The sequence below is a fragment of the Bos taurus genome, chromosome 5 (genome assembly GCF_002263795.3).
Source record: "Bos taurus isolate L1 Dominette 01449 registration number 42190680 breed Hereford chromosome 5, ARS-UCD2.0, whole genome shotgun sequence".
Classification (NCBI taxonomy): domain Eukaryota; kingdom Metazoa; phylum Chordata; class Mammalia; order Artiodactyla; family Bovidae; genus Bos; species Bos taurus.
The window spans coordinates 100,369,589-100,432,760 of NC_037332.1; the positions used below are offsets into that span (position 1 = coordinate 100,369,589).

At 37.9% G+C, this 63,172-nt stretch overlaps 1 protein-coding gene across 6 annotated transcripts; it reads right to left on the minus strand.

The window, feature by feature from the left end:
* Positions 1-223: 223 nt before the first annotated feature.
* On the minus strand, positions 224-53,166 carry LOC100294723 (killer cell lectin-like receptor subfamily F member 1). 6 transcript variants are annotated; one of them, XM_059887084.1, is made up of 10 exons: positions 51,104-53,166; positions 45,463-46,764; positions 39,617-39,824; positions 36,825-36,916; positions 34,552-34,650; positions 28,886-29,014; positions 22,072-22,226; positions 21,219-21,331; positions 18,192-18,341; positions 10,895-15,713 (listed from the first exon to the last, which is right to left on the minus strand). In XM_059887084.1, the coding sequence occupies exons 3-9, from the start codon at positions 39,631-39,633 to the stop codon at positions 18,203-18,205; spliced, it is 744 nt and encodes a 247-aa protein (XP_059743067.1). In that variant the 5' UTR covers positions 39,634-39,824; positions 45,463-46,764; positions 51,104-53,166; the 3' UTR covers positions 10,895-15,713; positions 18,192-18,202. The 6 variants fall into 6 exon arrangements, 5 of the variants coding, with proteins under 5 accessions (XP_059743068.1, XP_059743067.1, XP_002687883.3 ...); XR_009494637.1 differs by lacking the exons at positions 39,617-39,824; positions 45,463-46,764; positions 51,104-53,166 and adding an exon at positions 9,592-10,034 and having other exon boundaries at positions 15,649-15,713; positions 36,825-37,364; XM_059887085.1 differs by lacking the exons at positions 18,192-18,341; positions 39,617-39,824; positions 45,463-46,764; positions 51,104-53,166 and adding an exon at positions 224-10,034 and having other exon boundaries at positions 15,649-15,713; positions 36,825-37,383.
* Positions 53,167-63,172: the final 10,006 nt, after the last annotated feature.

Consider the following 63,172-nt stretch of genomic DNA (forward strand, 5'->3'; position numbering starts at 1 on the left):
ATCTTAGAACAGGGAACCCTGAGAATTAAATTGGAGAGCTAATATAATTTTCTATGATTCCTCATCTTGCCTCTGTAGGGACAGTGCTCTGAAACTTATCTAATAGATGTCAAATACCTGTAAAGGTATCACTGAGCTACAAATAGTTTGAATAGCACTTGATAGGACCACAGAGAGAATATCTGTGACTATATGAGCCCAGAAGGCAAGATATGGACTTGGAAAGAAAAGAGGTCTCTTAGTTTTCTCCTGAATTGCCTGTAGAATAGTGATTGCTGAGTTGATTGAATAAGTTTAAAGACCATTTAGCAAACAATTTCAAAGTTAAAATAAGGAGTAATTTCAAAATTATATGGGCTTCCCTGATGGCTCAGAGGGTAAAGAATCTGCCTACAGTGCAGGAGACTTAGGAGACTCAGGTTTGATCCCTGGGTCAGGAAGATCCCCTGGAGGAGGGCATGGCAACCCACTTCAGTATTATTGTCTGGAGAATCCCCAGGGACAGAGGAGCCTGGCAGGCTACAGCCCATAGGGTCACAAAGACTTGGATATGACTGAAGCAAATGAGCATACACAAAATTATATAACCAGATGGATGTTATGGGATGATTCAGTGATAAAATTAAGCTTGTGATCTGTCCATTATTAAGTGTTTCTGGTCACTCTTTGTTTAACAAAAGATAAATTTGAAAGGGAATTGATAATATACAGGAGAAATGTGAAAAGTTTATATGCAAATCATTTTGAAAAAAGATGACCCTTACCTTATATAAGTAACTGCCTATCACTATTGTCCCTAAAGGATGCCAACAAGCTGAAAACAGCTTTCTTATGTAAGTTCAGTTCAGTCGCTCAGTCGTGTCCGACTCTGTGAACCCATGGACCAGCATGCCAGGCCTCCCTGTCCATCACCAACTCCCGGAGTTCATTCAAACTCTTGTCCATTGAGTCAGTGATGCCATCCAAACATCTCATCCTTTAGGTAAACTCCTTAATTAAAAAACAAACAAAAAAGATTCCAGATTGATTTAAAACACAAAACCAGACCAATAGTAGATAAAGCAGATTTGAGCAGGAGAGCTCCATAAATGCTCCAGCGAGCTGCATTGTGTGGATTACTGTCCCCAAGAAGGGCTTCCCAAATGTTTCTAGTGGTAAAGAACCTGTCTGACAATGCAGGAGATGTAAGAGACATGGGTTCGATCCCTGGGTCAGGAAGATCCCCTGGAGGAGGGCATGGTAACCCACCCTAGTATTCTTGCCTGGAGAATCCCATGGACAGAAGAGCCATAGGGTCTCACAGAGTCAGGCACGACTGAAGCGACCTAGCATGCACAAATGTCCCCAAAAAGGTCCTTGTAAACATGTGGTATGGCTTTCACTAGAAGTCAAGGGTACTTCCCATGGGTTTGCGGTCAGCCAGAAAGGAGCACCAGCCAATGGGATAGTAACAGTGACTTGAAATTTGGTGAGTGGCTAGGATTAGTGTCTTGTACCTCTGACATCTCTAGGAGAAGTGCTTCTGGAGCAGCTGTTGCTGCCTCAACCTGGACAGGAGGATAACAAAGATAACAAGAGACAAGCTGCAGTGTGAGGCAGAGCTGCAGAGTTGCCAGCTTCTGTGGGATAGCACTCAACCAACGCAGCACAGTCTGGTAAGTGCTCAGGGTTTAGGGTGTGGTTTATAACAGAGCACTACTGTGGCAATAGCTGAGTGGTACTCCAGCAAAATGTATAATTATAAGACAGCATGTAAAGTTTAGGAATAATTTGTGCTCCAGGTGAAGTCTTGATTGAAATAATCTAGCCATCAGTTTCCCTAATCTCTCTCTTTCTTTAATGCACATACGTATGCACACAAACACAAAATCTGCCCGGCTCCTGAAATAATTGTTTGTGGGATGCAAAATAATGATCACACATTAAAAAGCTTAACATACAAAATTAGAGGGAACTCTATGCCTTACAATCCAACTTTGAAAAAATGCCAACCCATTACTGTTTGCTTGCCTCTCAAGGAGGTGACTTTGAAATCCAGGTTGCCATGGTTTCATCCTCACTTCTGTCAAATAATATAACTTGGTGATCATTATCTGAGCAAAATGCTCACAGCATAATACTTTTGTTGTTGTTGAACCTGAGGGAGGTCTGCTTTCTAAATCTGGAAGGAGAAGCTTAGCACATCAGAGCATTCGTGGCAACACTCCTAAACAGAGAGAAGCAGTAGAAGACAGCAAAATGGTTAAATGATCAGAGCCAACCTCTGCCCCATATTGACTGTGTTACTTCAAGAAAACTTTAACCTCTCTGTTACATTAAGGAAGTTACCTCATCTATAAATTAATAATAATGATATGCTCCTATTTGATAATGTTATGGTGAGTTTAAATTACTTCATAAAAGTTAAAAGCTTAGAACTAGACTTACTGTCAAGGAAACATAATAAATATTAGATATGATTTTTTTCTGTTATTATTATTATTACTAAAGCAAAATCATGTTCTTTTCAAGAAGTCTGAGTTGCTATTTTGTGGCTCAGCTGGTAAAAAATCCATCTACAATGTGGAAGACCTCGGTTTTATCCCTGGGTTGAGCAGATCCCCAGGAGAAAGGAAAGGCTATCCACTCCAGTATTCTGGCCTGGAGAATTCCATGGACTAAGACCATGGGGTCGCAAAGAGTCAGACACGACTGAGCAACTTTCACTTTCAAAACTTGTTATTTTGCCCTTAAAACTTTGGGGCTTGGATCTGTGGCTGGGATCCATAATCAGTTCAGTCGTTCAATCATGTCCGACTCTTTGTGAGCCCATGGACTGCAGCACGCCAGGCCTCCCCATCCATCACCAACTCCCGGAGTTTACTCAAACTCATGTTCATTGAGTCAGTGATGCCACCCAACCATCTCATCCTCTGTCATCCCCTTCTCCTCCTGCCTTCAATCTTTTCCAGCATCAGGGTCTTTTCAAATGAGTCAGCTCCTTCCAACAGGTGGCCAAAGTATTGGAGTTTCAGCTTCAGCATCAGTCCTTCCAATGAATATTCAGGACTAATTTACTTTCAGATGGACTGGTTGGATCTCCTTGCAGTCCAAGGGACTCTCAAGGGTCTTCTCCAACACCACAGTTGAAAAACATCAATTCTTCAGTGCTCAGCTTTATAGTCCAACTCTCACATCCATACGTGACTACTAGAAAAACCATAGCTTTGACTAGCTGGACCTTTGTTGGCAAAGTAATGTCTCTGCTTTTTAATATGCTATAATGGTCAAATTAACTAAAAGTATGTGAAGGTCAGGGTCATGGTATGAAGGCTTAACCTGTTGGCTTCATAAACCACTGAACCTCACTTCCTTCACACTGAATCCAGCAGTTGGAAAAATTATTTCAGCTGCCAGCCCTCTCTAGTAGCTTCTCAAGCTGCACTGATAATTATTTGTGGATAGCGTGTGCCAAAAAGGAAGCAGTTCAGATTCTGAGGAACTTTTATTATAATTTATATACTACTGTTGTATTCTCATTTGAGATTTCCCTGACATGATATTCTCATCTTAGATTGCCTTAACTTTGCATTCTCATTTGAGATTGTCTTCCATCAGATTACTGAAGCAAGTTCAGATATTGAGCCGGAATCTTGAAACCAGTGTGTTCACTCCAGCCTGTCTGTATTTTTTTTTTTTTTGTCTTACTCAGAAAGAAACATGAATGACCATGAAAGACTGACAAGTGTAGGAGATTTCCAATCTTCAGGTAAGAAGCACAGGTGTGACAGGCACTATGATCTATTTGTGAAATAAATTTACAGTTTGTGAGTTTCTGCTTTCAATTCTGAATCCTAACCCTCCAGAGGGAGTCAGCATTTCATTTCTCCTATCCGTGCCAAATTATTTCCAGCTGTGTATCTAAGGGAGCTTATAAATACTATAAACAGATACACACTGTGAATTAAAGATACCTGATTTTCATATTAACAGCTTTATTGAGAGAAAACTGACATTACATTAAAATGCACATATTTAAAGTGTACAACCTGATAGATTTTGATGTACATGACAATATACAAGAAACTATAAATGCATTCAAGATAATGAAATATTTATTAACACCAAAATTTTTCCCATATCCCTTTATTATATTTTTCTCTTGCTAATTTCAGCATGCCCTCCTTGAAAGAATCACACATCAAATTTCTGACACTATAGATAGATATGCATTTTATAGAATTTTATATAGATAGAATCACACAGTATATACTCATTTCAGTTTGGCTTCTTTTGTTCAGTTATAAAATTCATCCATGTCATTGTTTGTATCAGTAGTTCATTTCTTTTTTGTTGCTGACTAGTGTTCCCTCATATAGATAAAACACTATTTATTCACCCACAGTTTGGGGTTATTACAAATTAAGCTTCTATAAAAAATTAGGTACCAATCTCTGTATGGACATACTCTTCCATTTCTCTTGGGGAAGTACCTATGCATAGAAATAATGGATCATATCATAGGTGTATATTTAGCTTTTTGAGAGATTTTTACAGTGCCTTCCAAAATGGTCTCACAGTGAATGAGTGAGTTCAAGTTCTTCTATATTCTCACTAATACTTGGCTATGGTCGGACATTTTAACTTTAATTATTCTAATAGGTACGTAGTAGTTTCTAAATTTAGCTTTAATTTGCACTTTCTTTGTGACTAATAATGCTGAACATCTTTTTATGTGGTAATTTGCCATCTATATATTTCATCTATATATTTATTTCATGAAATGTCTGTTACACCTTGTTTGTATTTTTGTTATGTTGTGTGTTTTCTTAAGTATCAAGCTCTTTGTGTATTTTGGACCCAAGACCTTTATCAGACTTTGAATTTGAAAATATTTCTTCCAGCCTCTGATTTGACTTTTCATTTTGTTAAAACTGTTTTTTGAGGAGCAGAATTTTAATACAAGTCCAATTTATTATTTTTTTGACATCATGTTTTTTGGTTGGATTGAATATTTCTCTAATCCAAAATAACAAAAAACAATTCGTGTTTTCTCTGAAACTTTTTATAGCTTCAGCTTTTACATTTATTTCTATGATCCTTTTTGAATTAGTTTTTACATATGGGATGTGGTATGGATTAAAAAGTCTTTTGTTTTATATGGATATCCAATATTTCCAGCACTGTTTATCAAAATGACTATCCTCTTTTGCATCTTTGCCAAAAATCTGGTGTCTGCACATGTGTGGGTCTATTTCTGCTGCTGCTACTGCTATATTGGCAACTGTATTTTTTATAAGTCTTTAAGCCAGGTAATACTTGTGCTCAAATTTAGTTCTCTTTCAAACATGGCTATTCTAGTTCTTTTTACATTTCAATAGGAATTTTAAAAACAGCTTACCTACTTCTACTCAAAAAAAAAAAAATGCTGAGAACTTTGTGTATGATTGTGATAATGTATAGATTAGTTTTAGCATATTGACATCATAACATTACTGTGTGTTCTGAAGCATGAAGACAGTATCCTTCCATTTATTTATGTCTTCAGTTTCTTTCAGTAATGTTTTGTATCTTTATTGTACAAGTTTTATATGTCTTCTGTCACACATAAATCCATAAGCATTCAATATTTTATGCTATTGTAAATGGTAAGCTATATTTTAATTTCCTATTGATAAATGGTAGTATATAGAAATGTGGTTGGTTTGTATATATTAATCTCAAATTCTACAACAGTATAAGGTCACATAAGTACTAAAGAACTGATTAATTTTTCTATAGGAGATGTTATCTGTTCCAACCTTATTATGGAATCACAAGAACCCTCAAAAGAAAATAAAAAGAAATTTTGTATCACTAAAATGATCACAGTCGTCATCTTTCTGGTGCTCCTAATACTTACACTGGCCACAATTTTAGCAGGTGGGTGTCCATTTCCCAAATATGTTCGTATTAACTCTCCTCTAAAATGTTTCATAGTGCTTGTGTCTTTCATACTTCAGCTCAGAATTAAGGGTAATTTCAGACATCTTACATGAAATAACCCTATGTTTCCTCCTATATAACTTGAGAATAACTTTGTTGTTGCTATTTTTCAGTCCCTAAGTCATGTCCGGCTCTTTGCAACCCCATGGACTGTAGCACGCCAGGCTCCTCTGTCCTTCACTATATGTCCAAGTTTGCTCAAATTCACATCGAGTTGGTGATGCTATCTGATCATCTCATCCTCTGCCACGCCCTCTCCTTTTGCCTTCAGTCTGTCCCAGCATCAGAGTCTTTTTCAATGAGTCAGCTCTTCACCTCAGGTGGTCAAAGTATTGGAGCTTCAGCAACAGTCCTTCCAATTGATATTCAAGGTTGATGTCCTTTTGGATTGACTGGTTTGACTTCCTGGCAATCCAAGGGACTCTCAGGAGTCTTCTCCAGCACCACAATTCGAAACATCAGTTCTTTGGTGCTCAGTCTTTTTGATGGTCCAACTCTTACATCTGTACATGACTAATGAAAAACCATAGCTTTGACTATACAGACCTTTGTTGGCAAAGTGATGTCTCTGCTTTTTAATATGCTTTTTTATACACTTTCAATATGCATCTAATATAATAGCCATACTAAATAATGTGTACTCCTGAACATTTGTTGTTGAGAGGATGAGTATCTATTAGGTTGTTATATGGAGGAGATGTCTGATGAGAGGCCTGGGTTGGACATATCAGTTTACCAATATTAGTACATATATAATAGTTAAGGTCATGAAAATGAGAGTGACTTCCTAGAAAGAAATATCACTTGAGAAGTACATCAAGCCCCAGTTTGAGCAATAACAGCATCTACTTAAGTGGCATTCATCAAGATTTTCTTTCAACCTAGCAAAATAGGAGTATAGAAATTTAGGAATGATGAACTCTAATACCATCAGACAGAAGGGCTAACCTGGTGAATTTTATTCAAATGAACAACTGTTTGAAATTAATAGATTTCCACTCCTTCAGTACTTAATATATTATTCAATCATTTTTAGTTGAAAAATACAAATCTTCCTCTGAACACATATCATGCCTGGAAGGCTGGATTGGTTTCCTAGGAAAGTGCTTCTATTTTTCTGAAAATACAACCACCTGGGAAGCAAGCCAGAACTTCTGTGCCTCTCATGATGCAACTCTTGCTGTATTCAACACCATGAAAGAACTGGTAAGCCAATGCTTTTGAACCATAATTATATTTTCAGAGGTTATACCTGGTGTGGAGAATAAGAATGGTCCAGAAGAGACCCTCTGATAAGTAGAGAGGGGGCTCCTACTTTCATATTTACTCAAACCATAGAAAGAGCTCATATCAAGTCAGATCTCATTCATATCACAGGTCACCTCAGATGAACCCTCATGGTAAGTTATCAGGCAACATTTAGGAGATGACTTTCCCTTCCTATTTAGAAATGTTACACTCTGAGGCATTTTCCCTTGGCCCCATGTAAAGCAATTTAAGTACTACTGCCCATGAGAAAGACCACAACTGTTCTTCAAAGAAGTTCAACCACATAAGTACCTAGGCTGTGTATTTTCAAGGGCTTCCCTAGTGGCTCAGTGGTAAAGAATGCGTCTGCCAATGTGGGAGACATAGGTTCAATGTCTGGTTGGAAAGATCCCCTGGAGAAGGAAATGGCAACTCACTCCACTATTCTTGCCTGGGAAATCCTGTGGATAGAGGAGCCTGGAGGGCTACAGACTATGGGGGTCACAAAGAGTTGGAAATGACTAGTGACTAATTAACAATAAGAACAACAGCATTTTCAAAAGGAATTATAGCAATGAAACTCAAAAAAACTAAAACCATTTCCACAATTCAGAATTGAAAAGTTATAATAAAGCTCTCAGTATGAACTGATATTAATCTGTTTTATATCAAATAAAAGTTGCTTTTTGTGGGACTATATGAAAGCAATGATAAACAGAATCATAACAGTTTGTCAGAGATGCTGGAGAGAATTAGTACATGAGTTGTTATAGCCAAGATGGTCTAGGAGCTCTGGGGTACAAAAAAGTCTAAAGTAGAAAAATTCAAAAATGTACAATACGAAATGCCTTGAAACAGAAACAGTAGAGATGTAGAATGCCAGAGGTGATAAGAGACAGAATGGTTAAGACCTTAAGGAGCATAGGGACATATTTAACATTTGCTGACAATTTGCTCTACTAGGAATAGACAGAAGAGGAATTGACCCACATTAACATTAATTTTGTAGAAAATTCTGGTAAAAATATTTAAATGAATACACTAGAATGGTGGAAAAATGCAAAGTTATAAATTCTATTCCATAGAATAATAAATTATGGAATTAAAACAGGGGGAAAATGAGAAATATCAGATGGATATGGAAACAGAACAAAAGCTTTATTATTTATTTGTTAAATTAATAGAATAAGCATAAGAGAAAAAGAGTAGAACAAAATAATAAGTGAGGATATACAGGAGGAAAACTGGTTCTCTGAATAGACAAGATTGATTACAGAAAAGGAGAAAAGACTACTCAGCCTAAGAAATACAATTACAAACTATGGAGATGTAAAAAAATTATGGCACCCAGTTAGAAGACCTTGAAGAAAAGGATAATTGTCCAAACAGTTATTTAAAGAATTGTTTATACATAGACAATCTAAAAATTAGAATATATATATAGATAGATAGGCATATTTCTTAATTCAGTGGTAATCATGAAAGAATAAAAAAATGTTTAAAAAGGTGTTCAAATAAAGACATAAAAAATCAATCCAACAGAATTTAGCAAAAATAAAGATGAAAAAATAAATAAAACACATTGATAAATCCAAATATAACAAAAATCATGATAAAATGTAAATATTTTTAATTTATCTCTTAAAAGACAAAAATTTTTAGATTGGCTTTAAAAAACAATGAAGTTTAATTATGTCCTACTTACAGAGACATAACTAATGCACACACACACACACACACACACACAGACACAGGAAAGTTAGAGAAGACGTACAAAGAAAAGATATGCAAGGCAATTATTAACCAAAATCAAACCAACCCATAAAGCTAGGTTCAGTTCAGTTCAGTCACTCAGCCGTGTCCGTCTTTTTGCGACCCCATGAATCGGAGCACGCCAGGCCTCCCTGTCCATCACCATCTCCCGAAGTTCACTCAAACTCACGTCCATCGAGTCAGTGATGCCATCCAGCCATCTCATCCTCTGTCGTCCCCTTTTCCTCCTGCCCCCAATCCCTCCCAGTATCAGAGTCTTTTCCAGTGAGTCAACTCTTCGCATGAGGTGGCCAAAGTAAGTACTAGAGTTTCAGCTTTAGCATCAGTCCTTCCAAAGAACACCCAGGGCTGATCTCCTTTAGAATGGACTGGTTGGATCTCCTTACAGTCCAAGCTAGGTTAGTGGTAATAAATAACAGAAAATATAATGTATCAGAATAAATACAGAGATATATAAAATCTGAATGAGCCAATAACTATTCAATACAATTTACTGCTGAACAAAATTCTCCCATCCTAAAAGCCACCAAACCTAGAAAGATTTGATCAAGTTAGATCAAGCCTTCACAGAAAAATTAATTTCTGTTTTATAAAAACTCTTATAGAAAGTAAAAAAGAGAGAAAGCTACCCAGTGCAATTTGCTACAAAAGCTGTTACAAGAGTAACATGCCTGTGAATTGAGTCATGAACCAGAGAAGGGCAAAGTCACCCTGAGATCATTTCCAAATCTGAAAGTCTCTGTGTTTTTTTTTAATGTATAATGACTTAGACCAAAAAATTCAAGAGAAGGAGGCATTTGCTATTTATTCTATAAATATTCTTTATTAAAGAATTTCCTGAAGCGATATTCTGACCATTCTCAATATTGGATTGGACTGAGGCGAAAACCAGGGCAGACTTGGAAGTGGATCAATGGAATGCTATACAACCAGGACTGGTAAGTCCTGAGTATATAACTGACACCCCTGAAACGGGTGCTTAGAGCCTTTCCCATCATGGAGAGATCTGAGTTATAATCCATACACACTGTTCTCCTGGAAGTTTCCCTCTGGTGGAGAAAAAATGAGCCCAGGAAACAAAATGGTAACACAAGTTATTATACAGATTATTTAAAGCCTATAATATTCCAAACACAACGCTTCATATAATCATTGTACCATACAACCTGTACAGAAACTGTGAGAGGTGTAATATGTATTATTCCATAATAATACAGGTGAAATAAAAATTAGTTTTCAAAGATGTTAAATAATTAGAATATTATACAACATTTAAAATATATTTGGTAATAGAGCCTTCCCTTCTTCATCATATAGATTATTGATATTTTGAGTGTATAAGGGCTTCCTTGGTAGCTCAGCTGGTAAAGAATCTGCCTTCAGTGCAGGAGACCCCAGTTTGATTAGTGGGTTGGGAAGATCCCCTGGAGAAGAGATAGGCTATCCAATCCAGTATTCTCGGGCTTCCTTTGTGGCTCAGAAGGCAAAGAATCTGCCTACAGTGTGGGAGAGCTGGGTTTGATTCCTGGGTTGGGAAGATCCCCTGGAGAAGGGAATAGCTACCCACTCCAGTATTTTGGCCAGGAGAATTCCAAGGACTATACAGTTTATAAAGCTATGTTTTAGGACAGGCAAAACATATGAATTCACTTTGCCTTATATTCAAATAATATGATGTTGGGTTAGAATAAAATCTGAGAGAAGACAATAATTTTCTTCAGTATCCACTCATTCTGTGGCCCTTTTTTCCCCCCCCTTTTGTGTTTTGTTTCAGGTTTAAAATAATTGGGATTGGTGAATGTGCCTATTTACACAAAATTGGGGTCAGCAGTGCCAGTACCCATTTAGTTAGAAAATGGATTTGCAGCAAACCAGACATATGCACATCAAAAAGTTAAGACACCCTAGATTTAACATACTTTACATAAAATGTAATTTTTATTCCTTCAGAAAGAAATATGTTAATATAAAGGTACATGAAATTCATGCTTAGAAATGTTCATTGATATTTCACTCAAAACCTCTAAGTCAATTTTTATAAATCTGTTACATTCTTGGCATTCAAGATGTATATGCCACAGCATATTTAAAAGTTCCCAAATTGCTTTTAGAATCAAATCTGATAGGTAATACATTAAAATATGTATGAAAATTTTCGATGACATTTCAAGAGATTTAATAATATGAATTGACTAATGTCATTCAAAATTGCTTGTTTTGTTAAGTAAGAATTCTGATATTTTTACTGTTAATTTCATTATCAGTCCTAGTTGATTTTCTTTTAGTTTTGCAATATTTGCATAACTTCATGAGATTCACTCATGAATAATGTAGTGTAGTTCAACACAAGAATAGTGCATAACATGTTGACTTACTAGTTGAGTGAATCACTTTCACACACCGAACACATAGAAGAAAAAATGAAACAGTAATAAAAAGATTTCACATTCAGACTGTCATGTGACAGAATCAAGGTGATGAGTAAACAATGTGAACTCGCAGAGTGCTATTTGTGAATGCCAAGGACCTACTGTGTGATGGACCTCATGAATAGTACAACTTTGGGGGGCAGGTGGGTGAGGAAGTGATTTGAACCTTGCTGCGCAAACTGCTCTCTATTTGAGAAAATGAATTAGGTTGTATGTCAGAATGTGTAACTCTTCAGAAGATATTATCTTCATGTTTACTCAAGGTTAACAATATCTCTTTGTAAAACATTGTTTTCTTGAAATAATTGTGAAATCTGTGTTCTGCATCCTACGGGTGCTTCATGTATACTCATTGATAGAAATTTAAACAGTTGTAAAAAGAGAACACATACTGGACTTGTAAGAATTTAGGAAAATAACTTAGCAGAGTCTCGTTGTTACATCTTCTGTTATCGACCATATCAATTCCATTTTTCTAAGCTCTCTTCTCACCCTCATTCTCATTTTGTTTTCCTCTCTGTTCTCTCCTCGTTCCCATTGTTTATAAATGTTTATTTGATTATTTCAATCTCAACATGAATAGGGGAAAGAACCATACAGAGTCACATAAAAGACAAAAAGAGAAAATCTCTTTCCTAATTAAAACCAACCATTGCATGGTTTCTTAGAAAACTCAGGACTTTGTTCTTAAGGTCTTAATTTTAACAGCTGGTGTTGTATTATTACTTCATTGTTCTCCTGTATTGGGAGTAAATAAAATTATTTTAATTGAAAACTAGAATAGAATAAATGGGACAAGAAACTTAGCATTGCCTATAATTTGTCTAGAAAAGCAGACACTGAATAGATGAACCTTCAAACATTGAATTATCAAACAGTGTAAAAAGTACAAAATTAAATGGATATGAAGTATGCAAGGTTCGCTGGTAGCACAAGAAAGAAAGTGTCCGAAATTTGAGAAAGAGGTGCCTAGAGAAGATATTTTTTAATTGACAAGTTAAGAAAGTGGAGATATTCAAGGAAGAACATTTTCAGGAAAAACACTGGCAGCAGAGTGAAAAGCATATATGAGGTTAGCAAATGCTACAAAATTGAGAAGCTATAATTGTCTGGAAGCACCAGAATGAGAGGGGAAAGAATAAAATTTGGAGCTGAAAGTGGGGATCGGGGAGGGAGAAAAAGAGGGAAGGAGACCCAGGGCCAGATTCAGGGGGAATTATTTGCTATACTAACTGAAGTAGTGAAGTTTAGAACTGATGCTCTAAACTTCAAGTACCTTTAGGTTATTTCTTTAAAGATACTAGATACTTGATGGGTCAAGAAATTATTTGAAAGTCTTTTCAATTGATTGAAAGAAGAAACGATAAGAGCAGTGTCAGAAATGGTGGTAGAAGAATAGAGAAGAGTTAAGTGACTCAGAAACTCTTTCAGAGATAAACTCCCAGAAAATATCAGACAATGAGATGAAGAATAGATGTTAAAAAAAAATAAATTCCATGTTTCCCTTTAGGAAGTTAATCAGAGGAACAGTGGGATTACTAACTGACACAGCAGGAAAAGGATATTTTGAAATTACTGAATTTTAGGAGTTGGCAGGAATTCCAGGGGGAAACGCTTCACAGGAAGTGGGATGTACAGTTCTAGAATTCAGGAGAGAGTCTGGGCTGGTATGTGACACGGATGCAGACAGAGGTGCACAGATCTCAGCTGTAAGCTCACATGACAAAATGAGGAAAAGTGCATGGTGGCAAAGACGACAGTTATCTGCCTAATGAAAAAATTATTTTCTTCTATATTACTTATTGATTTTTAGGTGAAGTTTAAGGTCATTTTCGTTTGGTCAGAGAGCTGAATCTGGGCCTCTGAGAGCACCAGTGCAGCAACAGTTTAACTTCAGACACATAAATCCGTTTACATATATTTGCAGAAGCATAAAATGAGAACAATGCATATTTTCTAGGATACAGATGCTGTAATACTCACATATTAGACCTGTAAGCCTTCTAATACTGGAGTGTCCAAAATCAAATAGAAAAATACACTGTTTCAAGTTATAATTTTAAAAATTATATGGTCATTGTATCAGCCTTCTCTAACAACAGAGTAACAATGTCAAAAAATCCCTTTCTTTGACTCATGGCTTTTATGGGACCTAATGCTATTTCATTACTTAGTGACATAGATTTTTTAAAAGCCTGCCCTAAGTATATGAATTAGTATTAAAATAAAGTTACTTTGTAAAAGCAAATTGAGAGTTTTGGTGTTTTTTAAATAAAATCACAAATATTCTCTCACATGTCCATTGGGGGGCGATAATAGATAAGTATGGTTAGAATTGGACATTTAATATCTCAAATTATGAGAAGACAACTTCTAAGAGTGAAAACTTTTTTATCCTTGATTATAATTTGTATTATACTTTAAGTATAATGCATATGCATGTAAATATAAAGATACACATGCATATATGTATTTATATACTAATAAGCATAAACAAAACAGGAAAGTAACATGCTAATTTTTACAATGATTGATGGGAAACCCAAAGTGTTCAACACTACTGAATATAAATGGAGAAAAATGAGAAATATAACTTCATCATTGTGTGAGAGTGAACATGTGACACTTCATTTGACTTGAGAGGAATCACTTAGGAGAAGGAAACGGCAATCCCCTCCAGTATTCTTGCCTGGAGAACCGCATGCAGCTTGGTGTGCTGCAGTCCATGGGGTCACAAAGAGTCAGACAGGATTTAAGTGACTCGACAGCAATAGTGGTTAATAAATCTTCAAACCTTATCATTCAATTTGTTGGAAAAAAAAGAGGGCTCACTTGGAAATGGGGATATGAACTCCGTTAATATGTGGTATCTATGGACGGATGTCCCAGAATAGTAATTCAATACTTATGGGTAGCTTACTATTTGGATTTTAGTTATTGATTCTCTTATCTTCTTGGAGTTGTATTTTTGGTTGGATCTAAGGCATAGATTGCAATGCAGGAGACCCTGGTTCCATTCCTTGGTCGGGAAGATCTGCTGGAGAACGGATAGGCTACCTACTCCAGGATTCTTAGGTTTCCCTTGTGGCTCAGCTGGTAAAGAATTCGCCCACAATGCGGGAGACCTGGGTTCAATCCCTGGGTTGGGAAGATCCTCTGAAGAAGGGAAAGACTACCCACTCAAGTATTCTGGCCTGGAGATTTCCATGGACTGTATAATCCATGGGGTCGCAGAATCAGACAGCAAAGAGTTGGACGGAAAGCAAAGAAAGAGTTGGACAGAGAGCAAAGAGTCGGCCGGACAGCAAAGAAAGAGTCGGACAGCAAAGAGTTGGACACGACTGAATGACTTTCACTTTCTTTCCAAGGCAATACTCAATGTGCAAACAGACTAATTATTTCACAATATTTAAATGTTTAAACGTTTGCATCAAAACCAGTGTTTCAAAAATCTTTGAAACAAGAGATCCTCAGATCTCTTAATCTTTCTCCCCTTCCCTTCAACTGTAACGTTTATCAATTTTTTTTGACATTTCTCAAATGTTCATATTAATAAAACGGTACATATTTTTGCATTTGTTATATTAAGTAAGCATGGTTTTATGCTCTTTGCATTTAAATTTTTTGAGTTGAACATTTTATATTTCTTTCCCTACAAAGCTGTAATTATTTCTGTTTATACATATGAATTTGAAATACATTTTTAAAATTCTTTTATGATCTTTAAATTTTGCTGTTAATGGATCTAAGACCTTAAAATAGTTCTCTTGGTGAATTTAAAGTCAATCAGCAAACATTAGTAATCTCTCAGCTCCAAGCCTCAATGTAGGTTCTTGGTTAAAAGCACAAACAAGCAAGAAACCTGGAAATTTTTATTTATTAGTCTGTAAATCTAACACTGATATTTATTTAAAAAAAAAAAAAAAAACAGCAGTGACTTTATTTCTCTGTATGCAGGTTTTGTTTATCAAAACTAGGGAAAACTCTACCTAACTAGTAAAAATGATGCTGGGGAACATATTGCAAATACATACTTGATAACATTAAAAAGTACTTATCTACCAGTATGAATCACACATCTTGTTCACACAATGATGAGGATTATTCACTTTACAGAGTTTACAGCACATGAAGAAATAAGAATAATTAAACAATGGTTAAGAAAAAAAAAGTTTCTAAATGTTAAGATTAAAATCAGCACAGGGAACTATGAAAATATATATTAAATCCTTACAATTTAGCCTGGAGTGGACAATAGTCACAGAAGTATTTTCTTGCAAATGACATTTCACTGGTGACCTGAAAAATAAGGAAGAGTTGAACAGAAGAGTGAGAAAGGGAACAGTGTTTGTTGAGCTGAGGCAAACATATGATTAGATTAGAGGCAAAAGACAGCATGCCACATTTGAGGAACCAAAACAGGGTTAGTGTGCTTGTATCATTACCAGCATGGAGGTGGGGGAGGAATAAAGAGTGGCTGGAGGAGCTGGTAAAAGGTTTAAACTGTGAAAAGCCACTGAAGGAAATAAGGTGGTGAGTAATGTAAGGGATGTGAGGTTCAAGAATCTAAACCATGATGACAACATGGAGAATGGACTGTAGCAGACAGAAAAGCTAGAGCAATAATCTAAGATGATTGGGTGATTAATAAAGTCTGTATAGAGACAGACTCCAGAAATAATCGTGTGATAAAATTGACAGGGTTTAAATGAATTTTTGACTATTGAGAGAGAGAAGAAGGAGGAAGTCATGGTTGACTCCAAAAGTTCTGGCTTGAACTAGAGTGAGCATGTTACTACCAATCCACTAAGCTAATCTGTTTAAGTTCATTAGTTAATGGGTCTTGAGATGTAGATGTATATAGAGATGTCCAATAGGCAATCCTCTATAATAAGGTCTGGGCTAGAAGTATGGGTTTGGGAGTAGTCAATGAATTGGGGAGATTGGGACTGACATATACACCCTTGTTTAGTAGTTCAGTTGTGTCCAACTCTTTTGTGACCCCAAGGACTGTAGCCTGCCAGGCTGCTCCATCCATGGGGTTTCAAAGGCAAGAATACTGGAGTGGGTTTTCTCTAGGGGATCTTCCTGACCCAGGGATCAAACCCACATGTGTTGAAAGCAAATTCTTTACCGCAGAGCTACCAGGGAAGCCCCAACATATACACTCAAGTACATATAAAATTAGTTGTTTTATATGTGTAACTGATAAGAACCTGCTGTATAGTACAAGGAACTCTACTTAATACTCTGTAATGACCTATATGTAAAAAAGACTCTTTAAAAAAAGAATGAATATATGTATATGTATAACTGTAAGTGTGGTGTTGGATAAGACTCTTGAGAGTCCCTTGGACTGCAAGATCAAACCAGTTAACCCTAAAGGAAATCTGTCCTGAATATTCATTGGAAGGACTGACGCTAAAGCTGAAACTCCAATACTTTAGCCATATGATGCAAAGTACTGACTCATTGGAAAAGACCACGATGCTGTGAAACATTGAAGGCAGGAGGAGAAGGGGATGACAGAAGATGAGACGGGTGTATGGCATCACTGACTCAATGGACATAAGTTTGAGCAAGCTTTGGGAGCTGGTGATGAACAGGGTAGCCTGGCATGCCACAGTCCATGGGGTCGCAAAGAGTCCAACATGACTGAGCAACTGAACTGAACTGAACTGATAACTGATTCACTTTGCTGTACACTTGAAACTACCACAACATTGTAAATCAACTACACGTCAATAAAAATTATTTAAAAATAAAATAAACTGATAGCAATTGAAGTTATAGAGTGGATGAGTTTAGCCAATAGTTGCGTGTAATAGAGGACCCACAAGAACTCTGAGGAATATCATTATTTAAGAGATCAGATGAGAGAATAGATGTTGCAGAAAATACTGAGGAGGACTAGTTGGACAGGTAGAGAGAATTTCAAGAAAACTTTGCATCATAGGTGCTAAGGTTAAAAAATATTTCAAAAATGAATGCCAGGTCAACAAGGAGCAACACTGCTGAGAGATAAAGTGAAAGTAAACAATCCTGACTGTATTTAGTCAAAAGTGTGGAGAGAACACGTCAGTGCAATAGTAGGAAAAGCAGAAACTACATTTTAGAATGTGGACTGAGAAACAGAAAGAGGAAGGCAAGTATAAAAAATTTTAGGAAATTTGACTTAAAACGGATGAGGAAAACTGGGTGGAAACCAAAAGACTCATGTGGTTAATGAACAATTTTCTTGTAAAGGAAGGCATAAGAAGACAGAGGTTAAAGAAGACATAATCAAGGAAGGGATCTCCTTGAAAAAAATTAAGTGGATGCAATCCTGACCGTAGACTTGGAGATCTGATTTAGATAGAAAGAAGTGTGGCTTTTTTTTTTTTTTTTTTTTTCTTTTTGGAAATGGAGAGAAAAAAATGACAAGACACAGACAAATGTGTAGATTCAATGGTAGAAAATTCAAAAATGTAACATCCAATGGCTTATCTTTGAAAAAGTAAAAAGTTTTTCCATTAATGGTGAAGGCAAGGTGTAGGGAGAGAATTCTTGAGGACACAAAGCAATAGTTTCTGTCTGAAACAGTCAGTATCATTCATGAGAGATGACTATGAAAATGTCATTTCAGTCCTCCAGTAGAGCCAAGAACTCAAGGCTGATTGCCTTGATGGGTAGTGACCCACGTCCACACTATTATCAGCACTACCACAATAATATTTGTTGTAGAAACAAAGTGTTTCCACAAAAATGCATACTTTTTTTAAAGAGGAAGATTTATACCTGTGATCAATTCAGAGGTCATTGTCTGTAGATGAAGGAACAACACCTTGACAAATCCAGTAATTCTGAATGGGGCACTTTTCAGAAAAAACACCCTTTTTTGTTATTAAAGCACAAGCATCATCTTCAACCTCTCCAAGAACTTGAAATCTATGGAGGAAAAGGCAACATACTAGTGACTCCCATGAAAGCTGGACTCTTTCCCAGACATCTGTTCTCACTCTGCTAAAAGCACAACTCTGTGTATCTTGTGTTTTCTCTCTTCTTAGGAAGAATGTACTCTCCAATCTGGAGTTTTGAGACAGTGCAATATTTAGAGAGCAAATGCACATTAAAAGCAATTTATTTAATGAAGGAGTTCCTCTAAATAGTTTTCTAACCTAAACAGTCATTTGTAAATATTACTATGTGGAATTAAAATGAAAATTAAAATGTAAGAAACATTGGTTTCCCAATCCATTCCATCATGCAAAAACTAAAGATTTTAGGAGACCACTAGGATCTGCATGTTTGTATCACCCCAAAATTCGTATGTTAAAATCCTAACCTCAAAATGATATATTAGGAATTAGGACCTTTGAGAGATGCTTAAGTCATGAGGGTGGAACCTTCATGAATGGGATTATTTCCTTACAAAGGAGATTCTAGAGAGATCTCCAGCCCCTTCCACTATGTGAGAACATATTGAGAAGGCTCTGGCTGCAAACCAAGAAGCATCCTCTTAACAAAACAAGATCATTCAGGTACTTTTATCTTGGAATCCCACACTCCAGAACTGTGGGAAATACATTTCTGTTGCTTATAAGCTACCCAGCCTGTGGTATTTTGTTATAGGAGCCAGAATAGAATGAGCCCTTTCAAAAATCTTTTTTCACTGTTTGTAATGAGCCTCTTTGCTTCTACAAGAGATCAACTCCCTTTTAAAATTTGTAAACTCACATAGACACCTCAACAAGAAAATTTCTGTGCATGTGGGTGTATAAGGATATACCCAGATTCTTTATCCTTAACATAAAAGAAGGAAACTTCCCCTAAATTCTGGTTTTCCATGATGTTCAAACCAACTTTTCCTGTCTTAAACAAATAAGCTGCAAAATATCTTAGAAATCAGAAAATACTCAACTTAAAGAATCAGATTAGCAAATTAATAATTCTAAGCAGGTTTGCATGTGGGTGGCCGAGTATCACATTCTATATGAAAAATATAATGGTAAAAGGAGTGGATATATGTATAACCGATTCACTTTGCTGTACATCTGAAGATAATGCTGCTGGTGGTGCTAAGTCGCTTCAGTTGTGTCCGACTCTTTGCGACCCCATAGACGGCAGCCCACCAGGCTCCCCCATCCCTGGGATTCTCCAGGCAAGAACACTGGAGTGGGTTGCCATTTCCTTCTCCAATGCATGAAAGTGAAAAGTAAAAGTGAAGTCGCTCAGTCGTGTCCGACTCTTTGCGACCCCATGGACTGCAGCCCACTAGGCTCCTCCATCCATGGGATTTTCCAGACAACAGTAGGGGAGTGGGGTGCCATCACCTTCTCTGTCTGAAGCTAATTGGACATGTTAAATCAACTATACTCCAACAAAACTTAAAAATAAAATATTTAAAAATAAAAAAGGGTCAATGCTGATTTTCTAGAAAAAAATATGCTGGGTGATATCCATTAAAAATAATCAGAGATAAATTTTTTAAGTTAATTTAGTGTGGAGGGTGTACAGAGATTGTGGCATATGTGAGTACAGAGTATGAATTTTAACAAAAGATATTGTAAATAGTTTCTGGTTAAGAACATTCATTTGCTGAGTTACTTCCTTCTTTTGAGCAATTTTTGATTCCCCTCAGCCAGCCTGATAAGTCTGCTGTATCACTCTCAAACATCTCTATTTTCTTTCTTCATTTCCTCCATATCACATCTCTTTAAGAGATACCACAAATTTCAAATTTTCAAGAAGTTAAATCAACTTTTAATGATCCTCCAAGCCTTGATAATAAGAATAGAAGTTTTTGCCCTGGACACTCCAAATCTTCTGCCTGTGTTTTGAGGATCAGCACAGAATCCCCAAAGATTCAGTACTCTCTACACATAGAATTTAAACAGAAATGAACGAGGTACATAAAATAGATACAGATATTGTTTATTGGGATAATAGAATTTGAAGAGAGTCAAATGGCTGTCTGTTGTGTTACATGTAAATTTTTCCTTAATATTTCCCAGTTATTGGGGTGGGGGAAACTACCTTTGTGAAAGCTCCACCCTCATGATTTAAGCATCTCTCAAAGGTCCTATTTCTTAATACATCATGATGTATTAATACATTGTGGTTAGGATTTTAACACATGAATTTTGGGGTGATACAAACATGCAGATCATAGCAGTCTTCTAAGATCTTTATTTTGCATGTGAGAGAGGGGATATATGTATACATGTGACCATTTCATGCTGTACTACAGCAAAAGCTAATGCAACACTGCAAAGCAGTTATACTCCAATTTAAAAGATAAGAATTATTCTGTAAACCTCTTTTCTTAAGAAATACGTAATAAGAATTTAAATTTAGAGAATTTTGCATTGATATGATTTTCCATTTATACCTCTAGCATTATCTGTAAGCTAAAAGAAAGCCAAATATGAAAATAAATTAGTTTAGGAGTCTGTTTCTCTAAGGCAAATTTCCTGATCATTTATACACTAACAAAGATTAATGTCTTCAATCTGTAGGAACAAGTTGGCTCCCTGCAGGTTCAGGCAGCCCCTAGTAGGGACTGGCTGTTGAACTATTAAGTTCCCCCTATAGAACTCAAATGCCAGGTGATGCAGTGTTAAATAATCTGCCTGCCAATGAAGGAGATGCAAGAGACTCTGGTTTAATCCCTGGGTTGGGGAGATCCTCTGGAGTGTAACCCACTTCAGTATTCTTGCCTGGAAAATTCCATGGACAGGGCAGCCTGACAGGTGACAGTCCATAGGGTCGCAACGAGTTGGACATGACTGGGCACACACACACACTCAAATGCCAAATACTCACAGTTGTAGATTTAATGGGGTGCCATCCAGCCAGGTCCACGTATTTTGTGGATAAGAAATGTTCAATCCAATCCAAAAGTAAATTCCATCTTGTATACTGCTCTGTAAGAAATCCTGTGACAGGGATCCAGAGGAAATGAATTGTTACACTATTAAAACAGCTTCTTCTGACCTTTGTTCAGACTTTAAAAGGCTTTGCTATTTATCCTCCTAATCAGGAAAATCTTAAGAAAGTTGAAGAGGTTTTCTACATACTTAAGGTAGGAAATTAATATGGAAAAGTTTCTGAAGTATTCTTGCATATATTGTGTAAAGGTATTTGCTACTTAATGGAATTCATGAGGATGATATACACAGCAACTGATGAAAGGGTGCAAAGAGAATTTGAAGCAAAAACTAGGAATTAATGTCTTCCCAAAGGAGAGATAGCTATCCTTTTGCCTACCAATGTGCAGTCTTGAAGAAGACTGATGTTTATGGGGAAAATAAATAATAACACAAAGGAGCCTCCATCTGTCCTATCCAAGATACCAGGAATATTGTCAGATATAGGTAGCGCCTTTGATGAGTACCTCTCTGGGCTTCCCTGGTGGTTCAGTCGGTAAAGAATCTGCCTGTAATGCAGGAGACCCAGGTTTGATCCCTGGGTTGGGAAGATTTCCCTGGAGAAGGAAATGGCAACCCATTCCAGTATTCTTGCCTGGGAAATCCATGGACAGATGAACCTGGTGGGCTATAGTCCATGGGGTCACAAAGAGTCAGACACCACTGAGCACACAGAAGCTCTTCTCTTAGTTTTAAAAGGGCTTTTTTGTTTTTTTGTTTTTCCTTTTTCATGGCAAATGAGCTCTTACCAATTCAGCCTTATCTTGGATCACCAAGAGATGTGATTTCATTGTTGAACAGAGTTTTTGGCTATCGATCCATGATTGATAGTTTTTGAAAAAGTTATAGCATTTCCCTTTCTTCTGCACCCAGCCATTAGGGCATAAGTTTTGGCTATGGTTTCCTAAAACATAAAAAAAGCAGAAATAGACTTGAAAACAAGGTTTGGATATCAAAATCAATTATGGCACTAATTTTGTAAACAATTTCTTTTAAAAAAATTTTTGTCTCACTTTTAAGAGATGAACGCCTCCTCCACTGATGGTCTTTAAAGAGATTGTTGTTGTTCAGTTGCTAAGTCACTTCTGACTCTTTGCAGACAAAGAGATAAATGCCAGAAATAGTCATTTTTGTTACTCAGTAGCTAAGTGGTAGCTCAGCTGATAAAGAATCCGCCTGCAATGCCGGAGACCCCAGTATGATTCGTGGGTCAGGAAAATCCCCTGGAGAAGGGATAGGCTACCCACTCCAGTATTCTTGGGCTTTCCTTGTGGCTCAGACAGTAAAGAATCTGCCTGCAATGCAGGAGACCTGGATTTGATCCATGGGTTGGGAAGATCTCCTAGAGGAGGGCACAGCAACCCACTCCAGTATTCTTGCCTGAAGAATCCCTATGGACTGAGGAGCCTGGTGGGCTACAGTCTATGGGGTCACAAAGAGTTAGACATGACTAAGCACACAAGTGGTGTCCAGCCCTTTGTAAACCCATGGACTGCAGCCCGCCAGTCTTCCCTGTCCCTACTATTAAGGGCTACAATTAAGTAATTTCCTGAGTTCTTTATTCATATGAATGTATAAAATGTTTTTCTTTATATGACATTTATGACATAAAATTATTAACTTCATGTTCCACATTTCATAAATAAAGGCGCTAAAGCTAAGGTTAAGCAAAGAATAAAGAGGGCAATTAAAATAACTTACTAAAGGTCGTATAGTTTAGAAATAGATAGGAGATAGAAAAACTTAAACAGAGAGGCTAAATGCCTAGATATCTAAAAGGCATCAGGGGAAAACCACTCTGAAAAATAAAATGTCTATTTAGTTCTTTGGCCCATTTTTTGATTGGGTCATTTATTTTTCTGGAGTTGAGCTGTAGGAGTTGCTTGTATATTTTTGAGATGAGTTGTTTGTCAGTTGCTTCATTTGCTATTATTTTCTCCCATTCTGAAGGCTGTCTTTTCACCTTGCTGATAGTTTCCTTTGATGTGCAGAAGCTTTTAAGGTTAATTAGGTCCCATTTGTTAATTTTTGCTTTTATTTCCAATATTCTGGGCGGTGGGTCATAGAGGATCCTGCTGTGATATATGTCAGAGGGCTAACAAACATGTGAAAAGATGCTCAACATCACTCATTATCAGAGAAATGCAAATCAAGACCACTATGAGGTACCATTTCACACCAGTCAGAATGGCTGCGATCCAAAAGTCTACAAATAATAAATGTTGGAGAGGGTATGGAGAAAAGGGAACCCTCTTACACTGTTGGTGGGAATGCAAACTAGTACAGCCACTATGGAGAACACTGTGGAGATTCCTTAAAAAACTGGAAATAGAACTGCCTTATGATCCAGCAATCCCACTGCTGGGCATACACACTGAGGAAACCAGAAGGGAAAGAGACACGTGTACCCCAATGTTCATCGCAGCACTGTTTATAATAGCCAGGACATGGAAGCAACCTAGATGTCCATCAGCAGATGAATGGATAAGAAAGCTGTGGTACATATACACAATGGAGTATTACTCAGCCATTAAAAAGAATTCGTTTGAATCAGTTCTAATGAGGTGGATGAAACTGGAGCCTATTATACAGAGTGAAGTAAGCCAGAAGGAAAAACACCAATACAGTATACTAACGCATATATATGGAATTTAGAAAGACGATAACAATAACCCTGTGTACGAGACAGCAAAAGAGACACTGATGTATGGAACAGTCTTATGGACTCTGTGGGAGAGGGAGAGGGTGGGAAAATTTGGGAGAATGGCATTGAAACATGTAAAATATCATGTATGAAACGAGATGCCAGTCCAGGTTCGATGCACGATACTGGATGCTTGGGGCTGGTGCACTGGGATGACCCAGAGGGATGGTATGGGGAGGGAGGAGGGAGGAGGGTTCAGGATGGGGAGCACATGTATACCTGTGATGGATTCATTTTGATATTTGGCAAAACTAATACAATTATGTAAAGTTTAAAAATAAAATAAAATTTAAAAAAAAAGAAAAAAAAAGAAAATGTCCTTTTCAGAGTCACATTTGATGCAGAATAATAGGTTTCACAGCATACTTTATCAGTAACTTTGTAAAACAAAATGTTTATCATGATCCCAATATCTCTATGCCCCAAGGACCTCCAGACATATCACCATGAAAAGGAAAAACTTGGAAAAAAAAAACATTAAAATAAATCTATACTCAGAAATGAATAAAATCTATACTCAGAAAATAAATCTATATTGAGGAATTTATTTATATATTCAGAAAAATTAATAATATTTGTACTTCAAGCTGAGTCCTTGCATCTTAAAAGATACCCTGGAGAAAGAAATAGCTACCCACTCCAGTATTCTTGCCTGGATTCCATGGACAGAGGGGAGCCTGGTGGGCTTCAGTCCATGGGGCTGCAAAGAACGGGACAAGACTGAGTGAATAACACTTTCAGTTCTTCATGGGAGGGGAGACACAGTTTTTGAGGTATGAGCCTACTGTTTTGCCCTCTCCACTGGTTGAGAATTAAAGCCACCTTTCTATCTCCTCCAAACTCTCCATATTTTTTATTAGGCTTTGGTGGGCAGAGAAAGCCAGGATTTTGGCCATCAACAGTTCCATCTCAACATCAAGACTATACATATATTTTAGCATAACTCATGGCATTTAACTATGCAAAAGCTTATAGCTTTCGGTGGGTTTTATACTTAGAAAATGATCATAACTTATGAGAAAGGTTAATTTTCATATTTTAAAATAAACACATAAATAAGAAAAAATAAGCACTCCTTTTTTTTTTTTTTTGCAAAAAGGGCAAAGAGGATGAACAGGCATTTTACAGAATAAAAATAAAAATATCTAATATGTGCAATTTTGCATTTAATTTCTCTGTTATATAAGAAATGCAACTAAAATCAACTATGTGTACTTTTATCATAGTATATTAGCACATATAATCTGAACTCTGTGTGTGTGTGTGGGTGTGTGTGAGATAGAGAGAGAGTCCAAATCCTGCTCTCTCTTCCTGGTATTGACATTCCTTAGCAAGTCCTTATGGTAACTTGAATGCTGATTCAAGTTCATCTGAGGAGAGGTATGTGAGTGTGAGGGAGTGATGTTACTTCTTCAAATTTAAACTGAATCGGCTATTTAGAAAGGTAACCCCCTGGTGGCTCAGACAGTAAAGAATCTACCTGCAATGCAGAAGATGGGGGCTTGATCCCTGGGTGGGGAATATCCCCTGGAGACAAGAATGGCTATTTAGAAATTGAAGGAAATCTTGCCCCAAAAATGCTCAAGATGAAACTCTTTGAGCATCCTAAAACTGGTTTTTGCGTATTCAGTTTCTGTTGTTGTTTAATGGTAAGTCATGAACAACTCTTTTTGATCGCATGGACTGTAGCCCACCAGGCTCCTATGTCCATGGAATTTTCCAGGAAAGAATACTGGAGTGGACTGCCATTTCCTCCTGCAGGGGATCTTCAGACCCAGGGATCAAATCTGCATCGCCTGCATTGGCAGGTGAATTCTTTACCACTGAGCTGCCTGGGAAGTCCACATATTCAGTTAGTGGAAGCTAATTTTCTAGGAGAAACTTGCATTTCTCTCTGTGTGCCTTGAGATGTAAATGTTCTACCACCTTCCTCAAGAATATTTTATCTAGATCATCTCTAATTCCTGAGACTGAGGGAAGGAAGAAAGGAAGGGGTAAAGAGACTTTTTAAAATTTAACTTTTTCCCACTATATTTTTTACAAATAGTGAGTTTTGTACTCTAATATCTGATTCATGAGTGTTTTTAAATTAATTTTTGTTGGTTTGAAATATATTAGTTTCTGCTGCATAGCAACATGAATCAGCTATACATATACACATGTGTGTGTGCTCAGTCTTGTCTGACTCTTTGTGACCCCACAGACTCTAGCCTGCCAGACTCCTTTGTCCATGGAATTTTCTAGGCAAGAATACTGGAGTGGGTTGCCATTTCCTACTCCAGGAGATCTTCCCAACCAAGGGATTGAATCCATATCTTTTGTGCCTCCTGCACTGGCAGGCGGATTCCTTACCACTGCAGCACCTGGGAAGCCCATATATACATACATCCCTTCTTTTTTTTTGGATTTACTTCCTATATAGGTCACCACAGAGCACTAAATGTGCTATTCAGAAGGTTCTCTTTAGTTACATATTTTATACAAAGTAGTGTATGATTAAGTTTTTAAATGAAGCTATGAGAAGGGGTTGACAGAGGATGAGATGGTTAGATGGCATCATTGACATGAAGGAGCAAACTCTAGGAGATAGTGAAGGACAGGGAAGCCTAGCTGTGCTGCAGTCCAAGGGCGTCGCAAAGAATCAGAAACGACTGAGTTACTGAACAACAGCGACAAATACATAGAAAAGGGCTAAATTCCTTAACTTGTGATTTCTGGATTTCTTTATTTAACAGTAATCTTTTGACTGCCTGATTATCTGCCCTTTGATGCAAAACTCCTATATATCCTAGCTCCCCCATCACCTCCCCAGAGCAGTTCTCTTAGGGTTACTGCCTCTCAGGCTCAGAGTTCCAAAAATCCCCACCAAATAAAACATAACTCTTGACTTTCAGATTGTGAATATTTCTTTAGTCAACACATGCCATATCAGAAATTTCACATATCACCCTCCCCCCCTAATTCATAGAAGCATGATTGAAACTCAGATTAGGAAGACAGATTAACAGACATGTCTGCTATCTCCTTATTGGTTGACCTCACAATAAAGCTTCTCCTTCTCTCAAAAGCTCATGCCAAGTATGGAATTTTACATGTGTTAGGCAGCAAGCCCTTTGCTCCAAAACAATATCTATTATCATATCATCCTTAACCACACTCCACATCCTGGGCTCACCTTACCTTTCAAGTTTCTAATGCCTCACACAGGAAGCTACTCTAGACCTCTGTCAGGAAAAAGTTTCATCAGTTAAATCTCACATGAAAAAGGCATTTGATTATATCTTCACTATTTCTCATACACACATACGCATCTTGTGGGTAGGGACTTTTTCTTAAGTTTCTTGCCATCTCATCATTAAACCAAGTATTTTATATTTGCCTAATAAGTATGTGATATCAAATTAATAAATTAAGAATTTGAAAAATAGGAAGAGATAGTGATATGTTTATTGACTAGTAAGAGAATTGTAACATTCGAAGTAGCAACAAGTTGACTGCTGGAGACAGTGGTATTTAAGAGTTTTAGCAGCTGCAAGGTAAGTGAGCAGTACTTACCTAAGTAGTGAACCTGAACAGATTAACAGGAACCAGAGTGAATAATTACAATAAGAAAACCATCTTCAAAATACTGAAAAGGACCTGAATTCACCAGCCTAAAATATTCCATTTTTATATGAGAATTATTTTAAGCTGAAAAACAACTTGAGATTCAACAGATGCAGGAAGAAGCCTCCTCTGAGCTTTGCTTATCAGACAAAAAGTTAACTTGTTAACTCCAGGTCATGTGTCAAGCAAAGCAAAGCATCAGTCTGGAGCAAGGTTTATTGAAAGGCCATGCAAGGAAGGGTGGCTTCTGCCCTAAAAAAAGGTCACAGCTCCCTGAAGGGTTTTGGCAAAGAACTTTTGAAAGCCAGATGAGGAAGGGAGGTTGCAAGGTCTGTGATCAGCTCATGCACAGTTCTCTGATGGCTGACGGTGAGGGAATAAGGCAGTGTTACAAGGGTGAACATCGTCAGTTCTTAGGCTCCAGCAGGCCTGGGGCTCTGTACTCAAGGTCATCAAGTAGTTAACATCTTCCATTTGTTGGAGAGGGGGAGGTTTTTTTAACATCTACAAAACACCTCTGGAAATATGTACCAAATACTATTAGCCAGACCCTTCAGAGAGGAGCTAAAGCAGAGGATTTGGGGGAAGTTCTGTCCCACCCAGAAAGGCCCCATGGGGTCCTGCTCAGTTACTTTCTGAGAAGTGAGGCTGCCATGAATACCCTCTTCAGGGTAAAAACAACTCCCATGAAAGAGACTGATAGGAAACCTACCTTAAGTTCCTTCTCTGGGGAAATTTTATGGCCACGAAGAAAAGGGAAAGACTACTCATGCCTGCTAAAATAGACACTGTCACAAACTTCATTAGTTCCAATGTGTTCTGAAAAACCCACTTGTCTTTCCCAAAAACCCATACTGTTTTTCCCATCAGAGTCAATTCTTCTGTCTTTCTTTCCCCAGGTGGCTCAGTGATAAAGAATCCATTGCCAATACAGAAGATGTGGGTTTGACCCTTGGGTTGGGAAGATCCCCTGGAGAAGAAAATGGCAATCTGCTCCAATATTCTTGCCTGAGAAATTCCATGAACAGAGGAGACTGGCAGGTTACAGTCCATGGGGTCACAAAGTGTTGGACACGACTTAGTGACTAAGGAACAATTCTTTTCCTTATTGAAGCATAAATATGTAAACAATTAACTTTGACCATTTAGCCAGCCACTTCTTTTGTTAGCTCTCGTATGCACACAGATGAACCATTTTCTTCTGTTAACTGGTGTTTTCCTCCCCCAAAACACAATGAAATAAAACCACTTACTTATGAAGTTTGTACTGTTCTGCTGCTTCCTGGGAGAAAGATTCATGCAGTTGCAATCTTTGGTTCCATTCTCACTACTGAACCTCTCGCTGGGGTTGTCACTGCAGGAATATATGCTTAGGTGACTTACTAAGAAATGAAGAAAAGTAGTAACACTAGTTAGATTCCTACAAATATAAGCCTTGGCCTTTTAATTATCTGTCAGTGTTGTTGATCAGTTGCCCACTCTTTGCAACCCCATGGATGCAGCACGCCGGGCTTCCCTGTCCCTCACCATCTCCCAAAGTTTGCCAAAGGTCATGTCCATTGTATAGGATAATATGAAACTGCAAACAAATTTACAAAATACTGATTGAGAGGACACTTGTTTATAGCATTTTAGCCTTATAATTTGACAAAGGGTAATAAGCTTTGAGACTCAGAGAATTTCACTTAGGAAAATGTAAGTAGAAACAACAAAAAAAGTTATCTAAATAATAAAAATTTTTAAAAATATATATTTACATTTGCACCTATTTGGTGTCAGTTCAGTTCAGTGAGTTGCTCAGTCGTGTCTGACTCTTTGTGACCACATGAACTGCAGCATAGCAGGCCTCCCTGTTCATCACCATCTCCCAGAGTTCACTCAAACTCACGTCCATCGAGTCGATGATGCCATCCAGCCATCTCATCCTCTGTCGTCCCCTTTTCCTCCTGCCCCCAATCCCTCCCAGCATCAGAGTCTTTTCCAATGAGTCAACTCTTCACATGAGGTGGCCAAAGTACTGGAGTTTCAGCTTTAGCATCAGTCCTTCCAAAGAACACCCAGCACCAATCTCCTTTAGAATGGACTGGTTGGATCTCCTTACAATCCAAGGGACTCTTAAGAGTCTTTCCAACACCAGAGCTCAAGAGCATCAGTTCTTCAATGCTCAGCTTTCTTCACAGTCCAACTCTCACATCCACACATGACCACTGGAAAAACTATAGCCTTAACTAGACGGACCTTTCTAGGCAAAGTAATGTCTCTGTTTTTGAATATGCTATCTAGGTTGTTCATAACTTTCCTTCCAAGGAGTAAGCGTCTTTTAATTTCACAGCTGCAATCACCATCTGCAGTGATTTTGGAGCCCCCAAAATAAAGTCTGACACTGTTTCCACTGTTTCCCCATCTATTTCCCATAAAGTGATGGAACCAGATGCCATGATCTTCGATTTCTGAAAGTTGAGCTTTGAGCCAACTTTTTCAATCTCCTCTTTCACTTTCATCAAGAGGTTTTTTAGTTCCTCTTCACTTCCTGCCATAAGGGTGGTGTCATCTGCATATCTGAGGTTATTGATATTTCTCCCGGCAATCTTGATTTCAGCTTGTGCTTCTTCCAGCCCAACATTTCTCATGATGTACTCTGCATATAAGTTAAATAAGCAGGGTGACAATATACAGCCTTGATGCAGTCCTTTTCCTATTTGGAACCAGTCTGTTGTTCCATAATAACAGACTGCTTGCTTCCTGACCCTCATATAGGTTTCTCAAGAGGCAGGTCAGGTGGTCTGGTATTCCCATCTCTTTCAGCATTTTCCACAGTTTATTGTGATCCACACAGTCAAAGGCTTTGGCATAGTCAACTCTTGCTTCCTGACCCACATGTAGGTTTCTCAAGAGGCAGGTCAGGTGGTCTGGTATTCCCATCTCTTTCAGAATTTTCCACAGTTTATTGTGATCCACACAGTCAAAGGCTTTGGCATAGTCAATAAGGCAGAAATAGATGTTTTTCTGGAACTCTCTTGCTTTTTGCATGATCCAGCTGATGTTGGCAATTTGATCTCTGGTTCCTCTGTCTTTTCTAAAATCAGCTTGAACATCTGGAAGTTCATGGTTCACGTATTGCTGAAGCCTGGCTTGGAGAATTTTGAGCATTACTTTACTAGCGTGTGAGATAAGTGCAGTTGTGCAGTAGTTTGAGCATTCTTTGGCATTGCCTTTCTTTGGGATTGGAATGAAAACTGACCTTCTCCAGTCCTGTGGCCACTGCTGAGTTTTCCAAATTTCCTAGCATATTGAGTGAAGCACTTTCACAGCATCTTCTTTCAGGATTTGAAATAGCTCAGCTGGAATTCCATCACCTCCACTAGCTTTGTTCATAGTGATGCTTCCTAAGGCCCACTTGACTTCACATTCCAGGATGTCTGGTTCTAGGTGAGTGATCACACCATCGTGATTATCTGGGTCATGAAGATGTTTTTTGTACAGTTCTTTGGTGTATTCTTGCCACCTCTTCTTAATATCTTCTGCTTCTGTTAGGTCCATATCATTTCTGTCCTTTATCAAGCCCATCTTTGCATGAAATGTTCCCTTGGTATCTCTAATTTTCTTGAAGAGATCTCTAGTCTTTCCCATTCTGTTGTTTTCCTCTATTTCTTTGCATTGATCACTGAGGAAAACTTTATTTTCTCTTCTTGCTATTCTTTGGAACTCTGCATTTATATTGTTATATCTTTCCTTTTCTCCTTTGCTTTTTGCTTCTCTTCTTTTCACAGCTATTTGCAAGGCCTCCCCAGACAGCCATTTTGCTTTTTTGCATTTCTTTTCCATGGGGATGGTCTTGATCCCTGTCTCCTGTACAATGTCATGGACCTCTGTCCATAGTTCATCAGGCATTCTATCAGATCTAGTCCCTTAAATCTATTTCTCACTTCCACTGTATAATCATAAGGGACTTGATTTAGGTCACACCTGAATGGTCTAGTGGTTTTCCCTATTTTCTTCAATTTAAGTCTGAATTTGGCAATAAGGAGTTCATTGTCTGAGCCACAGTCAGCTCCTGGTCTTGTTTTTGCTCACTGTATAGAGCTTCTCAATCTTTGGCTGCAAAGAATACAATCAGTCTGATTTCAATGTTGACCATCTGATGATGTTCATGTGTAGAGTCTTCCCTTGTGTTGTTGGAAGAGGGTGTTTGCTATGACCAATGCATGTTCTTGGCAAAACACTACTAGCCTTTGCCCTGCTTCATTCCGTATTCCAAGGCCAAATTTTTCTATTACTCCAGGTGTTTCTTGACTTCCTACTTTTGCATTCCAGTCCTCTATAATGAAGAGGACATCTTTTGGGTGTTAGTTCTAAAAGGTCTTGTACGGACCGTGCGGCAGAAGCCTGCCGGCTGTGACGGACTTCGCAGAAGCAGGGCCAAGAGGAGCTACCCCACATCCGAGGTCAGGGGTGGTAGCCGAGAGTGCCAGGCTGCGACGGCGCAGGAGCAGCCAAGAGCAGCTACCCCGCATCCAAGGAGTGGTGGCTGCGTGGGTGCAGGAGACCCCAGAGGAGCTACTCTACCTTCAAGGTCAGGAGGGGCAGCGGTGAGGAGATACCCCTCCTCCAAGGTAAGAGAAACCCAAGCAAGATGGTAGGTGTTGCAAGAGGGCATCAGAGGGCAGACACACTGAAACCATGCTCACAGAAAACTAGCCAATCTAATCACATGGACCATAGCCTTGTCTAACTCAATGAAACTAAGCCATGCCATGTGGGGCCACCCAAGACGGATGGGTCATGGTGGAGAAGACTGACAGAATGTGGTCCACTGGAGAAGGGAATGCAAACCATTTCAATATTCTTGCCTTGAGAACCCCATGAACAGTATGTAAAGGCAAAATGATAGGATACTGAAAGAGAAACTCCCCAGGTCGGTAGGTACCCAATATGCTACTGGAGATCAGTAGAGAAATAACTCCAGAAAGAATGAAGGGATGGAGCCAAAGCAAAAACAATACACAGTTGTGGATGTGACTGGTGATAGAAGCAAGGCCCAATACTGTAAAGAGAAATGTTGCATAGGAACATGGAATGTTAGGTCTATGAATCAAGGCAAATTGGAAGTGGTCAAACAGGAGATGGCAAGAGTGAATGTCGACATTCTAGGAATCAGAGAACTAAAATGGACTGGAATGGGTGAATTTAACTCAGATGACCATTATATCTACTACTGAGGGCAAGAATCCCTTAGAAGAAATGGAGTAGCCATCATGGTCAACAAAAGACTCCGAAATGCAGTACTTGGATTCAATCCCAAAAACGACAGAATGATTTGTTTGTTTCCAAGGCAAACCATTCAATATCACAGTAACCCAAGTCTATGCCCCAACCAGTAACGCTGAAGAAGCTGAAGTTGAACGGTTCTGTTTGGTATAATAGGTTAGAATTCTGTGTGATTTTGAACTAGTGATGTAGCTTCTCTTTTCCTCAGGTTCTTCATATATAAAAAGGGGAAATATTTAATTAACTTAGAGTTGATGGAAGGCTGAAAGTTAGTAAATGTAAGATATTTGTCACAACTCCTAACATGTAATAGGATGCAGCAAATGGAAACAATAATAGGTAAGACTGTAGCTCTTGTTGAAGTAGAGCTCATTTTACAATAAATCTTAAATTTAACTCAGCCTTAAATTTTTAAACAGCTGATAAATTTCGTCAAAACTTCAAAATATTGTCATATGTAAACTCCGTAAGTTTTTTTTTATTATAAATTTATTTATTTTAATTGGAGACTAATTACTTTACAATGTTGTACTGGTTTTGCCATACATCAACATGAATCTGCCACGGATATACACGTGTTTCCCATCCTGAACCCCCCTCTCATCGCCCTCCCCGTAGCATTCCTCTGGGTCATCCCAATGCACCAGGCCCAAGCATCCTGTATGCTGCATCCAACGTGGACTGGCAATTCGTTTCATATATGATATTACACATGTTTCAATGCCATTCTCCCAAATCAGCTTTCATAAAATTAAGTACTTTCACCAAAATATAAAACCTCAGTTCATAGATTGGGACTGTCAAACCTACATTATTTACCAACTGAGAAATGAAGTATTTCCTTATCAGTAAACAAGGATGTCACCATCATCAGCGATTGCAGCCCTCCAAAGTGAGCCTGTGAGCTCTAAGGGAACTCAGCAAGGAGAATGCCTGCTATTTAACCGCCATCAGATGGCAGCCACTCCCTGTGAGAGTGAGCCCCAAAGAAGCTCAGGATGTGAAAACACAGGATATAGGCCCCAGATAGCTGAGATGCATATGAAAGGAATGATTTCAGTGAGCCCAGACTCTTGCATCTTCCCATATATAAACAAGTGCCAAATTCCTTAACTTGAGATATCTGATTTTCTTTGATTAACAATAATATTTTGGTGTTCAGATTACCCACCCTTTGTTGCAAAACTTCTGTATAATCTAGCTTCTCCCCTCCCTCCTCCTTGGAGCAGCTTCTCAGAGCTATCTGAATCACGACCTTCCAGGAGTCAGTCTTCCTTCTGCCCCAAATAAAACTTAATTCCCAACTCTCACATTGTGCAAATCTTTTTCAACAAAGTGCTTTTGCCAAAACATAAAACTTCAGCAAATTGTGGCTGTCAAACCCACAGTTTGCCAATTAATTACAAAATTTCTAGCAGAGTATAAATCACATTTATTACCTGCTCTATATAGGGGGAAATGATTAATAATTAATGAAATTATCAACCTTGTCATTTAATACCAACATAAATAAAACAATATTGAAAGAGAATATTAGGTAAATGTGAACAATGATTCTGAAAAAGTTAGAGAAATGTCTAAAAAGAAAAAAACAACTCCAAAGGAAACATATTAATCTCTATAGTTGAATGTGTAGCTTTAATTTACTCACCCCAAACAGTTAGTCCTATCACTGTGGCAACAAGTGTAACCACGGCAATGCTGGTCAGTCTCAGAGCAGTCTGATGCCATTTGGGACATTTGGGGTTATCTGTAATGATTAATTTTTCTTTCTGAAACATTTAAGCACTTTAAACAAACTTGAAAATAAGTCAAACCATTGACTTTAAAAAATGCACTACATTAGAGAGTTACAAGTTAAGTTTCCTTTGGGGCAAAATGAGGACTGCAGCCTGGGAGAGAGCATTTCAGATGGCTCTGAAAAGTTGCTCCAAAGAGGCAAGGGGAAGGTCAGTACATAAATGATTTTGGTGAAGGTGGAATGTGTACAATCAAGCATGTATTTTTTCCAAAAGATTTCTGCTATTCTTGTGAAGCTTTGCTAATCACAGAAACAGTCATCTCACCGTGACAGATTTTAGAGTTTTTCTAGCTATGGAGAAATACAAGAATTGGGCTCATAAAATTGGATCGTGAAAGTATTTAACTATCCAAAGACTTGTCACTCAAGCACAGAGGAGATGTGTGCACTCTGCTCTCTACCCCCAGACTCTTTTGGGGATGTGTTGAAAAGCAGCAGCTGCAGCAACACATGATTTAATTCTTGTGGAGGTGGATGACAAGTGCCAGCTTGTACTTGACAATACAAATGTCAAACTTATGAGAGTACACATTGTCTTAATGTGATGGAAAGAAATCTACAATCTCTATACATATTCTGTTACCATGAACACATATTTAGTTATCTTTAAAGAACTGGTTTTATCAATTCAAAATAAGAGATGAATCAATTGCGTGTGTGTGCCCAGTCATGTTTCACTTTTTGCAACACTATGGACTGTAGAACGCCAGACTGCTCTGTACATAGAATTTTCCAGGCAAGAATACTGGAGTGGGTTGCTATTTCCTTTTCCAGGGGATTTTCCTGACCCAGGAATTGAACTCACATCTCCTGCATCTCCTGCACTGCAGGTAGATTCTTTACTGCTGAGCCATCAGGGAAGTCTAAGACACCAGTATGCTTTATCTAATAATTAAATATTTTTCTGTTTTTTTGTTTGTTTGTTTGTTTTGTTTTTTAATTATTTACTTCATTGTTTTTTAAATTTTTTCAGCTTGATTAAGATATAATTGACATATCACACTTTGTTTAAAGTTTATAACAGGGCAATTTGACATACACATACATTGGGCTGTGATTAGGGCTTCCCTGGTGGGTCAGCAGTAAAGAATCTGCCTACAATGCAGGAGATGTGTGCAGGACACTTGGGTTCAACCATAGTAATGCAGTCCTCATTTCACATAGTTATCATTTTGTGTGCAGATGTGGTGATAACTTTGATGATGCACATTCACTGCTGCTTTCTAGTATATGGCACAGAATTGATATCTATAGTCATCATGTTGTACATTATACCCCCAGAACTGTTATCACCAGAACTTATTAGTATCACTAGAATTTTGTAATCATTTCAACATTTCCCCCCATTCTCACTACCAACCACCAAAGTACTCTGTAGAATTCACCAGTATTAGTGAAAGAATATTATTCTTACGTTAACACTTCTGTTCCAAAACTATAATTCACATAATAATCAAATGGGTGGTTATTAGACAATCAAGTAGTCAAAATATTTCCACTAAAATTTGTCATTTACCTTTATGTACATCTGGACTGGAAATAGATAATATTCAGTGGGATTGACACCCAGGAAGGAAAAATATATCCCAAAAGGGAAAAATATATCAAAAGTATCAAAAGAATTGAATTATATTAAAAATTACTGTCTAAAGTAGAAACATAAGCAAAATTAAGTATTATAGCCGTCCATCTTTCTAAATTTTGTTTGAAATATTTTTTTAATATTTTAACAGTTATATATTTATATCAGTTCATGAAGCAAAACTCAGATGCCAGTCTTTATAACATTGCTTCAACAAAATAAGCATTATAATACTTTCTTAATTTTCAACATAGGTCAAGTCAGATCTGATTCATTACTTTCAATTAAACAATATTTATAAACATATAATTATATGCCAGAAACTAGACTGAATAGAAGGGTTGCAGAAATAGAAAACTGCACAGTCTAATGGGGAGACATGTATGTAAACTGATTATTTCAGAATAAGATTATGAATTTTCTGAATAATAGACTCCAGTTGTAGTTCTTAAAAGTTCTCATTAAAAATCTAAGACTAAAAAACCAATAGAAAATTCTAGCTGTATAATCTGTGGCCTCGTGGAAGGTTATGGATTCTTACCTTTGCATGTCCACATATGTTGGCAATGATAGGGATGTTTCCTTGGCTTCTGCGTCATTGATTCCTCTGTGTTTTGCATCTGTCCAAACATCCTATAAACAGAATAATCCATCTTTGAATGAGATGGAAAGAGAGACATCACTTGATTAAAAGCAGTCAGTGCCTACAAGCTGTGGCACTGAAACAAAGCCTAGAGCTGTGAAACCACAAAGGATATGGTTGAAGAGTGAGAGGAACTTCATTATTTAAATAAATGTTTTCTTTCAAGATGGTTTCATTATTTACAGAAGAGTTGTGATGTCACTACAGAGTTACCATATACCCAACACTCCACCTCCTCTATTATTAACATGTTGCATTAGTACATCTGTCAGAACTAATGGGTCAATATTAATATATTATTTTAATTAAAGTCTATACTTTATTCACTTTTTGTCCAGTACCTCTTCCTTAGTATTTACCTAAGACCTTTTTATATTCAAGGATACATCCCATTCAGGGTACCACAATACATTTAGTTCTGACATCTGCTTAGGATATCTCTACTGTGATAGTTTCTCACTTTTTTCTTTTTTTGAATTTTGACAGTTTTGAGGAATGTTGATTAGATATTTTCCAAAATGCTCCTAAGCTGAGGTAGTCTGATGTTTTTCTCATCATTATAATAGGTCATATATTTTCAGAGGGCTTCCCTGGTAGCTCAGATGGTAAAGAATCTGCCTGCAATGCAGGAAATCTACGTTTTGATCCCTGGGTCAGGAAGATCCCCTGGAGAAGGGAACAGCAACATTCCGGTATTCTTGCCTGGAGAATCTCATGAATAGAGGAGCCTGGTGGGCTACAGTCCGTGAGGTCACACGAGACATGACAGAATGACTGATGCACATAAGTTTTGGAGGAAGACCACAGGGATAAGTAATCATTCTTAGCACATCTGATGAAGGGTACTTTTATCAACATAACTAATGAGGGTGACTTTGGTCATTTGACTACAATGGTGTTCATCAGGTTTAACTACTGCAAAATTACTCACTTTTCCCCATTTCCACACAGTACTCTTCAGAAAGAAGTCAATATGCTCAGCCTACACTTCAGTGGAGATTTATGCTCCAACTTTTTCAAAAGAGACAATCTACATAAATTATTTAGATTTATTCTGCAGAGGATGTTTGACTAGTGTTCCATTTACTTATTCATTCAGTCATTTATATCAATGAAAGTCATTCACATTCATTTTATGTCTTGAGGGACAATCTAATGTTACTTTATTTTCTTGTTCACATGGTTCAATCTTTGACCATCGGGAGCTTTTCAGTTGGCTCACAAGTTTATGCTGATGCTGCCAAATCGAATATGTTACAACATGGATTGTGCTAATCTCTTCCTTTGCATTACAACCTCCCACTTCAATAGTGAGAATCATGGTTATCAGCATCACCAGTAACTTCCTTAATTTTTCAATTCTAGTATACATACTTTATCCCTCACAAGACATTTGGTCCTGTCAAAAACATCCATTGAGACATTTGGTCCATGATTCATTAAATAATACAAACATTAACTTCATTGAAATGTTTTTTGAGTTATTTTTATTGTAATTCATTGCCAGTTATGGATTTCATGTTTATTCTTTCTTACCGTGAAGTTTGGCAGGGTTACTTTTAAGTCAATAAGTGGTTGCTCTCAAGTGTATATGGACCTGGTTTTTGGTTTTATATTTGCAGTATCTGTTAATAATTTTGTATATACAAATTTTGTCACCATCTTTGTGACAATGTTATCTGTTGGTGGCCATATTCAAGTGTGAATACAAAGAATCTGGGCGATCATTTTTCATTGTTTTGCTATTCACCTTTAACACTTCAATAAATTTCCAAATTGAAGAATGATGAACTACCATCAGCTGTTGAAATTTGCAATTCCAACTTTCTGTTGTTCACTTTGTGGTTGCCATTTAGTACTGATATGTAAACATTCCAAGTTTCTGGTGGAACTCTTGGAGCTTTTGATCTTCTTCTGCCTCTGCCTTGCTTCCATAGACTCATACTTTCTAAACATAATCCACTAAGTCATCTAATTTTTCTTCTGCCTTCTCCGTAATGTATTTAAAATTTCATTTATGTCTTCTAAGGGCAGAAATAGAACTCCAAACTGCATGGATGAACACTTAGTGTGTTGGCTATTAATAACTATAGTGATATGCTCATATGCTCTCCCAAACAAGATTTTTTTGCCACAGTGATTGTGACAAATAAAACAAGCATCCTTTTCCTTCTTCATCTGGTATAGTCAAGTTGTATTTGTATTTGCCATCTCAGAACCCATCATGCACAGTGATTTATCCCACAATGTTGAGATTTATTTCCTGTGCAAACACAAGTACTTTCTCATATACATATCTGTGTCTTCTTACTTTTTCATTGTTAGTGCATAATTCAACAACACAGAAAAACCCAGTGCTACTCCATGCACAGTGAATAACTGAGTGAACTCTGTTGGGGTCATCTTGAAGATGTCATCACTGAATATGTATACTGGCACTGAAATATCAAATATTGTCTTAAGTTGCATTACTATAAATAAGAATTTTTTGGTGATTTTTGAGCACTGGAATCATGCATAAAAATCCCCATATCTTGTCACTTTATACTCCTCTGAGATTTTAATTACATGCAATGAAGTTAGGTTTGGAAGTCTGTGTCTGTTTTGAATTCTATTTACTGTCCCTATTATTGAATTTCTGGTCTGAATAACAGGACCTCTTCATCATGATGGACAATTCTTTGAAGTACCTGTGATGGTGTTGCATTTGGTTCTTCTTCTATATGCCATTTTAACCCATTCAGGGTTTTTCTTACTTCCCCTTTAACACCAGTGCTGTGCTGATGTTTTCCTGTCCCATCTTGAATGACTGTAATGTTAGCCTACTCCTGGCAGCTGTACATCAGGCTTGAAACAGTTTGTTCTCTTCACAGCATCAGTGCATCTTACTCCTATAATCTGTTACAGAAAAGGAAATGATACCAAAAACCATTAAAATATAGCATTGGCTTTTCTCTTTGTCAGTAACTATATCTGCCATATTCCACTAAGAATTTTCAACTAAAGATGTCATATTGCTAAGCAGCAGCAGAAGAAGGGTTACTTTTTTCCTTTTGTAGCCATTCAACCAGTGATCACTCATTCACCATAGGGAAAACCTTACTAATGTCTCATGAACTTGACACCCAGTTTTTCTGGGCTGAGAAGTCAGTAAGTAGGCACCAGATAAGAGCATGGTAGTCTACAATGATTCACAGGTGCTCAGGAAGTTTTCACCAGAAAAATCCCTCTAAACAGTGGTGGATGCTTCTCACAGTTTGCTACAATCATGCCTTTGTAGGACATCCATTCAATGCAAACATCACTATTAATTCTAGGTAATGGGATAGTTGTAGGGGTTTCATTAGATGCCTGGTATCCCCTCGTGGTGACTTTTACTCTACCTCCATGTCATAGGAGACCCACACCCATTCTCACCCATCCTAAACAAGTAAAACACTTGTCCATTTTACAGAGTAGACTTCATGATCTTTTTAATTTGTGTACATTAAAATTCACTCTTTCTGCCATAAAATTCTGTGAGTTTCATGGGTTTTGACTAAAGCATAATGTAATGAATACACCATTACAATATCATGCAGAATAAAGCTTCATTGCCCTGAAATATCCCCTGTCTTTCACTTTTCAACCTTACTTTTCATGCAAACCTTGACAATATTTACCTTCTTTACAGTTTTGCTTTATCCATATAACACATCAATGAAATTATGTAAAATAGAGCATTTTCAGACTAATGTCTTTTAATATGAAATATGCATTTCAGATTTATCTATATATTTTTGTGGCTGGATAGCTCATTCTTTTTTATCGCTCTTTCCATCATCTGAGTACCATAGTTTGTACACTCATTCACCTATTGAAAGACATCTTGACTGCTTCCAGTTTGGGGCAATTATAAATCAATCTGCCATAAACATTCATGTGCAGTTTTTTGTGGATACAAGTTTTCAAATCAGTTTGTAAATACCTAGAATGGTAGTTGCTTAATCATATGATAGACTATACTTAGTTTTATTTAAAAAAAAAAAAGTCAGTTGTCTTTCAATTTGAATGTCTTTGCATTTCCACCAGCAAAGAATGAGTCCCTGTTGCTTCCCATCCTCATCAGCAATTGGTATTGTCAGGACTTTTGATTTTAGCATCCTAGCAGGTGTCTAGTGGAAGTTCATTGTTATTTTAGTTTGCATTTCCCTAGCAACAGGTGTATCTTTTCATGTGCTTTTTCCATTTTCATATCTTCTTGGGTGAAGTGTCTTTTCAAATCTTTTACCAATTTTTCGATTGAGTTGTTTGGCCAGTTTTTGTTGAGCATTGAATTATTTACACTGACTGCAAGTCCTTTTATGAGATTCATATTTTGCAAAAAAATTTTTACTGTTTTGTGACATAAAAGTGTCTTTAACAGAACAGAAGTTTTTATTTTAAATGGAGCCCATTCCTTTTTCAATTCAATTGTATTTGTGTCTTTCTCAAAAATGAGTTGACTGTATTATAAGGCATTTGTTCGGGGGGATTTCATTTTGTTCTGTTGATCTATATGTCTGTATGTTCACCAATACCACGTTGTCTTGGTTATTTTGGCTTTATAGTAAGTCTTGAAATCAAGTACTGTGAGTCCTTCAATTTTGCTCTTCTTCCTCAGCATTGTGTTGACTGGTCTAGAACTTTTTGTCTTCCTACATAATTGGAATTAGTTTGTCGATCTCTATGAAAAAGTTTGAAGAGATTTATTTGTCATTACAGTCTATAGATAAAGTCAGAAGGAATCAACATCTTTACAGTAATGAATCTTCCAATATGTGAACATGAAATATCTCTCCATTGATCTAAATCTCCTTTGATGTCATTCATTTTATCAGTGCTTTATAGTTTTCCACATATAGATTCTGTACGTATTTTGCTTGATTTATATCTAAATATTTCAATTTTTGATGCTATTGTAAATGGGATTTTTAAATGTTAAATTCAAGTTGTTCGTTGCTGGTATATATGTATGAAATTAACTTTTTATTTATTAACCTTAAACCTTGCAAATGTTCTCTGCTCACTTCTTAGTTCCAAGAATTTTTTATCTTGATTCTTTTGGGTTCTCTAACAGGACAGTTACATCATCTGCTAAAAGAAATAGTTTTAGTTTTTGTTTTCTAATCTGTATGCCTTTTATTTCTTGATTTTCTTGCATGAGGTAGGATTTCTAATACAATGCTGAATAAGAGAGGTAAGAGTAGACATCTTGCCTTTTTCTTGAGCTTAAAAGGAAAACTATCTCACCATGAAACATGATGTTAACAGTAGATTTTTAAATAAGTGTTGTTTATCAAGCTTTTTATTTGCTCAGAGTGCTTATGGGTATTGACTTTGTCACTTTTTTTTTCTTCCAGCTGACTTGATTACATGCTTTTTCTCCTCAGCTTATTGATTGGATTATATTTATTGATTTTTGAATGTTGAACCTGCTTTGCAAACCTGAAATAAAACCCAACTGTCCATGATGTATACTTCCTTTGTAGATTTTTGGATTTAATTTGCAAAGCTTTTTTTTTTTTTTTTTTAACTGTTTTGTTGGTGTGTTCATGAGAGATGTAAATCTGCGGTTTTATTTTCTTTTAATGTCTTTATTCTACTTTCAGTAATGTTGGCTTCATAGAATGTCTTCTCAGGAGGTGTTTTCTCTGTTTCTATTTCCTTTATGAGATTGTGGAGAATTGGTACTACATCTTTCTTACAACTTTAGTAGAATTCACCAGTGATATCATTTGGCTTTGTTTTTTTTTTTTTTTTTTTTATGGTTTGGAAATATACTAGTAATTGACTCAATTACTTCAATAGATGTGGACTATTCAATTTATCTATTTCTCCCTGTACGAATTTTTATAATTTGTGTATTTCCAGGAATTGACACATTTTATCTGTTATCAAATTTGTGGGAATAAAATTATCTCTGGTATATCTAGGTTACGTTTTTATTGCCATGAAAGCTCTTATTTCTGATATTGATAATTTCTCTCTTCTCTCTTTTCTTCTTATCCTGATTGGAGTTTGATGAATCTTATTGATACCAAGTTTCTTGATGAATCTTATTGAAACCAGCTTTTGGTTTCCCTGATTTTCTCTATTGTTTTCCTGTTTCATTTATTTCTGCTCAAATATTTACTATTTCCTTTTTTCTGTGTCTTTTAGGTTTAAAATATTCTCCCTTGTCTAGTTTCCTAACGGGAATTTAAAGCTGATTTTAGATCTTACTTACTTATTTTTGAGTGTATCCATTTCATGACACAGATTTCCCTCTAACTACTCACTGCATCTCACATATAGAAGTATAATAATGGTATTTTTCTATATGATACAGTTATTCTTATCTTTGGAATTTATTTTTGAGAAAAAGCCAAGGAAATTACAGAAGGACTGAATGTGTCATGTATGTTTCTGTGTGTTAGTCACCCAATCGAGTCCAACTCTTTATGACTCCAGGAACTGTAGCCTGCCAGGCTCCTCTGCCCATGGAATTCTCCAGCAAGAATACTGAAGTGGGTTGCCATTCCTTTCTCCAGGGGATCTTCCCCACCCAGGGATCGAACCCAATTTCTCACATTGCCGGCAGATTCTTTACCCTCTGAGCCACAAGAGAAGACTGAATGTGTAACAAGAGAAATTAAATATAACTTTTGTCTAAAATCAAGAAGACAAGAGGAAAGAAACGAGGAGTTGTATTTGGAAAAAGAGTGATCTGATTTTGGACATAAGTCTGAGATGCCTATTAGACATCCAAATGGAAATGCCTAATGTGCATTTAGATATTTGTACCTGTAACTCAAGAAAAAGAACTATATATGAAGCAGAATGAGCTCACTCAAATAGTGTACTTACAGTGCTAAGTACTGTCCTTGAGAAACTCCAACATTTAGAGCTAAAAGAGAGAGGAAGCCAGTAAGTGAGATTAAGAAAGGGTAGCTGAGGTTGTCAGAGAAAAAAGAAAGAGATGTGTTTGGAAACACAGAGAAGAAAGTTTTTATTAAGCAACAGGTGGCAAACTATGTCAAAGGATGCTGAGAGGTCAAGAAATACAGGGATAGTTAAATGGCCATTAACTTGGCAATGTGGAAGTCCCTAGTGATATTGATCAGAAATGGTTTTGTGAAGAGAAGAGAATGGAATGAGTTTAAAAACAACAGAAAATGAGGAATTTGAGAGTGTGTATTTAGCCAAATCTTTTGACAAATATACTAAGAATAATGAAGGAATAATGGAATAATAGCTAGAGGAAAATATATAATCAAGGGAAATTATTTTATTTTAAATATGGTGGACCTTAGAGCATGGGGGTTTTTGTTCCTTTAGGTTGCTTTTTTTTATGATGGAAATGAATCAGTGAAAAGATAAAAATCAATACTGCAAAAAAGGGTGGAAGATAAATAATTGCAAAAGTAATGTTTTCAGAAAAATCAAGAGGAGATGGATTCTAAAGTACAAGTGGTGGGCTTGGCTTTTTATATGAGCAAAAATATTATTTCCACTGTAACAGAATAGAGATTATTCTATGCTTTGAATTCTAGACACACTTAGGTTAATTTTGGCCAAGAGTTATGTGCAAATTTCTAAGTTATTCTTTTCTACATCAAAGAAAAACAACTATGGAAGGATAACCACAATCTCTTCCTTTCCTGGCAGCTTACTTCCTCTCAAACAATGCTTATGGCATTTCTCTGAAGTATTTTGAAGACTGTGGTTCACCTAAAATTTTTTCAAATATGCTTTCGTGATTTGTTTGAAATTTTGCACAAAAAAATAATAATTTAGATCAGCATGTGTGTTAAGTAGATATGAATCAGCAAACTAAGTGGTTGAGGGCCAAGTGTATTGCCAAAAGAATTGCTAGGGAAAAAAGAGAAGTTTGGAATTAAAGGAAGGATCCTTCAAGACTATTCTTCAAGGGGCTGTAAGAGATTAAGGGGGGAAAGCAATGGCACCCCACTCCAGTATTCTTGCCTGGAAAATCCCATGGACGGAGGAGCCTGATAGGCTGCAGTCCATGGGGTCACTAGCAGTCGGACACGACTGAGTGACTTCACTTTGACTTTTCACTTTCATGCATTGGAGGAGGAAATGGCAACCCACTCCAGTGTTCTTGCCTGGAGAATCCCATGGACAGAGGAGCCTGGTGGGCTGTCGGACACCACTGAAGTGACTTAGCAGCAGCAGCAGCAGGGACAGAATATGGAAAAGAAGTGAAGAAAAATGATAGAAGCTTTAAAGGAAAGGAAACCATAATATTACAGCAATAGAATTTATGGTGTTAATTTAAAAAAGCAGAGTAAAAGCTAAAGGTTGACCCCAATATCATTCAGACCCCAATATTACTCTTTGCGACACCATGAACTTTACAGCCCATGGAATTCTCCAGGCCAGAATACTGGAGTAGGTAGCTGTTGCCTACTGCAGGGGATCTTCCCAACCCAGGTCACCCACATTGCAGGCAGGTTCTTTACCAGCTGAGCCACCAGGAAGCCCAAGAATACTGGAGTGGGTAGCCTATTACCTCCCCAGCAGATCTTCCTGACCCAGGAATCCACCTGGGGTCTCCTGCATTGCAGGTGGATTCTTTACCAGCTGAGCTACTAGGGAAGCCCTGAAAGAAAGGAAATAATAACATTATAGAATAGATTTTATGGTGTTAACTAAAACAGCAGAGTAAAAAGCTAAAGGTTGACTCCAATATCATTCAGTTACTGTATGAATTTTTATATCCTTTTACTTACTATATGAATACTAAAGTTATCTTTGTAAATATCAAGGATAACTTTGTTTTAATCTTTGGATTTAGATCATCTAGCAGAATACCTAACAAATGTAGCTTTTAAAAATACACTAGTGGAGTTGACAAAGCCCAGGGAATATAAAGAGCAATTTGTTCTTGTAAATACACAAATGATTAGAGCTAAGAATGAAAAAGATGAGAGAGGTATTCACCTACTTGGAAATAGCAAAAATAAAGATTTTTATGATTTATTCAAATGATGTTATTAAAATAATATTGCATACTTATAATATTTTGGACATGCACCATCTCCTTCAACCATTTAAACCACTCTCTTGGGCCTATTATTCCCACTTTAAAGATGAGGAAACTGAGTGGCAAGGAGAATGATCAACTTAATGTAGTGTTGGAGCTAGAATTTATGTCCATGTTATCTGATGTAGAGTCTGGACCCTTCAACATGCTCCTTCATAATTTCTATGTATACCTGTGGCTCATTCACGGCAAAAAAACAACAAAATTCTGTAAAGCAATTATCCTTCGATTAAAAAATAAATTAATTAAAACAATGTTCCCAAAGATACTTATTCTACACCACCTAAATGTCTTTATTTAAATTTCCTTCATCCTACGAGAAGCTTCACCAGTGAATATTTACGTCTGAATAATCATCGTTTTTGATCACATACTGTGAACATCTGGTTCAACCAAGAATGACATTCTCCTGATTACAGATTACTGAGAAAGCAACATTGTGACAGGTAAAATAATCAAAAAGAGCATTAGAAAATTTAGGATGTCTAGGCAAAAGAGAGCAGAACAAAGTGGTCTTTGTACAGCCATAGAACCATCAAGTCATGTGATTGTTGCTCTTCAGTTGCTAAGTCCAGTCCAACTCTTTGTAACCCCAGGGACTGCAGCATGACGGGCTTCTCTGTCCTTCACCATCTCCCAGAGTTTTCTCAGATTCATGTCCATTGAGTTGGTGATGCTATCTAAACACCTCATCCTCTGTCGCCCTCTTCTCCTTTTGCCTTCGGTCTTTCTCAGCATCAGGGTCTTTTGCAATGAGTCAAGTGGAGGCTAGACCAAAAGAGAAATACATTAGGTAGAGAATGATCCTCCATAACTGTCAAAAAAGAAAGGAATAACTAAAAAAAAAAGGATATTGTTGCTGTTTCTCAAAAAAAAAAAAAAAAGGAACAATAAAGAAAAATACCAAAAATCAAGTGTAAATCATGTGTACACTATAACAAAAATTGAAGACAAGTAACACAGAAAGCATTTGAAATGTATATATAAAATAAGGAACTACGAGGAATATACGGGGGGTTCTTTCTAATCAGTTAAAAAATAGCAATATAAAACTAGAAGAAAACATGAGGTAACAATTTATGAAAAAAGAAAATATATTGTCAATAAGCATTTGCAAAAAATTCTTATGTGTATAAATAAACAGTCCATCTGAGAGCATTAGCTGTCTCTCCATTCATTTGTGAGAAAAAGCACAGTTGATACCAAGTCAGAGTAAAAAAACAAAAAGAAAACAAAACCTCACCAAGATATGTATCTAACCACATCGAATTATTTTATCAATTTCCAAATCTAACTTTATTTTTTTCCTAAATAAATCATCTTAAAACGTACTAGAAGTCCTCATTGTATAATTGAATACTAGATAAAGTACACTTGCATAAACTGATCTAAAAGAAAAACTAACATTTCATAATAAATGGTGGGGGAGGAGAGTTCAGTAGGCTTTATCTTGAAAAATAAAGCACGATATTATTGGAAAATAGTTTATCTTATATTTAAGATTTAAGCTACAACTGTATATATTCAACAATCTTTAGAATGGAAAGAATTAAGTGTTGAGATTTTAGGAGGGACATTATTTTTCAACCTGATTTTATAATAGCAGAGTAGCATAACTGTAGCTCTTATTTGAGTTTTATAGCATAATCATATAATGTGTCACTTTTGCAAAAAAGAATACCTCTCTGATTTTATTTTTATTGAGTGTCTCTTTTTTTTAATTTTATTTTATTTTTAAACTTTACATAATTGTATTAGTTTTGCCAAATATCAAAATGAATCCGCCACAGGTATACATGTGTTCCCCATCCTGAACCCTCCTCCCTCCTCCCTCCCCATACCATCCCTCTGGGTCGTCCCAGTGCACTAGCCCCAAGCATCCAGTATCTTGTATCGAACCTGGTTGAAGCAGCTACTAATCTTCTTAGTGTCCCTGTTGATTTTGTATATTTAAAGTATTAATTTGTACAATTCTGTTGTTCTCCCATTTTTCAGTAAATCTGCCTGTGATTTAAACTAATTTCTAATTTGATTTAAACAAATCTCAAAGCTCTCATAAAATCTTAAATACTTTGCAAGCAAGGTTATTTTGCATAGCACACTCTGTGTGCATTAACTTTTAGCATCCGAGAGCTGGCGAAATACAGTCAACAACTTCCTTGATGTCGTGGCATAGATGGAGGCTAAGGCCAGGTGGGAAGAGCAGGTGCGTGGCAGCCAATTTTGCAAGTGTCAGCTCATCAGTGATTAATTTTGCTTCTATTGCTTTTGACATTTATTACTTTCTTATACAGCCTCATAACTGCAGTGATTCTGTGAATGAAAGTTTGGAGACTTTCTATATAGTATGTTAAAATTGAAGATGCTTTGACATAATTCTTAAGTGATTCTCACAGCTTTAATGTAATACAGTCAAGACAGACATAATTATTTCCACTCTATACTTGACTTAGAAAGGTTACAAACTTTGCTTGAATTCATAGAATCATTGAATAAGGTAACTGAGATTTGTACCTAAATCAGTTCTTGTGCTAAAGTCCTGTTTAATCCAATGTATTATACTGCCACCAAGTGGTATGAACTTTTATTCACATGCATCTGTAAATAAACAGGTTATTTCCATTCTTACGGATTTGGGAATATTGATGATTTCTTTACTTGTCTATTAGCAAAGTAATTTTTTCCTGTGTACCAGGGATGCTCTTATTTAACATTCACATATTTCTGAATTTGTATGATTTTATGCTTTAGATACACAAGGAGAAATTAATTATATGAAAAGTTTAACAGGTATAGTATTTATTTTATCCAAGGTATTGTATCCTAAAATTTAACCTATTATTATCCTTCTTACTTTAATAGGAATAATAATCAAGATTTCCAGGAGAAATATCAATAACCTCAGATATGCAGATGACACGACTTTTACGGCAGAAAGTGAAGAGGGACTAAAGAGTCTCTTGATGAAGGTGAAAGAGGAGAGTGAGAAAACTGGCTTAAAACTCAACATTCAAAAAATTAAGGTCATGGCATCTGGTCCCATCACTTCGTGGCAAATAGATGGGGAAGCAATGGAAACAGTGACAGACTTTCTTTTCTTGGGCTCCAAAATCACTGCAGATGTTGACTGCAGCCTTGAAATTAAAAGATGCTTGCTCCTTGGAAGGAAAGCTATGACCAATATACAGAGCATATTAAAAAGCAGAGACATTACTTTGTCAACAAAGGTCCATCTAGTCAAGGCTATGGTTTTTCCAGTAGTCATGTATGGATGTGAGCTGCTAAGTCACTTCAGTCGTGTCCGACTCTGTGCGACCCCATAGACGGCAGCCCACCAGGCTCTCCCATCCCTAGGATTCTCCAGGCAAGAACACTGGAGTGGGTTGCCATTTCCTTCTCCAATGCATGAAAATGAAAAGTGAAAGTGAAGTCGCTCAGTCGTGTCCGACCCTCAGCGACCCCAAGGACTGCAGCCTTCCAGGCTCCACCTTCCATGGGGTTTTCCAGGCTGGAGTACTGGAGTGAGGTGCCATTGCCTTCTCCAATGGATGTGAGAGTTGGACTATAAAGAAAGCTGAGTGCCGAAGAATTGATGCTTTTGAACTGTGGTGTTGGAGAAGACACTTGAGAGTCCCTTGGACTGCAAGGAGATCCAACCAGTCCATCCTAAACTAGATCAATCTTGAATATTCATTGGAAGGACTGATGCTGAAGCTGAAACTCCAATACTTTGCCCACCTGCTGTGAAGAACCGACTCATTTGAAAAGACCGTGATGCTGGGAAAGATTGAAGATGGCAGGTGTTGGGGGATGGGGTGGGGGAGAAGGGGACGACAGAGGATGAGATGGTTGGATGGCATCACTGACTCAATGGACATGAGTTTGAGCAAGTTCCGGGAGTTGGTGACGGGCAGGGAGGCCTGGCGGGTTGCAGTCCATGAAAAGAGTCAAACACGACTGAACAATAACAAGCCTTCCTACTTTATAGTAAAATGAATGAAGCTCACAGATTCTATGTAAACTGCCAGTATTACACAGCTATCAGTCACCACACCAAGGCTCCCTTGTTCCTCTTCAAAGCCCATCCTTATAACCATAAATTATATTTCATACCATAGTTTTTCCTTAGTTAGAATTTTATCAAAGTTTATTCTTTCATTCCCTGTTTACTGCTTTTCTAACACAATATCTTCTGAATGACTATAAGCACCAGATCTTTTGAATCAATCCTTGAGTAATACCTTGTTCAGGTACTCATCTATGTAAACATTACAAATAAATATCTAATCAATGCCTAAATATCTGATCTATACCTGTATCACTTTTTCACAAGAAGTAACCAAAAGTTTGTTTGTTTGTTTGTTTTAATGTATTTTAATTGGAGGCTAATTAGGGCACACCAACCCACCCCAGTTTGCTTGCCTGGAGAATCCAATGGACAGAGGAGCCTGGCAGGCTACAGCCCATGGGCTCTCAAAGAGTTGGACATAACTGAGTGACTTGCACACTACTTTATGATATTTTGGTGGGTTTTGCAAATATGTATTGATTTTGTACTCCATTCCTGACATCAGTGGTAAAAAATTGGTTGTGAAAAAATTCTTCTCTAAAATGCTGTAATTTTTAAATCCAAATCATACATTTAGAGCTGCTGTCCAATACAGTAGCCATTAACCACATTTGAGTGTTTAAATTTAAGTCAATTATAATTAAATAAAAATTTAAAATCCACCCACATTTCAAATGCCCACTAGCCCCAAGTGGCTAGTGGCTACAGTTGTGGTTGCAACTGATATGGAATATTTCCACCATTGCAGAATGCTGATTCAACAGTGCAGGTCTAGATTCAAGATAACAGTTTTCTTCCAGATGTTGTACAAAAGGAACTCTGCCAGGGTCCAGCCCCGGCTGATACAGGGTATTCGAAGGAGAGACCACGTAGGTGAGGATCAGGAAACAATTGCTTAATTAAATGTTAATTAAGGATATAAAGAGTAATAGAATGAGGATAGCTCAGTGAGGAAATTCAGTGGAGAAAAGAGGCTGAGTAGCTTGGTTTATGCGGGAGACCAATAAAACTTCAAGACAAGAAGTTTGCACCACTTACGTAGGCCGCACGCGTCCTTCTGTTCTCCCAAAGGAGAGGAGACACTGAGGTCCCCCCGGTCGGATCTTAGAAGCCCAGGCATAATTAGCAAGCATGGCGGGTTCCACGCTCCAGATGGAGACTCAGCCAGAATTTGAGAGAGAGAGTGACATGGGGAGACCAAGTTTCAGTGAACAAGGCCCACACTTTATTTTCCAAAGTAGTTTTTATACCTTAAGTTATGCATAGAGGATAATGGGGGAAGGAGTGGAGTCATGCAAAGACAGCAGTTCCTGGTTCTAATCGAAGCCAGGCTTTCAAACTTTTCATATGCAAAAGTTCAGGTGATTTACATCATCTTCTGGCCAGGAGGCCTGTTAACATTTTAAGAAACTTATTTTTCTCTAAAGGTGATTATTCCAAAGTCAAGCACCAGCCTCCAAAAAAGCATTGGACAAAGCTGCATTCCTATAGGGCAAAAGTGAGGTGGGCCAATCAAGAAAAGAATTAACTCAAGGGTCCAAGGTTACAAACACTGAGGCTACTACTTACATTTCTATACACCCATTATATCAATCAATACACTGCCAAGGACACAGTAGGTAAGGGGTATGGAGACTTAGCAGCAAACATTGGCCCAATAAGTGAAAAACCCTTCACCAATACAATTTCTAATCAATCATTTAACTACTCAAAGGACTCTCTGTTTAGACAGTTTAGAACATCTCCCACCTCTCACAGTTGGGAGGCTCTGAACAATCACATGTGGCCGGAAAAACCTATTCAGGCAGGCTAGAGGATTTCCAAAGGAGTTTGTAGGTTGAAATACTGTCACACCCAGGAATTATTAACTGGAGCTGTAAGCTAACTCTTTTTTCAGAGAGAGGTACTAGGGGACAGCCCCCCGTAAAGTCAGAGGTGTAGGTGAGAGCACAAAGCAGAAAGTAGGCAGACTCTGGTTTTGTGGGTAGATGCTCAAGAATTTCCAGGGGGACTCCTGAGGCTTGATCCTGCCTTTGCGTATGCCGAGCCTCCTTCCTCATGACCTTTGTCATGGGTGGAGCTCCTCACGCTGGCTCCCGGCAGTGATAGAATTCCAGTTGAGCTATTCCAGATCCTGAAAGATGATGCTGTGGAAAGTGCTGCACTCAATATGCAATATGCAATATGCACTCAATATGCAATATGCCGGCTCCCTGCAGAACTCCAGCTAGTGTTTTTGAACAATGAATCATAGTTAGCTCAATACATTTTACAGCAATTAAAAGCAATAGCCTTCTTCAGTGTGTGTTCTCATAAGATGTAGATGTTAAGATCCAAGTGAAGAAAGACTGAATATGACGATAGTGTTTAAAGAGAACCTGAAGAGGGGTTTCCCTGCTGGTCCAGTGGTTAAAACTTCACCTCCCAACTTAAGGGGTGTGGTTCGATACCTGGTCAGAGTGCTAAGATCCCACATGCCTCACAGCCAAAAAACCAAAAGAGAAAATAGACTCAATATTGTAATAAATTGAGTAAAGACCTTAAAATCAAAAATATCTTTAGAAAAGAGAGACAGAACTTGAATATAGGAGAGCAATATCATGTGTGTGCTCATTTTTTAATACTTTACTGAGATCAGGTAAATACCTTTAAAGTAAATAACAACACATGTCTCAAAATGATAGAGACTTTTGGTGAAGAATGACTTGTCTACTCTTAGAATTTCTCAGTAAAATACGCCTGAATATATACGACTTATGGAAAGTCCAGTGTGTTAGTCATTCAGTCGTGTCCAATTTTTGCAACCCCGTGGACTGTAGCCTGCCAGGCTCCTCTGTCCATGGAATTCTCCAAGCAAGAATAGTGGAGTGGGTTGCCATGCCCTCCTCCAGGGGATCTTTTCAACCCAGAGATTGAACACAGGTCTCCTGCAATACAGGCAGATTCTTTACCGTCTGAGCCAGCTGAAAGTCCTGGAAAGTCCAGCATGGTACCATAAATTAAATTTTAAATTGAATATGTGTCACAATATGTCAGAAATTTCTAGAGCTATGAAGTTGATGGGATCTATTCAGCAAGTTCCTTCATGACTGGCAGTTTTCCCACCTGAACCATGACACACAGTTTAGGGAAGTGACCTAAAAGTAGTTTTTGAGCATTTCTAACCACAGTCTTTACACTAGGCCTGGAGGATTGAAGGAGAAACTGCCCAGATGAAAAAAGCTTCGTTGACTTAGGAAATGGCACCAGGACAGTGCAGAAAGTCAGTGAAGAGCCCCTACTTGAGGATTCCTTAAGTGCAGGTGGCTGCGACCGGCGCGCTCAAGTGCAGGCAGCTGCGACGGGCACGCTCAAGCGCGCTAAGCAAGGCCGAGAGGAGCCACCCCATGTCCGACGTCAGGGACAGAAGCCAGGAGGACCCCATGCCCAAAGGGCGGCGGCCAAGAGGAGTTACCCCACATCCGAGGTCAGGGGCAGCGGCCAAGAGTACCAGACTGCGACGGCGCAGGAACGGCCAAGAGGAGCTACCCCGCATCCGAGGTCAGGGGGTGCGGCGGAGAGGAGATACCCAGCGTCCAAGGTCAGGAGCGGCAACGAGGGGAGTTACCCCGAGTCTGAGGTCAGGGGCGGCGACGAGAGGAGTTACCCCGCGTCCAAGGTCAGGGGCTGTGGCCGGGAGGAGATACCCCTCGCCCCAGGGCCAAGGCCAGGGGCTTGGTGGGGAGGAGCTACCCCACGCCCCTAAGCCTGAGGCCAGGGGTGGTGGGCGGGAGGAGATACCCCTCGTCCCACGCCCGAGGCCAGGGACAGTGGCCAGGAGGACCAACCCCACGTCCAAGGAGCTGTGGCTGCCTGGGCTCAGGAGGACCTAGAGGAGCTATCCCACGCGGAAGGTCAGTGAGGAGAAACCCCTCGTCCAAGGTAAGGAGCAATGGCTGCGCTTTGCTGGAGCAGCCGTGAGAGATACCCCACGCCCAAGGTAAGAGAAACCCAAGTAAGACAGTAGGTGTTGCAAGAGGGCATCAGAGGGCAAACACACTGAAACCATATTCACAGAAAACTAGTCAATCTAATCACACTAGGACCACAGCCTTGTCTAACTCAATGAAACTAAGCCATGCCCGTGGGCAATCCAAGATGGGCGGGTCATGGTGGAGAGATCTGACAGAATGTGGTCCACTGGAGAAGGGAATGGCAAACCACTTCAGTATTCTTGCCTTGAGAACCCCATGAACAGTATGAAAAGGCAAAATGATAGGATACTGAAAGAGAAACTCCCCAGGTCAGTAGGTGCCCAATATGCTACTGGAGATCAGTGGAGAAATAACTCCAGAAAGAATGAAGGGATGGAGCCAAAGCAAAAAGAATACCCAGCTATAGATGTGACTGGTGACAGAAGCAAGGTCTGATGCTGTAAAGAGCAATATTGCATAGGAACCTGGAATGTCAGGTCCATGAATCAGGGCAAATTGGAAGTGGTCAAACAAGAGATGGCAAGAGTGAATGTCGACATTCTAGGAATCAGCGAACTGAAATGGACTGGAATGGTTGAATTTAACTCAGATGACCATTATATCTACTACTGCGGGCAGGAATCCCTCAGAAGAAATGGAGTAGCCATCATGATCAACAGAAGAGTCTGATATACAGTACTTGGATGCAATCTCAAAAATGACAGAATGATCTCTGTTCATTTGCAAGGCAAATCATTCAATATCACGGTATGCAAGTCTATGCCCCAACCAGTAACGCTGAAGAAGCTGAAGTTGAACAGTTCTATGAAGACCTACAAGACCTTTTAGAACTAACACCCCAAAAAGATGTCCTTTTCATTATAGGGGGCTGAAATGCAAAAGTAGGAAGTCAAGAAACACCTGGAGTAACAGGCAAATTTGGCCTTGGAATGCATAATGAAGCAGGGCAAAGACTAATAGAGTTTTGCCAAGAAAATGCACTGGTCATAGCAAACACCCTCTTCCAACAACACAAGAGAAGACTCTATACATGGACATCACCAGATGGTCAACATCGAAATCAGTTTTATTATATTCTTGCAGCCAAAGATGGAGAAGCTCTATACAGGCAGAAAAAACAAGACCAGGAGCTGACTGTGGCTCAGACCATGAACTCCTTATTGCCAAATTCAGACTTAAATTGAAGAAAGTAGGGAAAACCACTAGACCATTCAGTTATTACCTAAATCAAATCCCTTATGATTATACAATGGAAGTGAGAAATAGATTTAAGGGACTAGATCTGATAGATAGAGTGCCTGATGAACTATGGACAGAGGTCCATGACATTGTACAGGAGACAGGGATCAAGACCATCCCCATGGAAAAGAAATGCAAAAAAGCAAAATGGCTGTCTGGGGAGGCCTTACAAATAGCTGTGAAAAGAAGAGAAGCAAAAAACAAAGGAGAAAAGGAAAAATATAAACATCTGAATGCAGAGTTCCAAAGAATACCAAGAAGAGATAAGAAAGCCTTCTTCAGTGACCAATGCAAAGAAATAGAGGAAAACAACAGAATGGAAAAGACTAGAGATCTCTTCAAGAAAATCAGAGATACCAAATGAACATTTCATGCAAAGATGGGCTCGATAAAGGACAGAAATTGTATGGACCTAACAGAAGCAGAAGATATTAAGAAGAGATGGCAAGAATACACAAAAGAACTGTACAAAGAAGATCTTCACGACCCAGATAATCACGATGGTGTGATCACTGACCTAGAGCCAGACATCCGGGAATGTGAAGTCAAGTGGGCCTTAGAAAGCATCACTATGAACAAAGCTAGTGGAGGTGACGGAATTCCAGTTGTGCTATTCCAAATTCTGAAAGATGATGCTGTGAAAGTGCTGCACTCAATATGCCAGCAAATTTGGAAAACTCAGCAGTGGCCACAGGACTGGAAAAGGTCTGTTTTCATTCCAATCCCAAAGAAAGGCAATGCTAAAGAATACTCAAACTACTGCACAATTGCACTCATCTCACACGTTAGTAAAATAATGCTCAAAATTGTCCAAGCCAGGCTTCAGCAATATGTGAACCGTGAACTTCCTGATGTTCAAGCTGGTTTTAGAAAAGGCAGAGGAACAAGAGATCAAATTGCCAACATCTGCTGGATCATGCAAAAAGCAAGAGAGTTCAAGAAAAACATGTATTTCTGCTTTATTGACTATGCCAAAGCCTTTGACTGTGTGGATCACAATAAACTGTGGAAAATTCTGAAAGAGATGGGCATACCAGACCACCTGATATGCCTCTTGAGAAATCTGTATGCAGGTCAGGAAGCAACAGTTAGAACTGGACATGGAACAACAGACTGGTTCCAAATAGGAAAAGGAGTACATCAAGGCTGTATATAGTCACCCTGTTTATTTAACTTATATGCAGAGTACATCATGAGAAACGCTGGGCTTGAAGAAGCACAAGCTGGAATCAAGATTGCTGGGAGAAATATCAATAACCTCAGATATGCAGATGACACCACCCTTATGGCAGAAAGTGAAGAGGAACTAAAAAGCCTCTTGATGAAAGGGAAAGTGGAGAGTGAAAAAGTTGGCTTAAAGCTCAACATTCAGAAAACAAAGATCATGGCATCTGGTCCCATCACTTCATGGGAAATAGATGGGGAAACAGTGGAAACAGTGTCAGACTTTATTTTTCTGGGCTCCAAAGTCACTACAGATGGTGACTGCAGCCATGAAATTAAAAGACGCTTACTCCTTGGAAGGAAAGTTATGACCAACATAGATAGCATATTCAAAAGCAGAGACATTACTTTGCCAACAAAGGTTCGTCTAGTCAAGGCTATGGTTTTTCCTGTGGTCATGTATAGATGTGAGAGTTGGACTGTGAAGAAGGCTGAGTGCCGAAGAATTGACGCTTTTGACCTGTGGTGTTGGAGAAGACTCTTGAGAGTCCCTTGGACTGCAAGGAGATCCAACCAGTCCATTCTGAAGGAGATCAGCCCTGGGATTTCTTTGGAAGGAATGACGCTAAAGCTGAAACTCCAGTACTTTGGCCACCTCATGCGAAGAGTTGACTCATTGGAAAAGACTCTGATGCTGGGAGGGATTGGGGGCAGGAGCAGAAGGGGATGACAGAGGATGAGATGGCTGAATGGCATCACTGACTCGATGGACGTGAGTCTCAGTGAACTCCAGGAGTTGGTGATGGACAGGGAGGCCTGGCGTGCTGTGATTCATGGGGTCATGAAGAGTCGGACACAACTAAGCAACTGATCTGATCTAATCTGATCTGATCTTTGCACACTTGCTTCACCACAACTCTGAGATGGAATAAGTAAGTCATAGAATAAGTAAGTCACAACTGAGAGTAGAAGACAGCTCATACCTCCATTTAGGGAGCTGGAATACAGATTTCAGCAAAAAGCCCCTTTGCTTGGGCTTGGGCTTGTCTGTGCTGCCTGCCTCCTTCTCTGAACTGAATCAACAGTGTATGGTCTTTTACTGGCTTCAATAGGCTGCTTAGGTTTACTCATAGAGAAGAGTAGCAACATTTGGTAATACCATCAGTAAAAATTTTAATATCACTACATGATCAAACTGTTCTCCAGTTTTATATTAGAGAAGGTTGACAGCTCTTTAATGAAAACATCCAAAAACTGAGGGCTCTCCTTTCCAATTTAATAGTATCCCATTTCCTAGCAAGATATAACTCAATGCAATGGTGAGAAAAGGGGAAAAAAACATGTATTTTGTGAACACTTTTCTGTGCAGATGACAAATAACATTATTAAAACAAAAAGAAGAGATATGGTACTCTGAAAAGTATGTATTTCAGCTAACCCCAAGTTTGAAAATTTTGAGTGTTTGGAACACTTGAGATAAAAAGAATAGACATCAAAAATTTCAAAGATAATGCTGAAAGGAATAACAAGTGAGTACTCTCCTCAGATACTAAACATGTTTCAATATTTTAGCAAAGTTTTCTATGTGAATCTGACATGAGACAGATAACTGAAACAAAAGAGATAATCTATAAATGTATTATTTTATATTACTATTGAGTTTCTTTTAAAAATGGTGAAATAAATTGATGGAGAATAGAGACATTGCTCAGTGTCTTGAGTCAAATGGGTGAAAATTTTGTGAAATAAATTATTTTATTTTTTACTAAACACCAAAGTCATTTCTGAATGAATGAAATCTATACATGGGTATACATTTAAAAGGAATATTCTAGGAATACCAGTGCCTTATACCTTTCAAGGGAAAGGCTACCCACTCCACTGTTCTGACCTGGAGAATTCCATGGACTGTATCGTCCATGGGGTGGCAAAGAGTCAGACAGGACTGAGCAACTTTCACTTTCACTGATGCCTTATAAACTAAGAAAACATTAAAAAAAATGCATAATAGAAAAATGGCTCACTTAACCTCAGTATATTGAACTATATAGATGAAAATAAATTTTTATATGGAGCAATAAAAGTATCAAGTATTTTCAGGACTATTGACAAAGAATTAATACTTCAATTTTTTAAAATTTATTTATCTATTTTTGGCTATACTAGGTCTTCATTGCTGCAGGGGCCACTCTCTCATTGACGTGCACAGGCATCTCTCACTGCGGTGGCTTCTCTTGTGGAGCATGGGCTTTAGGGCAGGAGGGTTTCAGTAATTGCTGTTCCCAGGCTCTAGAGCACAGGCTCAATAGTTGTGGCACATGGGCTTAGTTGCTCCATGACATGTGGAATCTTCCTGGATCAGGGATTGAACCCTTGTTTCCTACAGACAGATTCTTGACTGCTGAGCCACCAGGGAAGCCCCAGTACATCAATTATATAAAGAACTCAGGCAGGATATGAAGGGACCAGGGGATTCCCTGATAGCTCAGTTGGTAAAGAATCCACCAGCAATGCAGGAGACCCTGGTTCAATTCCTGGGTCGGGAAGATCCTCCAGAGCAGGGATAGGCTACCCACTCCAGTATTCTTGGGCTTCCTTTGTGGCTCAGCTGGTAAAGAATCTGCCAGCAACGTGGGACACGTGGGTTCGATCCCTGGTTTGGGAAGATCCCCTGGAGAAGGGAAAGGCTACCCATGCTAGTACTCTGACCTGGGGAAGTGCATGGACCGTATAGTCAATGGGGTTGCAAAGTGTCGGGCACAACTGAGCAACTTTCACTTTCACTTCATCTTCTGTGATATCAGTGTTATAAATGTGTTAAGATTCATTTTGGCCAACCTGGATGCTCAGACAATTGCTCTTTTTGTTTATAACTCTTCCATGATCTCCCTCCCAAAGATTTATGTTTAAAGAGAAAGTTTTTCTGAGTTAAAAAAGATTTTTCTTTAATGTTAAATACTCTTTCCTTGCACATTACTCTTCTGCTTCTGGAACCTCAAAACAAAGTTTCTAAATAACACATACAAATTGAAAAGAGAAACATTAACAACCCAACAGATTTATGGGAAAAAAAGTTAAAAAAAAAAAAAGAATAAAATGGGAAATACAAATAATAATTCAACTGATGAGGTACAACTCAATTTTACTAATCAAAGACGATAAAATCATACTCTCAGTGAAGTTACATCTACAATGTTCTATCAAATTAACATATAAATGATGCTAAATTGCATCCTTTAACTGTTCTGAAATAGTTTGTGGTCATGTAAGTTGTTTTAAAAATAATTTGGCAATAACTAAAATGATAACAAATCATTACTTATTGTTTAAGTAATAACTATTAGTTACTTAGGATTTTAAATGTTTAAATAATTTGGCCAAGAAGTTATACTCTTAGGAATGTGTTTCTTTTTAAAGATTTATTTGTTTATTGGCTGTGGTGGGCCTTTGTTACTGCACTCAGACTTTCTTTAGTTGTGACGCTTGGGCTCAGTCATTGCAGCTCAAGGGCTCTACAGTGCTGACTCAGTAGTTGTGGCACATGGGGTTATTTGCCCCACAGCATGTGGGATCACCCTGTACCAGGGATCAAACCAGTGTCCCCTGCATTGCCAGACAGATTCTTAACCACTTGACCGCCAAGGAAGCCCAGGAATCTATGACTTTAAGAAATAATAAATATAAAAACAATTTGCACAGGTACATTTATTGTCTCAATAATTATAAAAATAAACACATGGAAATACTCCGTATCCAACAATAAGAGAATGATGAAGTAAACTATGGGAAATTCAATTGATAGAATATGATCTCCACTATCACTGGAGATAGTGGCTCTGCTCCTACCACTCAGATACGTTTATAAACGTGAGGGGCAGATCTTCTCATTGGATGGCATATGAGGGAAGGGGAAGTTAGGAGGAAATGAAGGTAGAAAGCTGAAAATAAACTTCAGTGGCTACATCTCTCATTAGCTCTTAAAGAGTTGCTAGCATGAAACCTACATAGACAATGTTTTTTTTCTTTTGTAAAAAGCAATAAGTTATGCCCAATAACTAACTGAATTCAAAAGGGCCAAGTCAAAGAAAACTGAAAAAGATTTTACCTTCCCCCTCCTACCAGCTATAGAGCATGTTGGGAGATGAAAGGCAGAGGACCAAGGTAAGGAATCTGGGAGGGATGATATTAAAGTTTTAAACTAAACTGAAACTAAATTATAAATGAGCTGGATTTAGGTTAGGTCAATAAGACATGATTCAAACTGCACAGAAGTTTGAACAATAAAATTATTGTTTCTGTTCAGACACTCAGTCATGTCCAACTCTTTGAGACCCCATGGACTGCAACATGTCAGGCTTCCCTCTCCTTCATCATCTCCTGGAGTTTGCTCAAACTCATGTCCATTGAGTTGCTGATGCCATCCCACCATCTGATCATCTGTCATCCCCCTTTCCTTCTGCTTTCAATCTTTCCCTAACATCAGGGCCTTTACTGATGAGTTGGCTCTTTGCCCCAGGTGGCCAAAGTATTGGAGCTTCAGTTTCAGCATCAGTCCTTCCAAAGAATATCCAGGATCAATTTCCTTCAGGATTGACTGGTTTGATCTCCTTGCTGTCCAAGAGTCTTCTCCAACACCAAAGTTCAAAAGCATTAATTCTTGAAATAACAATCCCCCCCCACTGTAGAATGATGAAACTTAGAAATTAAAAATCAGATAATGTTGTGTCCAGTTAGAAAATTATAAGATGGCCTTGGCTTTTTTGTCACTGTTTTGGAGATTTTCTTTCACTTTCTTATGGTCACAGAGTGGCTTTGATGAGGTTGGTGTCCTGTGATGTTCCCACCTCTCCAACAGAAAAATATCCAGGCCTGACTGTGACTGCCACGTCATCTCCTAGCAATGTCAAGGTCTAGCTATTCCTGTCAGCTGGGGGCAGCATTTCATACATTTCAAAGGCAGCTTTTGTCCTTCTCACAATAAGAGAAAGCTAGCTCCAGGTGAACTGGATACCCACATCAAGAATCTGACTATCTGATTGGAAGATATAAAAGACTGTGTACAGGACATCTAACTTACTAAAAGTCTCTCAGCCAATGTGTACAGAGACAGTTTCCAATGAGACTGGAATAATGTATGTCTTTTGTCAAAACTCCCTCTTCCCTAGAAAACACTGATAGACTACCAAATAAATTTTCTATCTTTTCTTACTTTCTCACTAGACTATCCTCCTTTCCTGTGCATTTATTTTTTCCCTTAAATATTGAATGTTAGAGTAACATAATTTTTTTCATGAAAAATTCCATATTTGACCTGTGTTTGAGGACTCAGTTTCAAAGGCCGTGAGACTGTATTTTTCTTGCTTCTAATGTTTGACCCCTAGTAGATGAGGCTGGTGTAGAGGCTTATGCAGGATTCCTGGCAGGAATACTACGTATGATTATTCAAAAGAAAATCAAGTATAAATCTAACAATATGTATATAAGATGTGAGTCCTAATAATTACAAAATGATAATAAAAGATGGGGCTTTCCTCGTAGCTCAGTAGTAAAGAATCTGCCTGCCAATTCAGGAGTCGCAGCTTCGATGCTTGGGTCAAGAAGATCCCCTGGAGAAGGAAGTGGAAACCTACTTTGGTATCCTTGCCTGGGAAATCCTATGGAGAGAAGAACCTGGTGGGCTGTAGTCCGTGGGGTCACAAAGAGTCAGACATTACTGAGCAACTTAACAACAACAGCAATAAAAATGTATAAGAAGACTTCAATAAAGAGATAGATCAAGTTCATGGAATTTTGTCAAGATTCTCCAGTAGCATGATGTGGGCTTGTGAAATATTTAACAGTTCTCTTGTACTTCAGAAGGCATGTGTCTTAATCATTGATTTATATATTTTATTTAAAGGAAAGTAACTTTTTTTTCTTTCTTTTTTTTTCTTTTTTTTTTCTTATTTGACAGATATATTTAATATTCTTACTTGCAATATATGTATATTGCACATGTATAATTTTTTACATGTATAATTTTTTTAAATTAAAATTGAAAAAAAAAAAAAGAAATACAATTGAGGGAAAGTAACTTTTTTTGATTTGACAGGATGGGTTTCTTTAGAATGAACTGTAATAAGAAAAAAACAAAAAACAAAAATACATTTGAATATGTATTAGGTCAGATTTTTGAAATGTAAAAGAAATTTGTCACAGAAAGACTGTGACCTTTCCACTACAGTAAGGGTAAAAATTGAAAGCAAAGAAACTCAAGAATGGTCATGGAAGAACAGTTTTTAGAGTTATTGGAGGAATATTGATGTCTACAGGTTTCCAACTGATGCCATCACTAATTTTGCTTTTTCCTGTTTTATTTATTTTTAATATGAGAATGGGGAGGAAAATTAGTTGTTCAATGTATTAATGAGAGAGAAAGAGTTTACACTGGGGAAAACAACATATTCCTTCCCACTACTGTATTTTATTCATTTTAAGTAGGGTATTAAGAAGACGTGGCAAGAATATACAGAAGAACTGTACAAAAAACATCTTCACGACCCAGATAATCACGATGGTGTGATCACTGAGCTAGAGCCAGACATCCTGGAATGTGAAGTCAAGTGGGCCTTAGAAACCATCACTACAAACAAAGCTATTGGAGGGGACAGAATTCCAGTTGAGCTATTTCAAATCCTAAAAGATGATGCTGTGAAAGTGCTGCACTCAATATGCCAGCAAATTTGGAAAA

Excerpts from the sequence above, each read along its gene's own strand:
- LOC100294723 (XM_002687837.7), bottom strand. The coding sequence starts at position 36,963 with ATGTCTCTCTTTCCATCTCATTCAAAGATGGATTATTCTGTTTATAGG. Across the intron at positions 29,015-34,551 it reads GATAGGACTAACTGTTTGGG|TAAGTCACCTAAGCATATAT; the intron begins GTGAGTAAATTA and ends TTCATTTCTTAG. Across the intron at positions 18,342-21,218 it reads ACCCCATTAAATCTACAACT|ATTTCAAGTTCTTGGAGAGG; the intron begins GTGAGTATTTGG and ends TTTCCTCCATAG.